The sequence below is a fragment of the Cavia porcellus genome, unplaced genomic scaffold (assembly GCF_034190915.1).
Source record: "Cavia porcellus strain 051 isolate PalLab524CR breed Dunkin Hartley unplaced genomic scaffold, mCavPor4.1 scaffold_27, whole genome shotgun sequence".
Lineage (NCBI taxonomy): Eukaryota > Metazoa > Chordata > Mammalia > Rodentia > Caviidae > Cavia > Cavia porcellus.
In genome coordinates this window covers 29,963,647-30,035,735 of record NW_026947510.1, presented here as the reverse complement: position 1 = coordinate 30,035,735, position 72,089 = coordinate 29,963,647, and the positions used below count along the sequence as shown (strand labels likewise).

Here is a 72,089-nt window from a genome sequence, read left to right as displayed (position 1 = left end):
AAAAGAAGATGTTAGAATAGTCAGAGCTGATTTAGAATCATCTTACTTTGAAGTGCTAGTATACTTTTGTTTTCCTGATGACTTTGGTTCTATCCCATTATTTCTTGTGGATATTATTATGTTTAATAAAATATACAAATTTTCTATGGAAAAAGATATAATATAGTAGCCATTGTTCATTCTCTGCTATTTGGTTCTGAAAGCCCTGTAATGCTTTCATTTTCTTGAATGGTTTTACTCTGTTTTGTTCGGCTTCTTGACTGGTTTTATTCTGTTTTGTTCAGCTTGATACTATTGTATATGAAGCTATGCTCAACTATTTCAAAGAAACAGACCCTATGGTAGTTACTATTAATTATGGGTTGTCTTGTGGTGAAATGCTGTGTTGATTGCATTGTTTTGATCTGATCTCCTTTTTATGTCGTCTTTTGTCTTAATCTCTTTAAACTAAAAAAAATTTTAAAAATAAATGAATGTTTTGTGATTTGGCTTTATTTTGTACAAATTGTCTTTTAACAATTTGTTCAATTATGCTTTAGATATTGTACTTGCATAGAAAAATTTATATAAATTGTTCCTTTTCATGATACATTCAGGTATAAGAATCCCATATATATCTGTGTGTGTATATATGATGAACGCTTTACCAGATAGATACAGGTATAGACATTTTATTTTAGGTTTCTTGGTAATCATATTGGTTTTCCTTTTTGTTTTACTGCTACATATCAAAGCCGGGCCTTGAGCATGCTATGCCAGAGCTCTACCACTAGGGACACCTCAAACCAAAACTTCATACATTTTCCTTACCTGTTCCAATTTTACCCTTTGTCTCAATCTATATTTACTTCTCTTATGAAACAAGTATTTTACCAAAAAAGAAAACCCATTTTTTCTAAATGTCACTTATAATATATACTTCTTCCCTAAGTAATACTTTCTTGAGAAAAAGATGTACAGGGCTAGAGATTTAGCTCGACGGCATAAGTGCTTGTCTTGCAAGCAAGCAGTCGTGAATTCGATCCCCCGGTACCGGTGAAACGGAAAAAGACAAAAAAGAAAGAAAAGAAAAAGAAAATGTATTGACTAGCTCACCTACTTTTATTTTTGCTGTGTAGCTTAAATTTTCCCACCATTTCCACTTTTTAACTTTTTTGAGGCTTTCCTCCTGAAAGCAAATTATACAGTACAACTCAGCTGATATCTTGCCTCAACTTAATCTTCAACATATTTATTGCTTTGCCTTTACTAAGAAACACAGTGGTTCGACGATGTAATCTCCACAGGGTTTTATAAACGAGTACAAGGATACACAATAGTATTTTCCTGCTGGGAGCCAGCTGATACTCAGCCCTGTCAGGCCCCACTGCAGGCTCAGGAGGAGGGACAGGAGATCCTCTACCTGCCTGCTCTGTGCTAAGATCTAAGAAGCCATCCCAGTCTTCCGCGGCTGAGTGGAAGACTTCTCAGTTCTCAAACCATCAAGATAACTTGGTGCCTAGTTATCTGGAGATCCCGCCCCACACCCACCACTTCCACCTTTCCACAGCTCCCTGACCTGCTCCCTGACCTGGTCACACTGTGAGGAGACAGCCTTGAGCCTGGGGCCCACCAGCCTAACACAGGAGATGACAGGCCTGGAGCTGCCTCTGTGCTGAGATCAGCAGCATCTGAACCCAACCCCAGCAGCACCTCCTGGATCTGGAAGCCAGAGCCCTTCACAGAGCCCCAGACAGCACGGAGTCCTGCGAGGACAATGACCCCACACCTGCAGCTGAGGGGGGTACCAGTGCCCGCTCCCGCGAGGTTCCCACAGTTCTAAGAGCTCCTGGCCAGTGGCACAGGCCTAAAGGGGCGGAATTTAGGGTCACACAGTCCCCTGAGCAGCGACTGGAGATGTCTTCTCTGCAGAGCTGAAAAGGCAAGGAGTGTGGGTTGCAAACTGTTAACTTTCCAGTAGACTGTGGGCTGGACCCGGCGTGAAAGTGAGTGAGGGACTGCTTCTGTGCACCTTCCCCACAGAGGCTCTCTGGGGCTCTTAAACTGGATGCATCTCGGCGTGGCTCGCTCCAGCCTATGCTTGCGAGGAAGCCTTGACCTGGTAAGGCACTCCTGGTTCAGCAGACCTTGGCCTGCACAGGTCGCCTTCACTCACCCTGGCAGGCTCAGACCTTGAGGGAACTGACCCAGCTGGAAACTCCCCTGAAGCTGATCTCTCGCGCCCCCTTCTGGGTGTGCCCACAAGTGAGAGGCACTGTCCTGGCACAGGCCACTTGGAGAGGTGGCAGGGGTCAGTGGAGGGGAATCTCCTGAAGCCCAGTTTCAGCACTCTGCACAAGGGCGGACCTGCCCCGCCTTTCCAGGAAAATAATTTAGGCTTCTCTGACTGCCTTTCCCCGGGGATTCGCATTGCAGCTGTGTGAGTTTGGGGAAGAGGGTTCAGTAAGTGTCTCACATTAAGAGAACTGGGTGTGACCTGGTCCACCTTTATAGACCATATCACCCTCTCCAACGCACTTGACAAAAACAGCCTCATCTCACACCTAACATACAGCAGACTAAAACAGGTCTTTTACCAGGAACACAGGAAGGAACTCTCATGTAACTAGGCTGGGCAATCAAGCAAAACAGTGAAGCCCTGACAAAAAAATGTAAAATAAAGCAGGTTAGATTTATAATCAGTGCAAGAGCCCTAGGCTCAATACCAGCAGTGTCAGGGAGAAGGAGAAAGAAAAAGCAATACAAACATCTTGCAAACCATGTTAAAAATTATTTTATCTTAATTGTAGTGTTAATCTAGAGAGAAATTTCCTTTTTTCATATTATTATATTCTCCCTGGGCGATGTATAAAGCAGACAGACTGAGAGAGTGTAATGGTGATATGAATTCCCAGTATTTTAGGAGAAACACTGTAAAGCTCCAGTTCTCTACCAGTTTCCCATCCAAGTCTGGCTTTGAGCTGTCCCCAAGGCTACATATGCACTGCAAAGGCACCTTCCTCTGCTGCTATTGGATAGCATTTATATAAGTGGCCACTCTGTCCAGGAATTAAAAGTGTTGTGAAACTATTCACCTGTGATGCCTCCGGTTTAGCTTTCTTCATAGCAGCACAGTAATCTGTTGTATATAAATAGCACATTTTTCTTATCCATTCATCCCTCAATAAACATTGTGGCTGTTTCTAAGATCTAGCTATTATAAATTGTGCTCTTATAAATATGGGTGCAGGTATATTAGTTTTTGGTATAGAAAGATTTGTATTATCTGGATATTGTAAGAATCTTTTGGCTTGGATTTTGTATTCTTTGTAACTACTTTGATGATGACAGTGTAAAAACTATTATCATCCTCCTGTTAAACTACAAATATATTTTTTCATAAAACAAACACATAAACAAAAAATTATTGTGAAGATTCTGTACCCTTGCTGGAGCACTGTTTTTTGAATTTTTCTTTTCTTTTTTTTTTTATTTAAGGAGAAAAGGAAAAAAAACAGTGAAAGGGTACATGTTATACAGATTTACAGAAGAAAAAAATGAACAGTAGGAAATCATTAGTTAATGGATTACATATTGCCATCTTAGAAATAATTGTTCAAGTCACAAAATTAAAGCTTGTAGAGTGGACATTCCAACAATGATACTGCAAACAGTTCTGTTCAATGATCCAATAAAACTCTGTGATATCATTTTCTATCTTAAACACTTAAATATACATGCAGTTCTATACTTTAGAGCACTTTCTTTTCCTCTCTTTTGTACAATGACTATTACACATTTTGGGTTTCATTGCTCCCACGGTTCTTATTGATTTTTTGGAAGAGAGTAAAACCAAATGAGACATAATAGAACAGAATCGGTCAAGTCAAAAGGGTGGACATAATAGATAATATAAAAACATAATACAAGGTGATCAACAATGGTTACCATAATGCCTCCCGCTATCTCTAATAGAATTGCCTATATCATCAGTTATAATAAAATTGAACAAAACAGTAAAGATCAAAACCGACAAAATCAAAACATTGGAGACATTGTAGGTCTTCAAAAGTAGATAAAAGTCAACGAGAATGGGCGTTATAAAGAATCTCATTATCTTCACAGCTGATGCCTAAACTTTCGAACCTGATACTATCCAGCAAAACAGAATAGGGGAACATCAGTCAAAAACAAGATGGTGAGAGTAATACAGGGCTTCAAATCGAGATAATAGAAAGTCAAAGTGGGTTACTATATTATATCCTGCTATTTTTCCCCTTTAATTAAACGGATAAAAATAAAAAAGTAAATAATGGAGTGGAGATTGAGAAAAAAGAGGGCATAACAGCGAAACAGCGCAGATCAAAATATAACCATTTAAGCAGAATAGTATTTCACCACCAGATAATTCCGACCCAAAAGTAGTTACCATATTGACTCTTTCCTTGAAGTCCTTGAGTACAACTTCGTATACTGTAGCATTAAGTATATCAAAACAATGTAAAACCATTTAAGAGAATGACAGCATTACAGAGTATTTAGAATCGACTAACAGAAAATGAACAATGGTTTCTGTATAATCTCCTTGTCTATAAAAGGTTTTTGCTTATACTATCATACATAATAAAATCCAATAAGATACAACCTGTTTAGACCATTGGAGACAGAAGAACAAAAGCTAGATGAGACTTCAAAACAAGATGATACTAAATCAGTATTACCTATTAAGATGTCATTTCAAAATAGCTGTTCCTATCATCCAATCTTCTCTGTCTCATTTCTATTGAGCTCTTTTTCTGTCAGTAGCTGTCAGTTTGTCTTCTTCATTTTGTTCTCTTCTCCATTCGTTGTGGCCTCCCCGCCACTATTTCTGGGTTCTTTGTATTTTTCTTTTTTTAGAATATCCTGCAATACTTTCTGTAGGGTTGAATTGGTGGTTGCAAATTCCCCCAGTTCCTCTTTTTCCTGGAAGCACCTTGTTTTTCCATCAATTTCCAGGGACAGTTGTGCAGGATATCTCAATCTTGGCTGGAGATTATTATCTTTCAAAGCTTGAATTATTTCCCCCCATGCTCTTTGTGATTTGATGGTTTGTGCAGAGAAATCTGCTGTAATTCTGATGGGTGTTCCCTTGTAAGTGGTCTGTTTCTTGTCTCTTACAGCTTTTAATATTCTGTTCTTGTATTGAGTTTCTGGAATTTTTATTATTATATGCCTGGGTGTTTCTCTGTTAGGGTTGTAGGTAGCTGGGGTCCTGTATGCCTCATACATCTGAGTATCTTTACCTTTTGCTAAATTATGAAAATTCTCCTGGATTATTTCTGTGAGTAGATTTTGTAGTTCACTGGTTTGTGTCCCTACTTCTTCTTTTATGTTCTTAATCCTTAAGTTATGGCTCCTCTTATCATCTTCTTGTCTTTGTATTATTGCTGTTTGTTTCTTTGTTATTTTTAAGAAGTTTTTCATTTCATTCTCCCATATTACAAGTCTGCCCTCCAGTTCAGATAGTCTGTCCTTAGTTTCTTTCAAGCTTTTATGCCAGTCTTGGATAGACTTCTTAATTTCTTGATAGTCCCTTTGAACCTGCTTCACGTACTCTATGCTTTCTCTGTTTTCTCCATCAAACAATTCTCCCCTCTTTTTCTGTTCTTCCATTCCACCATCTGTTTTTTCCTGGGTGGTACTTAGCATTTCTCTAATTATTCTGCATACTTCTAGCTTCAGGTCGTTGATAACTTCATTCCCGAATTGGTCTATGAGGCTCTCTATATGGCGCTTAATGTCTATTGGTGCGGTGTCCACTATTGCCTGTTTCTCAGAATTGGGGGCCGAGGAGCCTTTCTTGTTGCTTCCCTTCCCCATATTCTCTGTTCCTTATATATTTGCAAGTTTACATAGGAGGCCCAGCTTCCCTGCCTGTCAGCCACAGACTGATAAAATTGCGCTGGCTAGGTGTTCCCGCCCACTGCTGCGCACCAGGGAGTTATGGACTAGGCAGCCCACACGGGAGTCAGTCGCCCCTCCGGGCCACCGTCAGGCTCTGGGATCTGGGTTAGGCCAGCCTACCAAGTCCGCCCGCAGCGTCACGCAGGCCAGGCACTTTTCACCAATCCCGTCTGAGAGGGGAATCTGTGGCTGGAGTCACCACCGTGCCCTGCTCTTACAGGACTGCCTGAGCCCAGAAAGTCCTCCGCTGGAGTCAAACTGTGGTAGAGTGTCAGTTTCTCTCACTCACGTCGCCACAAGGCAGTGTACGTCTCTTTGTCGGTCCTGTTTTCGACTCCATTCACAGACTCCCGTTCCCAGAGCTTCTGCGCGTCTCTCCTTGCCGAGCCGCTGTGGAGGCAGCCAGCCGCCGAGAGCGGTGGGAAACCCAAATCGTGGTTTCCAATGGCTCAGGGTCCAGCCTCCACACCGAGTCTTTTCTGTTTCTATTTTAGCGCCAGGACTGCATTCCAAGTTGGTTTCTCTCAGCCCAGTTCGTTCCTGAGTCAGCAGAGCATATCTCTACTGGCTCATGTCTCCTTAGTCCGCATCATTCCTGACTTCTGAGCCGAGCCTTTCAGAGAGCCTCCGGTAGTTGCTGTTATCTGTCCGCCATGTTCTCCCGGAAGTCCCCAAATATTTTAATTACTAAATTAGAGATGTTAAAACCATCCAAATCTGGTTATATTCTTACTTTAACTCTTAGCTTCAAGAATTTTGATATTCTACCATTTTTCACATGAGAATGGTTGTTTTGAGCTCCTGAAAAATTTTCTTTTCTTATTATGCAATGTCTTTCATTGTATACTGTGATATTCTTTGCTTTGGAGGCTGCCTTTTCTGCTATTAATGTACTTTGACCAGTGTCCTTATGATTAATGTTTGCATATTATTTCTTATACTCTCAATTTCTACAGATATTTCAAATGTGTACCTTCTGGAAATCCGATGATGTTATTGCTTTTTGGAAATCATTTTGTTGAGTTGTGTGTCAGGAGGAAACCCAAAAAACCAACGTCCTCCCATGAGCCAATCAGTACATGGCTGGGAGAGAAGAAGAAGCACACCTGCCCCCATAAGCAACCAACTGATTCAGAGGAACACAGGCTAAAATGATAGCTACTTAAGTGCACAACTTCATGCTTGTATTGTTTGATTGACTTTTTACCACAAAAGCCAGGGATCTGAGCATCTATTTAGAGTCAATAACAATATGCAATATAGCAAATATGAGGGATTTCCTTCTGTCTTGTATTTGAAAACCAAAACCTTTTCACTACGTAATTTAATTCTATTTTATATTTTGTTTTATTCCCTTTAAATAAAAAAAATCATTTTGTTTTGAAATGAGTATAAACACACAGGTAGATGAAGAATAAGATGTTCTAAGACCTCTTTACCCATTTTCACACAATGGTTAAAAGTTTGTAGAGATAATAGGGTGCTATCAAAACTAGGCAATGTATTTCTTCCCCAAAAATGTATGACACATCTGATTTATCACCCACTCTTACATTAGATAGCTGATGGTTTCATGTTAGCAATTCAAGTAGGTTTCGGTGATATAGCATCATGGTTTTTAATTGTATTTCTTTAATAGGTTTTCAGTTGTATTTCTCTAATGGCTAATTATGCTAAATTTCCTCTAGTTTAAGCATTTTGCTAGATCACTTAATTTGCCACACTGGGAGACAACGCACCGCCAACCCCTGCCTGTATGCAGGCCGCCAGAGTCCCATGGTTAACCAGCACAAGCAGGAAAAAGACTGGCAGGTTTCTATGGATGGGGCCCACCATACAAGCCCACCAGTCTCCATTTCCTTTCAGAACCTGCAGCCAAGCACTGATCAACAGAGCCACTCAACCACACCTTGGAGTAGCTGTGAGTGCCTGAAGAAGCCTGCCCTGCACCCCACCACCTCCCCAGGAACATGGGTTAAGAGAAACCCAGGTGCCTAACTCATTTCCCTATACTGTGGATGGGTAGCCAATGTGGGAAGTGCCTAGGACTCCACAACCCATCGGCCCTAAAGAAGCTAGTAAAATATCAAGATGGAGGAGCAACAGGCAATCACTGGCCTCCAGCCAAACAGAAGAAGTCCTGGAGATGTAGACATGGAATAAAGTGGAAGTCATACACCTAAAACTGCTGGGATGATAGAAACTGAAGTGAAGAAACTACTTCATGAGCCTGTGAAAGGAATCAGATAAAAAAAAAAATCACAGATAGAAGAAGAAATGACAAACATAATAAAGGAGTTGCTGAGTATACCTAAAGAAGACATAGGTTTAAAAGAAAACGTGGAGCATAGGAAAATGAGGGAAACCTTGAGTGATATAAAGCAGAATTGTGACATAGAACAGACTCAAAGAAATATCCAAGAGATTAAAAACTCCATTGAAAGCTGGCAAAATTGCTTGAAAGAAAATGAAGACAGACTTTCAAACCTTGAAATCAGGATGACATCCAATGATCATGAGAGGAAAGATCTCATAAAAATATGAAAACAGTGAATAACAATTCAGGGGTGACAAGACAACACAAAGAAAAATAATTTAAGAGTGATAAGTGTCAGCAAAAAAGTAGTCAACACAGATGACATAAAGAGACTGTTTATAGAATAGCAGAGAACATCCCAAGCTTGGGAAAAGGAGCTGACATAGCAATAAATGAGGTATATACAACTCCAACCAGCCATAACAAAAATAAATCTACTCCCACAGAAATAATAAACAAGATCCCTGAAACTCAGCATAAGAACAGAATGTTAAAGGCTATTAGAGAAAAGAAACAGATCACCTATAAAGGAAAACTCATGACACTCATCATAGGTTTCTCAATCAAAACAACCAACTCAAGTAGACCTTTGAGAGAAATATTTCAAATCGTGAAACTAAACAGCTTCCAACTCAGACTAATGTACCCTGCAGAATTATATTTCAAAATTAATGGGGAAATAGGATACTGCCATGATAAAAAACAAATGAAAGAATACCTGACCACCGAGCCAAGCCTACAAGGAGTATTGAGGGACATTCTAGACAAACATAAAAATGACCAAAGATTCAGGAACAGTAGCAGACTGGGGTCACCAAGAAGAGCAGACAATTGAATGGAGGGGGAAATAGGGAGCTTAAGGCTAGCAAAGAGCATGGCAGAGGTGAACATGCAGACTGGTGTCACCAAGAAGAGCAGACAATTGAATGGAGGGGGAAATAGGGAGCTTAAGGCTAGCAAAGAGCATGGCAGAGTGCATGTTGGCCACAACCACTAATGTAGATGGCCTCAACCTACCAATAAAAAGGAACATGGACAGAATGGATAAAAAACAAAATCTACCAATATGTGCTACACAAGAAACACGTTAACTTGAAGAGAAATTCATGGACTGAAAGTCAGAGGAGAGAAAACAGTGCTCCATGTGACAGGGAACCAGAAAAAATCAGAAGTAGCTTGCCTACCTATAGCAGAATAGGTAAGAATGATTTGGCATTTTGTACAATGGAAAGTTACTCAGGTATAAAGAAAGATAATCATGAGGCTCTTGGTAAATGGGTGCAACTAGTGATCATCCACTTGGGTGAAATGGTTCAGACTCACTTACCTGAACATTATGTTGTCTCCATAGTAAAAAAAAACTAAAGGAATTAGTGGGATCTAAATGTATAATAGTGAAAGGGAAAGAGAAGGTGTAGCCATTGTTAATTCCCTATTATCATGTTTTAAAGTCTTGTATCATTTTCATTTGGTTTTGTTTTGATTGGTGTCATTCTATCCTGTTTTGTGTCATTAGGCCTCATGGTATGACAGCTACTTTGAAGATAACAAGAGGCACTGTGGTAGTCATTGTTGATTTGCTAATATCTTCTTCTTAAAGTCCTGTATCACTGTTACTGTTTTATATTAATTGGGTTTATTCTGTTTCATTTTGTTTAGTTTTATTCTCTTAAAAATAAAAACAATTGTCAAACTGGTCTGGACCTTAAGATTTCACAGGGTTGTCAGTGTAATCTGCTAGCAGGTCTGGCCCCAACACCCAGCCTCAGCATTTTTGCCTATTTGGTAAATTGTCCTTAATTTCTTTTGCCTTTTCTAATACAGCTTTTATTTTGAGTTTGGGGTACTTTATAAAATACATCTTAGATATTTCTACCTTCCCAGACAATTTTTGCAAATATTTTCTTCAGTTTATGACACTGGTGCACCCGGAGCTCCAGTGGAGAGGAGCCTCTGCCTACAGAAGTTTTCCCAGGTCTCCATCAGGCACTGGATGGCCGTGATTTGAAGCCCAGAAGAGGAAGCACGGTTCCTCAGGATTTGGCATTCCTGGGAAAGAAGGACTCTGTGAGAAATATTGAAGCTCTAAACTCTACAAGAGGTCCCTGTCCTGATCACACAGAACTTCCTGGAGCCCCCAGTGGGGACACTCGGGAAGCAAGTTATAAGGAGAGCCCAGGACCACATCTACTGCCTAGGAAACAGTGGCAGGGTAGAGGACTGGGACATAGGAGGGCAATCCAGAGCAAATTTTTGAATGAGAGACCTGAAGTCTGTGCAGGGGCTCAGAGCTTAGAGCCCAAAAAATGCAGCCCCAAGCCCCTCCTAAAGCTGATCCGGGATCCCTGGATTTCAGTGTTCCACAACCTGAGTACACTCCGAGGCTTCCATGATGCAATGCCTAAGGACAGTGCTGATGACACACTGGGCCACACTTGAGAGCTGAAGGAAAGTGGTGCAGATGGCAGCAGCATGGTGCTCCTTGGCTTCTTTGTCCTGCTGCATCTGGGTAGAATCCTGGAAAGGGAAGAGTACAATGTTTTCAAACAGCTCCTGAAGAGAGATGGTATTCCTGGGTCCTGCCACAGGCCACAAGATCCCAAGCAAACATGGAGACTACTCATCAGGTATGCAGCTCAGGGAGTCAGGACTGTGGCTGCCACTTCATGGCGAATTCCGGGTTCTGTTTGCCTGCCACCAACAACCTCTCACATAAGAGTGACCCTGTTGTGTGCAAGAATGGAGCCGGGATTTGGGCTCTGGACTAGGGGACAACAGGCCTTTATAACAGATGCCTGAAAGGAGTCCATGCTTGCCTTTCCTTCTGATCCCAGCCACGCCCCATGTCTCTCAGCATGACCCATGAACAGGTCAAGAGGGAACACCAGCACGTGAGGCTTTCCATACTCACTCTGCTCTTCATGGTCATAGGTGAGGGCCAGCATGGCACCATGTGTAGAACTGGCCCTGCCCTGCTTGGCTGCAGCTCCAGAGTCACACATACAGTCTGCTTCTTCTTTGCACCAAAAGCTCGAGGTGGCTTTACAGGCACACATCGCAATGGAGCTGGTACTGCAGTTGACTCTGGCTCCAGAATGGATGATGGATCTGCTCCTGGTTTACAGGCTGCTGCTGTAGCTGATTCTCCCTCTCCAGTAGGACCTGGCACTGGGGCAGGTGCCATAGCTGCAGGAAGAATGTGCTCAACATCACTACCTTGTTCTGAACCATTCCGTTCCGCCCAGAAAAATCTTGCATCCCTGAATCCAAAACAGGATCTGCTCAGACTTTGGTCCACCAACTCAGGGGCCTGAGGCTCAGGTATGGGCCTGGCCTGACCCAGCCAGAAGCCTCATCCTCATGTGCTTGGATGGACCCATCCCAGCCCTCCTCACCCTCAGTCTTGGCTCTCATGGTCTCCATGTCTTCCAGCTCTGCCAGTAGAAGGAACGCACGGTGCTCCATGTCTGAGCCAGGCATGTGCAGCTGTATATACTCCACCAGCTTCTTAAGGCACACAAACTCCGGAGGCTCATTGAACTGGTCTGAGCACTTTTCAAGCCATGTAACCAAGATGGTAGAGATGGCACTGAGGGCAGATGGGTGTGCAGTGTCACAAAACAGAGCAAAGATTACAAGGAACCTCCTCTGGTGGGACTCTAGATTAACTACTCCCCTTCTTCAGAGAAGCCCATAAACTGCTGTGTGGAACTTGAGGGGACCCTGCTCACTGTAATGTAAACTGTTCAACAGTTTTTGCTCGAGCCCATGACTCTGGTGACATCTTGACCTGCAGTCCAAGTTACCAGGTTGTGTCTCTCTCTGAGACACTTATGAAGTGGTCTTCTCTTCCCATCCACGCTTCTATTGAGAGGTGCGGATACCACTTACAGTCACCAAGTCCCCTAAAAACTACTAGCAAAGTAGCAAGGCTGTGACAAGCATGCTGCTTCCCAAACAGCCAGTGTGTCCCAGTGAGGGATGGGGCAGTTGGAATGGGCTCTGGTGGGCAAGGAGCTTCACAGGGCGTGGCTCAAATCTCTGGGCTCCCTTTTGTTCCCTGGTCTAGGACCCCACCCACAGCTCTCATTTCCTGCTCCTGCAAGGGAAGTCCCTGTGCTCCATCCTCCAGCAGGAAACACAAATAAGGGAGCTGGTGTTTATCCCCCTTCCTATCACAGCTCCCAAATTCCCTACTCTGGACACACGCCCCTTCCCTCTTGAGTCAAAGCCCACTCACTTTTTCACTTGATCCAGAGACCTGCCATTCTTACTGGAGCAATGGAGGCTTTGGCTGTATGTAGAGGCCATGAGACTATCACATCTGTAACCAGTATGATAAAACAGTACTTTAAATGTGAGAGTTACTCCTAGAGACAAATGGCTTCTCCAGATTTCTACAAGTTGAAGACTTGACTGGAACTCCCTCTTTTCCTTAGTCCAGGCCAAACAGAGAATATGCAGAGGCATGAAGTCAAGAAGGTCAATTCCCATTCACTTCCAGAATGGAGTGAGGTATTCGAAGGACTCTGGAAGCCATGAGCAAGCCTAAAGGGGTGTCTTCTTTCTTTGTCATGCCATCTCCCTTCTCTACCTTGCTATGTCCCTGCACAGGTCGACACTGTGAGTTGGTCATCTGAGGCCAAGATGGCACCTCTGTCTCAATGAAGGAAAGTTTAAATTAAATCTTTCTACTTTTACCCAAAATAAATGGCTTCCTTTGATTTTTCCAGGAACGAGTAAATGAACCTGAGCAGATCGGCCTGGGAGGCTGGTAATGCACCTATCCCAACTTTTTATGGCTTCTTGGGTTACTGGCTGCTCTGACATAGAAATAAAGCCTAGGAGAGAATCAATTTTCCTTAGGCTTGAATTGGGCTAAATACCCAGAAACATGCCTTTGTACCATTACTGCTTCATATCTATGTGTGCTATGAATGAACCCAACCATCTATTTCCCAAATATCTCCATCGGATCCAAGACCCAGTCTCCCCACAGCACATGGCACCCAGATTTTTCTCCATCTGAATCTAAGAGAAGAATTTCACACATGGAGTCCAGGGTCTCCAATACAGATGGGAAACTTTCTCTACTCTTTCAAGTAAGTGAGGGTCAGGATTGAGAGCTTCTCCATGTTGATGAAACGAGAATGTCACACACAGGTAGACTGTGGCACTGGATAACCTGTGTGTACAACCAAGCCTTGGACAGACATTTGCAGGCTCCTTTGGTCCTGATCACACCTATTAGCATCCCAATTTCCACATAGCAAATTGGGTCCCTGAGTAAGGCAAGGTATTCCCAAGATGCACCCAAATAATGCTGAGCTCCCCTGGCCTGTAAGATGATGCACAACCCTTTTCAATAGCTGATCTAGCACCTGATCCATGGTACCAAATGTTTGGTAGTTTTGCAAAAACCTTTGTAGGAACAAGGGGTTCCCTTGAAGCAGGGGAGACACAAGGTGTTTGACCATTGTCTCCTTTATATCTATCTTCAGAAGCTCAAGGCAAGCTGAGATATCAAATGTCTGACGTGACTTCTTTTCACCCTGGATGGAAGTTAACATGGAAACAATAGCTGTATTAATCACTTGTTTATGTCTAGGACCAACACACCACACAACTTAAGAAGCAGAGAGGCGTATTTAGGCTCATGGTTTCAGATAATTTAGTTCACAGTTGACTCCAATGCAGAAACACTATGATCCAAACAAATGGCAGAGAAAAGCTTCTCAATTCTTGCAGCCAAAAAAGGGGCAGAGAGAAAGGGAGAGACTGGGACAAAATACATCCTCCCCAGTCACAGCCACAGTGACCCACCTCCGCAAATCAGGCCCCAACTCCAAGCAACATATTCAGCTATGGACTCATCAGTTCATTAGTCCACTCAGGAGTATATATCACCCACACAGTCAAATCACATCTGAAAGCCCCACTTCTAAATACATGAGACATCTGAGAATATTTTACACCTAAACCACAACCTAAGAAAACTGCCAAATAACAAGAGACATTATGGCTGCCATTGTAATCTCCTTATTGTCTGGTCTTGAAGTCCTAAAATGCTTTCATTATCTCCTTCTGATTAGTTTAGTTCAGTATGTATTCACTATGTGAGAAGATGTGGACAACTATTTGGAAGAAAACAAGAGACAATATGACAGACAGTGAAGATCTCCAGGGGTCTTGCTTTGAATTCTGTGTTTCTTAAAATTGTTTTCTTAAGACCTGTTTTGTTCCATTTAATTTTACTCTCTTTAAAATAAAAAATGAAAAAGGAAAAATGTCAAATGACTCTGCCATGTAATAATGTGAGAACTCACAGACTATGCCAATACACAAACATACACATACATGTACTCATACACTTACACATACAGGGAGGGTCTGGATACACAAAAAAGAGATTAGAGCAATGTGCTGGGCTTTGCTGACCTGTCTTTGGCTACTGTGAGCCCCACTTTGTCCCTTCTGAGAAAATGGCCACAGGCGTCAAATGAGACAGGGAACCCAGTTTCTCCAGGTATGGCTGAGTCGTCCCCTGTGAGATCTCCTGGGCCCAAAGCCTTGGGAAGTTGGGAAGCAGCAAGAAAATATCCTCACGTGTCCTATGTCTCCAGACAAGTGAGCAAGCTTCAGTTAGTTAAGTTATGTGGCGCTTGGCAACAAGGTTCTGAGTTTGGTCAAGAAGGAAGTGAGGTCATCTACTGGGGTCTCCTTAACTGAACTTTTCTTTTTACTGGACTTCAAACAGTCCCTGGGCTTCTGACTGCCCCAAACCTACCCCAGATACATAACCAGACTGATGAAGTGACACAAAATATCTGACCCACCCTCCCCAGGCAGACCAAAGGTTCGCTGTCAACCCAGGAAACTGGTGGACCCTGCCTCCCTTAACTCATGGTAAGACATTATGGTTTAGGGCTAGAAGTTAGGGTTCAGTGTTGTTGTGAGGCTCAAGGTTTGTTGCAGGGTTAGGATTTAGACTTAGGATTTAGAATTACGGTTCAGAGTTCAAGAAAGGGCTATGATTTAAGGGGTAGGGGTTGGTTCCTGATTTTCAGCTAATTTTTATGGTTAAGGTTTGGTTTGGAGTTAGAGTTAGATTTCTGTTTTATTGTTGGAGTAATTGAAAAGGCTACATAATGATTTAGTGCTAAGGCTTTGGTTAGAATATGGTTGCATTTAGAAGCTAAAACTTATGCTGACAGTTTTGTTTGGATTTTTGTAGATGTTAGAGTTAGGGGTTAGGATTAGAAATTCCTTTATAGCTAGCTATATTGATAATAAAGTTAGAAGTCTAACTAACTTTGAAAACATTTAAGATATTTGGCTTTCAACAGTTATTTGAAATTTCTAAAATTTAAGTATCCCACACACACCTTGCGCCATTAAAATATCTAAAAGCATTCATATGCACACTACCATTTTTGTTTTCACAGTTTCTGCCAAACATCCTCTTAGAAATTGATTTTGAAGATTCATTTAATGTTTTCCATTTTCGATAACATCTTTATTAAATATTGAGTCATGATAGCTACAAATTCTGTTAACAGCTTACTATTGGTTGAATGCATTTTTGTGCCAAAACATTGACAGTCCTTATTACAATTGGAGAGTATTTATAGGAAGTAAGTATGCAAGATACAGAAACTTAAAGTGGTCAGTTTGCAGGACAAAATAGTTAACTTTGAATGGAAAATTACTAGTAGTTAAAATTGGCCCTGATCTATGGGCCTCGGAAAGGTCAGCACCTCCTGAGAATTGGCCATGCTGGGACTGGGAGTAGCTGACCAACATGCCAACTAGCCATCCTTTCTGGTAAGCTGCACAAGCCTTGTAAGGCCCAGGAAGAGAAAAGTCAGATAGCACCTCCCACGAGCCTACCTGCACATAAATGAGACTCACCAACTTCTTCTTCTCTGCTCAAGCAATTGGCTGGTTCAGAGGACAGGCTGAGTTGATAGCAGCTGAGATACAAAGAGCAACTGAATGCTTGTATTGTTTGAGTTTTCAAGCAGGGGCCAGTGACTGAGCAACTAGAGGGAGGATAACAGTCTGCAGTACAGCAAATATGGGGGATTTTGTACTATCTTATTTTTGAAGTCAAATATTGTTCTGTTTTGTTTTGTTTCCATTCATTGTTTTGCTTTGTTCAATATTCTGTTTTGATTGGTTTTATTCTGTTTTGTTTTGGATTGATTTTTCTGTACCTGGTGGAATGGATAACTATTGTAAAGATGAGCTATACTGTAGTAGCCATTGTTGTTTTCCTATTATGTTGCTTTGAAGTACTGTACCAATTTCACTAATTGGTTTTGATCGGAGTTACCCTGGTTTTTTTTTTTTGTTGTTGTTGTTGGGTTTTATTATTTTTAAAATAAAAATTTTAAAAATTGCCTCATCAAAAAGTCTCTATGAAAATGGGACCTTAAGGGAGAGATAAACTAGTAAGAAAGCCTTTATTAAGAAATATAGATGTCAGTAGAAAAGGAAAAACAAAGACATAGAACGATCTATTATCTCAATAAGATATGTAGGACTAAGTGGAAACATAATAACCACAAGATCACATTAAAAGCTCTAAACAGGATCACCTACTCCTGGGAAACACCCATAGTAAAGAACAGATGGTATTATGAAGAAATCCAATTTGGAGGGGGACTAGGAAACTGCCTTATCAGGAGATAATGAAACATAAGTGATGTCCAGAAAAGGCTGTACCCTCATGGTACTCCGTCACGAACTGGAATGACGGGAAGGGACCTGATGCTGGGGACAGACTGCTTGCTGTAACATGCATAGCAGATACCCAGCCTTGCGAGGATGAATTAAAGCCAGGCTTTTATAGCTCTTCATGCTTCTGAGTCCATTCCTTAAGGCTGCGGAAATAAATGCATTGCTCACAAGTAGAGAACAGGTTTTCTGTGTCAGCATCAAGGAGTTAAATCAGGCAAGGAAACCTAATTACACAAAGTAATTCTTTTGAAGTTGTTCAGTTATAAGCTAAAATCGGGTCTATGCAATGTGAATTTTTATTTTCTGTATAGTGAGCAGTTTAAGAGAAAATAAACCCAGGACATGGCTACCACATAAGAACTAAATATATAATGACATTTACATATACATGTTATTAATTTAATAGAAAATATGTTAAAGTAGCTCTTATCTTGACTTATATACTAGTTTGAATAAATTAATTTTGCCCAAATTCTGTTACTTAAAATCAGGTTAAAGGGCTGGGGATTTCAGTAAGTGCCTGCAGCACTTACTTGGTAAACACAAGATTGTGAGTTCAATCCCAGGTACCAAAAGAAACAAAACAAAACAGGATTAATTTAGAGGATCAAATACTATCAACTGTGTGAGTAAATAAATAAGCACGTGTTTGAAATTCTATAACCATGTCCTAAAATAAAGCTTTATTTTAGAGTAGTTTTGTAAGTCCTTAAAACCTGAACAAAGTACAGAGATTTCTCCTGTAGCCACAACCTAGTTTCCTGTTTTGTTAATATCCAGCCCTAAACCTAATGCTAAGCCAAGGTGCTTTAGTAGCAAGAAAAGAAAACTAGCTTAACTGGATGTGATACTTACTAACTTATTTTAAACAATAGCACTGAACAGCGTGAGCTGCAGTGCAAAATGCCCAAACACTCGTGTGCAAGTCAAGCAATGAAGCACAGTAAATTGCAAGCTCCAGAAACAAATGCAATTGCATTCCCACAGCTGTGCTGAGACAGCTGCTTATCAGGATGTAGGGATGGTGCAGGCCTCTTTGCACACCCCAATACAGAAGAGAAGCCACAGCACACTGAGAAGCAGAGCCCCTCAAGCCTCCTGCTCCAATCTAACCAGGCACTACTCAGTGGGCAGGATGTTTGCACGTTTATCACATTTGGCACATATTCTGTTAAACCTATTTTCTGAAATCTATTTGCTCTTAAAACCACACATGACTTACAAGGGAAAGAAATTTTTGCCATAAAAAATTTTAGTTCAGCAACTTCTGTATTAAGCAGTGCAGAAAAAATTGTGATCTTCTGTATAAATAAGTGCTTCTTTTGCCTTTTGTTATAACAAAATGCTACAGCGATATTGTAACATGGTATTGTTATTCCCAGTTAAACAGAGAAACTGAGGTTTACAGAGGCAAGATATTCTCATTTCTGAAGTAAATAATAAACATCTTACTTGAGAGCCAGTGCACTGGACCTAAAGAATGTCAGTGACTATGATACAGAATATTTCTTATGAATTCAAAAGATAGATAAATCATGAAGGAAGATACACTGGGTTGTCTCATTGAAGCACTGGGACACCCACCTTATCCATATGTATTCTTTCTATGTTGCTTCAAGGTTAGTAAAGCCTCCTTTTGCAAGGCCAACTCCCCTCAGTGCAAGAAAAAAAGGGCATAAGATGCCTCAGGACACCAAAGGACTCCTGTTCCACCATGTGCAGGCCCCAACCAGCAACATCTCCCGGAGATCTACCAACTTTCTAGGTTCTTTCATTTATCTACAAGCCCAATGCTTAGGTCCAGACACAGGACCAGATCAAGTCTACATACACAAGACAAGCAAATACTACAGACAATGCCAACTTTAAAACGAACTGTAGCAGGAAGCATGTCAAAAACTCTAAAGTCATTTGGTTTATTAAGGTACATGCCATATAAGAAAATATGGCACCTTATAAATGGTGAAAGAAAGTCAACAATAAATCATGGCAAGATGAAAATGCAACAGTATAAAAATTAAAATCATGAGACAGTCATATTTTCAAGGAAATGAAGTGGAAAAGTGAGTCACATGTGGTGGTGCACACCAGTAATCCTGGCACTCTAGGATGAGGCAGGAGGATCACTGGTTCATGCTAAACTTGGGCAAGTTAGCAAGATCTTATCTCAAAAGGAAAAATTAAATCAAATTTAAAATAAAATAAAAGGTTGTAACTTGGTAAAAAGGATCTGGTTCTAATATCCAGCAGAGAAGAAAGAAAAAGATAAAAGAAAGAGAGAAAGAGGGAGAGAGAGAGAGAGAGAGAGAGAGAGAGAGAGAGAGAGAGAGAGAGAGAGAGAGAGAGAGAGAAGGAAAGAGGAAAGCAAGGAAAGAGAAAAGGGAAAATTTCAGTTCCATGTGTACTCTGGTTCCTAAATTTTCTCTTCTCTGGTGATGAGCATGTCCTTTATTACAAAAAAGAGCCTAATTCACCTCTGAGATGCATCAGTGGCACCCAGTCACGTGTCTGTCTTGAAGGTAATTCACTCTGAAAACATACAGGGAATGAGCGTGAATGATTTTCACATGACCTTTCCCTCTAGCAGGAAGAATAGATCTTGTTAATCCAAACACTAAGGAAAGTAACAGTATGAAACCTCAGCTATGAGAAAGCAAAAAACCAGAAGAATATATAGAAGACCCAGAAAGGAACGCCAGGCTCCCATGTAAGTATGTTCCTGTAGATGCAAAGGCAACCTTGTAGCAATCATCACTGGCATTCTCCATCTTCTGGATTTCACAGGTGCCATGATCAAGCATAAGAAGCCTGTATTCTTTCTGGCAATGAACCACTTGTATGGCTTTCCAAATCCCATGAGGCACAAAGACTGATGAGGCTTTGCCATACAGCTTTTCCAAAATTGGTAAACTATAATACAGTAACAAGGTATCAGGTGCAGTTATCAGGTGTGGTATTTACCAAAAGGGTATCCAGAGCAGCCTTGACCAGGAAAAGTCCAATGTTGAGCCCATTTGAAATCTGTATCCTGACATTATGGCCCTCTGTGCTTCTATTCTTTGACTCTGCAGGCCACCTAAAGCCAGTAGTCTGAGCATCTATTTAAAGGGTAACAATATGCAATATAGAAACTATGGGGTATTTCCTTCTATCTTCTTCTTGAAATACAGTACTATTCAAATTATTTGTTCCATTTTACTGTTTATATTCCCCTTCAAAGTAAAAATAAAGTCTTCAAGTAACAATGTTTTAAATTTAAATTTCTTTGTATTCGTATCAGCAAGAAATAGTGGTTTACTTCCTTTTTTGTTAGTCTGATCATTAGGTAGTAATACCTCACTGTTAGCTCCCATTTGCATTTTCCTGACATAGTGATGAATTTGAGCATTTTAAATGAAAGTTTTGATAGAAAACATTGAAATATCAGACCCCCGAAATTCAAAGACCCTATTTAAAAATGGGCATCTGAGATGAATACACAGTTCTCAGAGGAAGAAATACAAATGGCAAATAAATACATTAAAACTTTTCATCGTCATTACACATTAGAGAGATGCAAATTAAAACCACACTGAGATTTCATTTCACTCCTGAAAGAATGGCCAGGATCAAGAAACTACCAGCAACAAATGATGGAGAGGCTGTAGGGAAGCGAACTGTCTAGCACTGTTGGTGATAGTGTAGACTGGTGCAGCCAGAATGGAGGGCAGCCTGGAGATTTCTCAGAAAGCTGGGATTGGAAGTCCCATTTGTCACAGCTATTCTACTTCTAGGCATATTACCAGAAGAACTGTAAACATCATACCACAGTGATATATGTGCTCCCATGTTTATACCAGAACAATTTATAATAGCACTTGGAAACAACCTTAAGGGTCAGTGAGCTGAGGAATGGATAAAAAAGCTGTGGTATCCTTATACAATGGAGTACTACACAGATATAAAGAATGATCACATTGAGATATTTATGAATCAATAAATGCAGCTTGAGACCATACTCATTAGCGAAATAAATCAAACTCACATGTATAAATACCAAATAGTCTCTCTAGTGTAAGAAATGGTAAGAGTACATAAGAGTTTATTATCACCATGAATCCCCATTACATTTTTCGGAAGCCTTATAATGTGTGCATTCATTAGTTGGAATGGTTTTATCATAGGTTGTTTCATTTCATTATCTGTGATAGTATAAACAGCTATTTTAAAGAAAAGAAGATATTAGAATATTGAGAGCTGATTTAGTATCATCTTACTCTGCAGTACTAGTATGCTTTTGTTTTTCTGATGTCTTTGGTTCTATCCTGCTAAATCTTGTTGGATATTATTATGTGTGATAGTATAAACAGGTTTTCTATATAAAATGAGATAATATAGTAACCATTGTTCATTCTCTCCTATTTGGTACTGAAAACCCTGTAATACTTTCATTTTCTTGAATGGTTTTATTCTATTTTATTTGGCTTCTTTGAATGGTTTTATTCTGTTTTGTTTGGCTTCTTAAATGGTTTTATTCTGTTTTGTTTGGCTTAATACTATTATAAATGAAGCTATGCTCAATTATTTCAAAGAAAGAGACCGTATGGTAGTTCCTATTAATTATGGGTTGTCTTGTGGTGAAATGCTGTGTTGATTGCATTGTTCGATCTGATATCCTTTTTTATGTCATCTTTCATCTTAATCTCTTTAAAATGAAACAATTTTTAAAAACAAATGAACATTGGCTTTATTTTGTACAAATTGTCATTTAATAATTTGTTCAATTATGCTTTAGATATTGCACTTGCATAGGAAAATTTATATAAATTGATCCTTTTCATGATACATTCATGTATAAGAATCCCATATATATCTGTGTGTGTATATATGATGAATGCTTTACCAGATACATACCGGTATAGACATTTTATTTTAGGTTTCTTGGTAATCATATTGGTTTTCCTTTTTGTTTTACTGCTACATATCAAACCCTGGACTTGAGCATACTATGCCAGAGCTCTACCACTAGGGACACCTCAAACCAAAACTTCATACATTTTCCTTAAATGTTCCAATTTTACCCTTTGCTTCAATCTATATTTACTTCTCTTAGGAAAGAAATATTTTACCGAAAAAGAAAACCCACTTTTTCTAAATGTCACTTCTAAACATATACTTATCCCTACATTCTTGAAAATAAGATGTACAGGGCTGGTGATTTAGGTCAGTGGCATAACCACTTGCCTTGCAAGCAGGCAGTCGTGAGTTCGATCCCCGGTACCGGTAAAATGGAAAAAGACCCAAAAAAAAGTGTTGATTAACTCAACTTACCTTTGTTTTTGGTATGTAGTTTAAATTTTCCCACCATTCCCACTGTCTAAAATTTTTAATGCTTTCCTCCTGAAAGAAAATTATGAAGTGCAAGTCAGCTTATGTGTTGCCTCAACTTAGTCTTCAACATATTTATTGCTTTGTCTTAAATAAGAAACACATGTGTTTCCACGACGTAATCTCCACAAAGGTTTTATAAAGGAGAACAAGGATACCTAATGATACTTTCCTGCTGGTAGCCAGCTGAGCCTCAGCCCTGTCAGGCCCCACTGCAGGATCAGGAGGAGGGACAGGAGATCCTCTACCTGCCTGCTCTGTCCTAAGATCTAAGAAGCCATCCCAGTCTTCCGCGGCTGAAAGGAAGACTTCTAAGTTCTCAAACCATCAAGATAATTGGTGCCTAGTTATCTGGAGATCCCGCCCCACACCCATCACTTCCTACCTTTCCACAGCTCCCTGACCTGCTCCCTGACCTGGTCACACTGTGAGGAGCCAGCCTTGAGCCTGGGGCCCACCAGCCTAACACAGGAGATGACAGGCCTGGAGCTGGCCCTGTGCTGAGATCAGCAGCATCTGAACCCAGCCCCAGCAGCACCTCCTGGATCTGGACGCGAGAGCCCTGCACAGAGCCCCAGACAGCATGGAGTCCTGCGAGGACAATGACCCTACACCTGCAGCTGAGGAGGGTACCAGTGCCCGCTCCTGCAAGGTGCCACAGTTCTAACAGCTCCCTGGCCAGTGGCACAGGCGGAAAGGGGCGCGGTTTAGGGTCACACAGTCTCCTGGGCAGCGACTGGAGACGTTTTCTCTGCAGAGCTGAAAAGGCAAGGAGTGTGGGCTGCAAACTGTTAACTTTCCAGTAGACTGTGGGCTGCTCCCTGGTGTGAAAGTGAGTGAGGGACTGCTTCTGTGCACCTTCCCCACAGAGGCTCTCCGGGGGCTCTTAAACTGAATGCTTCTTGGCGTGGCTCGCTCCAGCCTATGCTTGCGCGGAAACCTTGACCTGGTAAGGCACGCCTGGTTCAGCAGACCTTGGCCTGCACAGGTCGCCTTCACTCACCCTGGCTGGCTCAGACCTTGAGGGAATTGACCCAGCTGGAAACTCCCCTGCAGCTGATCTCTGGCGCCCTCTTCTGGGTGTGCCCACAAGTGAGACGTGCTGTCCTGGCACAGGCCACTTGGAGAGGTGGCAGGGGTTAGTGGGGAGGAATCTCCTGAAGCCAAGTCCCAGCACTCTGCACAGCGGCAGACCTGCGTCGCCTTTCTAGGAAAAGAACTTAGGCTTCTCTGACTGCCTTTCCCGGGCATTCGCATTTGCAGCTGTGTGAGTTTGGTGGAGGAGGGTTCAGCCAGGTTCTCACATTAAGAGAACTGGGTGTGGCCTGGTCCACCTTTATAGACCATATCACCTTCTCCATAGCACTTGCCAAAAACAGCCTCCTTTCACACCTAACATACAGCAGACTTAAACAAGTCGCTTACTAGGAACACAGGAAGGAACTCTCTCCAACCCATGCAACTAGGGTGGCAATCTAGGAACTCAGTGAGGCCCTGATTCAATAATATCAAATAAAACAGGCTAGGGTTCTAAACAGTGCAAGGGCCCTAGGCTCACTACCAGCAGGGAAAGGGAGAAGGAGAAACGAAAAGTAATACAAAGATCTTGCAAATCATGTTAAAAACTTATTTTATCTTAATTGTAGTGCTAATCTGGAGAGAAATTTGCATTTGATAGTGTTGTTATATTCTCCCTGGTCAATGTATAAAGAGGCAGACTGAGAGAGTGTAATGGTGATATGAATTCCCAGTATTTCAGGAGAAATAGTTTAAAGCTCCAGTTCTCTACCAGTTTCCCATCCAAGTCTGGCTCTGAGCAGTCCCCAAGGCTACATATCCACTGAAAAGGCACCCTCCTCTGCTGCTATTGGATGGCATTTATATAAGTGGCCACTCTGTCCAGGAATTAAAAGTATTGTGGAAATATTCACCTATGAATGTCTTCAGTTTACCTTTCTTTATAGCAGCACGGTAATCTGTTGTATATAAATAGCACATTTTTCTTATCCATTCATCCCTCAATAAACATTGTAGCTGTTTTTAAGATCTAGCTATTATAAATTGTGCTCTTATAAATATGGGTGCATATATGTTAGTTTTTGGTAAAAAAAGACTTGTATTATCCAAGTTTTGTAAGAATCTTTTGGTTTGCATTTTTTATTCTGTGTAACTACTTTGATGGTGATAGTGTAATAACTATTATCATTTTCCTTATAAATTACAAATATATTTTTTCACAAAAAACATATAAACAAAAATTATTGTGAAGATTCTGTACCCTTGCTGGAGCACTGTTTGTTGAATTTTTCAATTACTAAATCAGAGATGTTAAAACATCCCATCTGAATCTGATTTTCTCTATATTCCTTTCTTTAACTCTTAGCTTCATGAATTTTGGTGTTCTGCCATTTTTTACATGAGAATGGTTGCTTTGCTTTCCTGAAAACTTTCTTCTTTTCTTATTATGCAATGGCTTTTATAGTATACTGTGATATCCTTTTTTTTTTTTTTGCAGGCTGCCTTTTCTGATATTAATACACTTTAACCGGTGTTCTTATGATTAATGTTGTATATTGTTAGTTTTATTTTTAACACTCTCAATTTATACCTGTGTTTCAAATGTGTACTTTCTAGAAATCAGATGATGTTATTGCTTTTTGAAAATCATTTTGTTGAGTTGTGGGTCAGGAGGAAAACCAAAATCCAACGTCCTTCCATTAGCCAACCAGTACATGGGCTGGGAAAGAAGATCCACACCTGCCCCCATAAGCAACCAACTGATTCAGAGGAACACAGGCTAAGATGATAGCTACTTAACTGCAAAAAAAACAACTTCATGCTTGTATGGTTTGATTGACTTTTCAGGCCAAAAGCCACTGATCTGAGCATCTATTTAGAGTCCATAACAATATGCAATATAGCAAATATGAGGGATTTCTTCTGTCTTGTATTTGAAAATCAAAACTTACTCACTGTGTCAATTGATTCTATTTTATTTTTTGTTTTATTCCCTTTAAAGAAACAAAAGAAAATCATTTTGTTTTGAAATAAGTATAAACTCACAGGTAGTTGAAGAATAAGATGTTGTAAGACCTCTTTACCCAATTTCACCCAATGGTTAAGTTTGTAGAGATCATACGGTGGTATCAAATCTAGGCAATGTTCTTCTTCACCAGAAATGTATCACAGATCTGATTTATCATCCACCCTTACATTAGGTAACTGGTGGTTTCATGTTAGCAATTCAAGTAGGTATGAGTGATATAGCATCATGGTTTTCAATTCTATTGCTTTAAAGGGTTATTAGTTGTATTTCTCTAATGGCTAATTATGCTAAATTTCATGTTTTTTAAGCATTTTGCTAGGTCACTAAATTTGCTAGGTCACAAACCTGGGAGGCAACCCACCCCCCAGCCCTGCATGTATGCAGGCCACCATTGAGACTCCCATGATTAACCAGCACAAGCAGGAAAAAGACTGGCAGGTTTCTATGGATGGGGCCCACCATACAAGCTCACCAGTCTCCATTGCCTTCCAGGACCTGCAGCCAAGCACTGACCAGGAGAACCAGTCAACCACACCTTGGAGAAGCTGTGAGTGTCTGAAGAAGCCTGCTCTGTACCCCACCACCTCCACAAGAACATGGGTTAAGAGAAACCCAGGTGCCTAACTCATGCCCCTATAGTGTGGAAGGGTAGCCAGCCTTGGAAGTGCCTAGGACTCCAAAACCCCTTGCCCTAAAGATCCTAGTGAAATATCAAGATGGAGGAACAAAAGGCAATCTCTGGCCTCCAGCTCAAACAGAAAAAGTCCAGGAGAAGTAGACATGGAATAAGTGGAAGTCATACACCTGAAACTGCTGGGATGATGGCAACTGAAGTGAAGAAACTACCTCATGATTCTGTAAAAGGAATCAGATTACAAAATATCACAGATAAAAGAAGAAATAACAACCATAATAAAAGAGTTGCTGAGTATAACTAAAGAAGACGCAGATTTAAAAAAAAAAAAAAGAAGAGCATGGGAAATTAGGGAGAACTTGAACATTATAAAGAAGAACTGGAGACATAAAATAGACTCAAAGAAATATCCAGGAGATTAAAAAATTCCACTGGCAGCTGGAAAAATTGCTCGAAAGAAACTGACGATAGACTTTCAAATTTTGAAGTCAGAATGACATCCAGTGATCTTGAAAGGAAAGATCTCTTAAAAATAAGGAACCTGGAAATAACAATTCAGTGGTGGCAAGACAATGTAAAGAAAAGTAATTAAAGAGTAAAATGTGTCAGCAAAAAAGTAGTCAACACAGATGACATAAAGAGACTATTTATATAAGTATAGCAGAGAACATCCCAAGCATGGAAAAAGGACCCGACATACCAATAAATGAGGCATATACAACCAAAATTAATGGAGAAATCGGATACTTCCATGATAAAGAACAACTGAAAGAATTCATGAACAACAAGCCAAGCCTACAAGGAGTATTGAAGGACATTCTAGAGAAACATAAAAATGACCACAGATCCAGGAACAGTAGCAGAGTGGGGTCACGGAGAGGTGCATACAATTGAATGGAGGGGAAAAGCAGGAGGCCAAAGGCTGGTAAAGAGCATGGCAGAGATGAACCAGTGCATGTTGGCCACAACCATTAATGTAGATGGCCTCAATTCACCAATAAAAAGAAACACAAGCCGAGTGGATCAAGAAACAAATTCCACCAATATGTGGTATAAAAGAAACACACTAACTTGGAAGGAAATTTCTGGACTGAAAGTCAGAGGAGATAAAACAGTGCTCCATGTGACAGGGAACCAGAAAAAAAACAAAAGTAGCTTGCCCATCTATCACAGAGTAGATAAGAAGGATTTGGCATTTTATACTAGGGAAAGTTACTCAGCTATAAAGAAAGACTATCATGAGGCTCTTGGTAAATGGGTGCAACTTGTGATTGTGCACTTGGGTGAAATGGTTCAGACACACTTAGCTGAACATCACGTTGTCTCCTTAGGATAAAAAAAACTAATGGAATTAGTGGGATCTAAAATGCATAATAGTGAAAGGGAAAGAGAAGGTGGTAGCCATTGTTAATTCCCTATTATCTTATTTTGAAGTCTTGTATCATTTTCATTTGGTTTATTTTGATTGGTGTCATTCTATGCAGCTTTGTGTCATTAGGCCTGATGGCATGACAGCTATTTTGAAGATAACAAGAGGCACTGTGGTAGTCATTCTTGATTTGCTATTATCTTCTTTTTGAAGTCCTGTATCACTGTTACTGTTTTGCTTTAATTGGCTTTATTCTGTTTTATTTTGTTTAGTTTTATTCTCTTAAAAAGAAAACAATTGTCAAACTGTTCTGGATTTAAGATTTCACTGTGTTTTCAGTGTAATCTGGTCGCTGGTCTTCCCCCCACACCCAGCCTCAGCATTTTTGCCTATTTGGAAAATTGTCCTTAATATCTTTTGCCTTTTGCTAATAAAGTATTTTTTTATTTTGAGTATTGGGGAACTTTATAAAATACATCCTAGACATTTCTACCTTCACAGACAATTATAACACATATTTTGTTCAGTATATGGCACTGGTGCACCCTGAGTTCCAAAGGAGAGGAGCCTCTGCCTAGTGTAGTTTTCCCAGGTTTCCATCAGGAATTGGATGGCACTGATTCGCAGCCCAGAGGAGGAAGCAAGGTTCCTCAGGATTTGGCACTCCTGGGAAAGAAAGACTCTGTGAGAAACACTGAAGCTCTAATCTCCACATGAGATCCCTGTCCTGATCACACAGAACTTCCCGGAGCCCCCAGTGGGGACACTCGCAAAGCAAGGAATAAGAGAGCCCAGGACCACAACTGCTGCCTAGGAAAGAGTGGCAGGATGAAGGACTGGGACATAGGAGTGCGGACCAGAGCAATCCTAGGAATGAGAGACCTGAGGTCTATGCAGGGTCTCAGAGCTTAGAGCCCATAAAAATGGAGTCTCAAGCCCTCCTGAAGCTGATCCGGGACCCCTGGAGATTCAGTGTTCCACAACCTGAGTACACTCAAAGGCTTCCATGAGGCGATGCCTGAGGACAGTGCTGATGACACACTGGGTCACACTTGAGAGCTGAAGGAAAGTGGTACAGATAGCAGCAGCATGGTGCTCCTTGGCTTTTTTGTCCTGCTGCATCTGGGTAGAATCCTGGAAAGGGAAGAGTACAATGTTTTTAAACAGCTCCTGAAGAGAGATGGTATTATAAGGCCCTTCCACAGGCCACAAGGTCCCAAGCAAAGATGGAGACTACTGATCAGGTCTGCAGCTCAGGAAGTCAGGATTGTGCCTCCCACTTCATGGCGAATTCCGGGTTCTGTTTGCCTGCAACCAACAACCTCTCACATAAGAGTGACCCTGTTGTGTGCAAGAATTGAGCTGGCATTTGGGCTTTGGACTAGAGGACAACAGGTCTTTATAACAGATGCCTGAAAGGAGTCCATGCTTGCCTTTCCTTCTGAGCCCAGCCACTCTCCATGTCTCTCTGCATGACCCATGAACAGGTCAAGAGGGAACACCATCACGTGAGGCTTTTCCATACTCACTCTGCTCTTCATGATCATAGGTGAGGGCCAGCATGGCACCATGGGTAGAACTGGCCCAGCCCTGGTTGGCTCCAGCTCCAGTGTCACAGATACAGTCTGCTTCTTCTTTGAACCAAAAGCCCAAAGGGCTTTGTAGGTACATGTCGCAATGGAGCTGGTACTGCAGTTGACTCTGGTTCCAAAATGGGTGATGGATCTGTTTCTGGTATAGAGGCTGCTGCTGCAGCTGATTCTCCCTCTCCAGTAGGACCTGGCACTGGGGTTGGTGCCATACCTGCAAGAAAAATGTGCTCAACACCACTGACTTGTTCTGAACCATTCCCTGCCTGCCAGAAATATCTTCCATCCCTGATTCCAAAACATGATCTTCTCAGACTGTGGTCCACCAACTCAGGGTCCTGAGGCTCATGTATGGGCCTGGCCTGACCCAGCCAGAAGCCTCATCCTCATGTGCTTTGATGGACCCATCCCAGCCCTCCTCACCCTCAGTCTTGGCTCTCATGGTCTCCATGTTATCCAGCTCTGCAGTAGAAGGAACGCACGGTGCTCCAGGCCTGAGCTAGGCATGTGCAGCTGTACTTACTCCACCATCTTCTTGTGGCACAGGAAGCCTGGTGGCTGCTGAAACTGGTCTGAATACTTTTCAAGCCATGTGCCCAAGATGGTAGAGATGGCACTGAGGTCAGATGGGTGTGCAGTGTCAGAAAACCAAACAAACATTACAGAGAACCTCCCCTGGAGGGACTCCAGATCGGCTACTCTACTGCTTCAGAGAAAACCATAAACTGCTGTATGGAACTTGAGGGGACCCTGCTCAATGTAAAGTAAACTGGTCAACAGTGTTTGCTCCAACCCATGACTCTGCTGACATCTCAACCTGCAGTCCATGTTATTAGGTTGTGTCTATCTCTAAGACACATATGAAGTGGTCTTGTCTTCCTATCCACACTTCTATTGAGAGGTGCGGCTACCTCTTACAGTCACCAAGTCCCCTAAAAACTACTAGCAAAGTAGCAAGGCTGTGACAAGCATGCTGCTTCCCAAACAGCCAGTGTGTCCCAGTGAGGGATGGGGTGGACACACACAGCTGGAATGGGCTCTAGTGGGCAAGGAGCTTCACAGGGCGTGGCTCAAATCTCTGGGCCCCCTTATGTTCCCTGGTCTAGGACCCCACCCACAGCTCTCATATCCTGCTCCTACAAGGGAAGCCTCTGAGTTCTACCCACCAGCAGGAAAAACAAATAAGGGAGCTGGTGTTTATCCCCTTTCCTATCACAGCTTCCAAATTCCCTACTCTGGACACAGGCCCCTTCCCTCTTGAATCAAAGCCCACTGACTTTTTCGCTTGATTCAGACACCTGCCATTCTTACTGGAGCAATGGAGGCTTTGGCTATATGTAGATGCCATGAGACTATCACATCTGTAACCGGTATGATAAAACGGCACTTTAAATATGAGAGTTACTCCTAGAGACAAATGGCTTCTCCAGATTTCTACAAGCTTAAGACTTGACTGGAACTCCCTCTTTTCCTTAGTCCAGGCTAAAGCAGAGAATATGTAGACACACGAAGTCAAGAAGGCCAAGTCCCATTCATGTCCAAAAGGGAGTGAGGTATTTGAAGGTGTCTGGAAGCCATAAGCAAGCCTAAAGGGGTGTCTTCTTTCTTTGTCATGCCTTCTCCCTTCTCTACCTAGCTGTGACCCTGCACACGTGGACACTGTGAGTTGGTCATCTGAGGCCAAGATAGCACCTCTGTCTCAATGAAGGAAGGTTTAAATTAAATCTTTCTACTTTTACCCAAAATAAATGGCTTCCTTTGATTTTTCCAGGAATGAGTAAATGAACCTCAGCAGATTGGCCGGGGAGGTGGGTAATGCACCTACCCCAAGTTTTTATGGCTTCTTGGGTTACTGGCTGCTCTGACATAGAAATAAAGCCTAGGAGAGAATCAATTTTCCTTAGGCTTGAATTGGGCTAAGTACCCAGAAACATGCCTATGTTGCTTCATATCTATGTGTGCTATGAATGAACCCAACCATCTAATTCCCTAATATCTCCTTTGAACCCAAGACCCAGTCTCCCCACAGCACCCGGCACCCAGATTTTTCTCTGTCTGAATCTAAGAGAAGAATTTCCCACATGGAGTCCAGGGTCTCTGATACAGATGGGAAACTTGCTCTGCTCTTTCAAGTAAGTGAGGGTCAGTATTGAGTGCTTCTCCATGTTGATGAAAGGAGAATGTCACACACAGCTAGACTGTGCCACTGGATATCCTGTGTGTACAACCAAGCCTCGGACAGACATTTGCAGGCTCCTTTGGTCCGGATCCCACCTATTAGCGTCCCAATTTGCACATAGCAAATTGGGTCCCTGAGTAAGGCAAGGTATTCCCAAGACCCACCCAAATGGTGCTGAGCTGTCCTGGCCTGTAAGATGATGCACAAACCTTTTCAATAGATGATCTAGCACCTGATCCGTGGTGCCAAATCCTTGGTAGTTTTGCAAAAACTTTTGTAGGAACAAGGGGTTCCCTTGTAGCATGGATGACAAAGATGTTTGTACATTGTCTCCCTTATATCTGTCTTCTGAAGCTCAAGGCAAGCTGGGATATCCACTGTCTGACCTGACTTCTGTTCACCCTGTAGGGAGGTTAATGTTGAAACAATAGCTGTATTAATCACTTGTCTATCTTTAGAACCAATACTCAACAGGACTTAAAAGGCAGAGAGGCTTATTTGGGATCATGGTTTTGGATAATTTAGTTCATGGTTGACTCCAAGGCAGAAACACTATGATTCAAACAAATGGCAGAGAAAAGCTGCTCAGCTCTTGCAGCCAAAAGAAAAGGGGCAGAGAGAAAGGGAGAGACTGGGACAAAATACATCCTCCCCAGTCACACCAACAGTGACCCACCTGCTCCAATCAGGCCCCAAATCCTAACAAGATATTCAGCTATGGAGTCATCAGTTCATTAGTCCATTGATGAGTATATGATCCACACTGTCAAATCACATCCGAAAGCCCCACTGCTAAATACATGAGACATCTGAGAATATTTTACACCTAAAAAACAACCTTAGAAAACTTCCAAATGAAAAGAGACATTATGGCAGCCATTGTTATCTCCCTATTGTCTGGTCTTGAAGTCCTAAAATGCTTTCATCATCCTGTTCTGATTAATTTAGTTCAGTATGTATTCACTGTGTGAGAAGATGTAGATAACTATTTGGAAGAATACAAGAGACAATATGACAGACCATGAAGATCTCCAGGGGTCTTGCTTTGAATTCTGTGTTTCTTAAATTGTTTCCTTAAGATCTGTCTTGTTCTGTTTAATTTTACCCTCTTTAAAATAAAAAATAAAAAAAGAAAACCTTCAAATGACTCTGCTATATAATAATGTGAGAACACTACAGACTATGCCTATACACAAACATACACATACCAGTACTCATACACTTACACACACACAGGGAGGGGCTGGATACACAAAAAAGAGATTAGAGCAGTGTGCTGGCCTTTGCTGTCCTGTCTTTGGCTACTGTGAGCCCTACTTTGTCCCTTCTGAGAAAATGGCCACAGGCTTCGAAAGAGCCGGGGAACCCTGGTTCTCCAGGCATGGCTGAGTCATCCCCAGTGAGATCTCCTGGAGCCAAAGCCTTGGGAAGTTGGGAAGCAGCAAGAAAACATCCTCACATGTCCTTTGTCTCCAGACAAGTGAGCAAGCTTCAGTTAGTTAAGTTACGTGGCACTTGGCAACAAGGTTCAGAATTTGATCATCAAGGAAGTGAGGTCATCTCCTGGGGTCTCCTTAACTGAACTTTTCTTTTTACTGGACTTCAAACAGTCCCTGGGCTGCTGACTGCTCCAAACCTACACCAGATACACAACCAGACACATGCAGTGACACAAAAACACCTGACCCACACTCTCCACGAAGACCAAAGTTTAGCTGTCAACCCAGGAAATAGGTGGAACCTGCCTCCCTTAACTCATGGTAAGACATTATGGTTTAGGGCTAGAAGTAAGGGTTCAGTGTTGTTGTGATGGTCAAAGTTTGTTTTAGGGTTAGGATTTAGATTTAGGATTTATAATTAATGTTCAGAGTTCAAGAAAGGGCTATGATTTAAGGGGTAGGGGTTGGTTCCTGCTTTTCAGCTATTTTTTTATGGTTAAGGTTAGGTTTGGAGTTAGAGTTCAATTTCTGTTTTATTATTGGATTAATTGAAAAGGCTACAAATGATTTAGTGCTAAGGCTTTGGTTAGAATATAGTTGCATTTAGAAGTTAAAACTTACGCTGACAGTTTTGTTTGGATATTTGGAGATGTTAGAGTTAGGGGTTAAGGATTAGAATTACTTTTATAGCTAGCTATATTGATAATAAAGTTAGAAGTCTAACTAAATTTGAAAACATTTAAGATATTTGGCTTTCAACAGTTCTTTGTGATTTCTAATATTTAACTATCCCACTTACACCTTGAACCATAAAAATGTCTAAAAGCACTCATATGCACACCACCATTTTTCTGTTTTCTCACAAGTAGAGACCAGGTTTGCTGGGTCAGCATCAAGGAGTTAAATCAGGCAACGCAACCTAATCACACAAAGTCATTCTTAGATGTTGTTCAGTTACAAGCTTAACTAGGGTCTGTGTAACATGAATTTTTATTTTCTGTATAGTGAGCAGTTTTTCAGAGAGTAACCCAAGACATCACTACTGCATAAGAACAAAATATATAGTGACGTTTACATGTACATGTTATTACTTCAATAGAAATATGTTAAAGTAGCTCTTATCTTGACTTATGTATTAGTTTGAATCATTTAGTTTTGCCCAAATGCTGTTACTTAAAATCAGGGTTAAGGGCTGGGGATTTAGCTCAGTAGCTTCAGCACTTACTTGGTAAACACAAGATTGTGAATTCAATCCCGGGTACCAAAAAAGAAAAAGCAGGATGAATAAGGAGGATCAAATAAAACCGCCTAACTGTTTGAGTAAATAAATAAGCACATGTTTGAAATTGTGTCACCCTGTCCTAAAATAAAGCTGTATCTTAGAGTAGTTTTGTAAGTCCTTAAAACCTGAACAAAGTACAGAGATTTCTCCTGTAGCCACTACCTAGTTTCCTATTTTGTTAATATCTAGCCCTAACCCTAATGCTAAGTCAAGGTGCTTTAGTAGCAAGAAAGAGAAAACTAGCTTAACTGGATGTGATACTTATTTATGTATTTTGAACAATAACATAGAACAGTGTGAGCTGTAGTGCAAAATGCCCAAACACTCGTGTGCAAGTCAAGCAATGAAGCACAGTAAATTGCAAGCTCCAGAAACAAATGCAATTGCATTCCCGCAGCCGTGCTGAGACAGCTGCTTATCAGGATGTAGGGATGGTGCAGGCTTCTTTGCACACCCCAATACAGCAGACAAGCCACAGCGCACTGAGAAGCAGAGCCCCTCAAGCCTCCTGCTCCAATCTAGCTAGGACCAACTCAGTGGGCTGGATGTTTGCATGTTTATCACATTTGGCACATATTCTGTTAAACCTATATTCTAGGAAAATCTACTTGCTCTTAAAACCACACATGACTTACAAGGGAAAGAAATTTTTGCCATAAAAAATTTTAGTTCAGCAACTTCTGTATTAAGAAGTGCAGAAAAAATTGTGATCTTCTGTATAAATAAGTGCTTCATTGACCTTTCGTTATAACAAAATGCTACAGCGATATTGTAACATGGTATTGTTATTCCCAGCTTAACAGAGAAACTGAGGTCTACAGAGGCAAGATAATGTCATTTCTGAAGTACATAATAAACATCTTACTTGAGAGCCAGTGCACTGGACCTAAAGAATGTCAGTGACTATTGTACAGAATATTTCTTATGAATTCAAAAGATAGATAAATCATGAAGGAAGATACACTGGGTTGTCTCATTGAAGCACTGGAACACCCACCTTATTCATCTGTATTCTTTCTGTGTTAGATCAAGGTTAGTAAAGCCTCCTTTTGCAAGGCCAACTCCCCTTAGGGCAAGAAACAACAAGGGCATGAGTTGCCTCAGGACAGCAAAGGACTCCTTTTCCACCATGTGCAGGCTCCAACCAGCAACATCTCCCAGAGATCTGGCAACTTTCTAGGTCTCATTCATTTATCTACAAACCGAATGCTTAGGTCCAGACACAGGACTAGATCAAGTCTACATACACAAGACAAGCAGATACTAGAGAGAATGCATGTCAACTTTTAAAGTGAACTGTAGCAGGAAGCATGTCAAAAACTCTAAAGTCATTTGGTTTATTAAGGTACATGCCATATAAGAAAATATGGCACGTTATAAATGGTGAACAAAAGTCAAGAATAAATCATGGCAAGATGAAAATGCCACAGTATAAAAATTAAAATCATGAGACAGTCATATTTTCAAGGAAATGAAGTGGAAAAGTGAGTCACATGTGGTGGTGCACACCAGTAATCCCGGCACTCTAGGATGAGGCAGGAGGATCACTGGTGCATGCTAAGCTTGGGCAACTTAGCAAGATCTTATCTCAAAATGAAAAATTAAATTAAATTTAAAATAAAATAAAAGTATGTAACTTGGTAAAAAGGCTCTGGGCCCAATATCCAGCAGAGAAGAAAGAAAAAGAAAAGAAAGAGAGAGAGAGAGAGAGAGAGAGAGAGAGAGAGAGAGAGAGAGAGAGAAGGAAAGAGGGAACCAAGGAAAGAGAAAAGGGAAATTTTCAGTTCCATTTGTACTCTGGTTCCTACATTTTCTCATCTCTGGTGATGAGCATGTCCTTTATTACAAAAAAGAACCAAATGCAGCCTACGAGATGCACTCAGTGGCACCCAGACAGCCATGTGTCTGTCTTGAAGGTAATTCACTCTGAAAACATACGGGGAATGAGTGTGAATGATTTTCCCATGATCTTTCCCTCTAGCGGGAAGAATAGATCTTGTTAATCCAAACACAAAGGCAAGTAACAGTATGAAACCTCAGCTATGAGAAAGCAAAAAACCAGGAGAATATATAGAAGACCCAGAAAGGAACGCTAGGCTCCCATCTAAGTAGGTTCCTGTAGATGCAAAGACAACCTTGTAGCGATCATTACTGGCATCCTCCATCTTCTGGATTTCACAGGTGCCATGATCAAGCATAAGAAGCCTGAATTATTTCTGGCAATGAAGCGCTTGTATGGCTTTCCAAATAAGATGAGGCACAATGGCTGATGAGGCTTTGCAATACAGCTTTTCCAAAATTGGTAAACTATAATAGAGTAACAAGATAGCAGGTGCAGTTATCAGGTGTGGTATTTACCAAAAGGGTATCCAGAGCAGCCTTGAGCAGGAAAAGTCCAATGTTGAGCCCATTCGGAATCCATATCCTGACATTATGGCACTATGTGGCTATGTCCTATGAGAGCACTGAGGTATCTTGGGGACGCAGGAAACTGGCACTTATAGAAACAGCTCCCTTGTCCTGGTGGTTTTGAGCATCACGCTATTATGATGACACATGGACAGTATGCACATGGGATAAGTATGTCTCCATGCATTGTCCTTATGACAGATTTACCTAAATTCCTATTTTGCAAATGATTATTGCTAATCTTTCCTTTTTTTCTAAGTCTCTGAACATCCAGACGTAACCACTATCCATGAAACATCTGTAATTTCTGAACTATTCCTATCCCAGGAAAATAAACAACTATATATACTACTTAAAGTTGTGCCTATTGGGAAGACATACCACCTTATTGCCCTTCAGGATCACCCTAGTGGGACTGATTCTACAACAATGTGGTCATTCTCTCTCAGGTGATACCAATATTCCATCCGAACTATCTGTAAATCAGACCTGGTATTTTCTCCTTAGTTCATCATAGGAATCTTCCCATGGAACCTACACAGCAAGGAAAGCAGTTGTGTCCATAACAGGATTACACACTATTGAAGATACTAAAATTGGAGTTAGGCAGGGGTGGAGTCAGGAAGTAATGGCCAACACTTAGGAAACATGTCAGGAATGAGGTAGGGTTTTACTTAATGTTCCTGTTCTATAAGACAGAACCCAAGTAAGTCAATTCACCCAGGTCACCCAACTAGCTAATGTGAGATTGTGAAGTTCAGCAATCTTACTCCTGAGTAGTCTAAACCTCTATTCATAACCCTTCAAGCCCTTAGCAATTAGAAATTGAAAAGAAAACAAAGTGGTGTTGTGTGCTTGAAACCCTAGATCTCAGGAATCAGAGGTGGGAGGATCACTGGATCCTAGGAATTCAAGACCAGCTAGCGCAATAAAGAAAGCAATCTCGAAAAAAGAAGAAAATGAAAAAGCAGATCATTGATAGAATGGCAACAATCTATTGGAGGCTACTAAAGTCCTTTTATCGCCATCTGCTGTTGGTCCAAGGCTGGCTGTAGTAAATACCTAACCCTCATAGCTCATGGGATTTTCACCAGTTTACTGAAATATGCAAAATTTGTTTTTAATTTTAAAGAGAAAAAACACAGAAAAGAAAAACAAAAAAACAAGATGCATGCAGACAACTATGCTATGTTCTTCTCTGCCTCTGAATCATTTTTTCAAACAAAAATTTAGGTTATTATGCTCATTTAAACAAAAATGGTTGTGCTAAGTAGATGAATAAATAGAAAAGGAGTGAAAATTAGATAATGAAGCCAACATGGGCCGCTCTGGCTTTGGGATCAGAAGACACTGTGCTAGCATTCATCCTCTGCACTTGAATATTGGTAACAGATTCTGTGCTTCCTTCTAACACAGTTTGCTGCCTGGTAGGAGCTGCTATAACTGAAAAGGTAAAAAAGATCCTTAAAAGATAAGGCTGGACTACAATGTAAGCCTCACTAGGACTGAGGCCTGACTAAGCCCCAGGAAGACTTTGTGACACTGGAACCAAGCCATTCAAAAGCAGGCAGGAGATCAGTTCCCAGGCTGCAAGAAAAATGTCCAGAGCAGAAGACACTGACTCAACTATTCTTTTCTTTGAAATACAACCGGCACTTTAATGCCTAGCATGCTCAAATTTTAGCCATTCATACCTATTGTTTAAATAAACACATGCTCTCCCATGTGAGCACACAAGATAGTGATAGAGAAGTCACACATCAAGTTCCGAAGGGAATTCTATCCAGCCTCTTGATGCAGAAGCAGTGTCTTCAGAAGCTGAATATTTCTGGGGGAAAAAGAATCCAGGCATGGTATTGTAAGCTTGTAATCTCAGCAATCTGGCAAGCTGGGGCAGGAGGATCACATGTATCAGACCCACCCAGACAACCAAAGGACTTCATCAGAGAAAATCAGTTAAAAATACAGGTAATACAAGTAAAGGTAGAGACATATGATTTTGATGCCAAAATCAGTCTGAACTAAGACACTTGTAGATCAAGCAAAACATAGACACGGGCATCACAGAACAGCAACCCAGCTTACAGGGCTGCCTTTGGCACTGCTGCCTGCATTCTGAACAAGATTCACTGTACTGTGACATCTCCAAGAAACAGAAGGATTGCAAAAGTGTGGCTAACAAGCCAAATAGGCAGATTTGAGACATAGGCCCCTTGCCTCTTATGGCTTCCTCCAAAGAGAGGACACAGCAGTCTAGGAGCAAATCTTGCACACCCTGCTCCCTCCCCAAAAGGTCACCAGCTTTTTTTTTTTAGTTCATGCACCCTAGCTAATGAAATCCCTAGTGACATGTCTAAAGACCATAGCAGAGATGACCCTTCCTGCCCTGTATTAATGATAGGGATGCAGACATAAAGGATTTAAACAGCTATGACACTCCCCATGTGGTAGAGAGGACTGAAGCAGACTTAGAAGTCTTGGGCTGCCTCTGAAGCACTGGCAGAAGCAGTGAGTCACTAAGGGACCAAGCATCAGCTTGGTGACAGCATGGTACCAGCATGGGGAGCAAAGATACTGAGCACAACAGCAAATCCCTCCCAAACTGCAACCAGTAGCTTGAGAGAATTAGAGCACCTTGTACTCTGCCACAGAAACAAGTGCCAGGTTGACACTCCCCCAGCAGCAGAGGAGATCAAAATGGGGCCAGCTGTCTCTCCAGTGATGGCAGTGGCATATGGCACAGTGCACCCAACCCACCCCACCCTTCCCTGCAACACGCAGCACTGGAAAACAGAAATGCATCAGAAGAAGTGGAACTGCAAAGGCTGGTCCAGCCCGGAGGAATCAACTATGCACACTGGTAGCAGCTTCAAGCTGCCTCTGTCTGAGGGCATCACAGCACCTTAGAGAGAGATACAGAGGCAAACAGGTATTTTAGACTTTTATGTCTTTACCTTTTTTCTCATCTATTTCTCTTCTTTCTCTCTTTCCTCAACTATATTTCTGGATTTTGTGATATTTTCATGTGAGTGAACATGAAACTAGTCTGTTTGTGTGTGTGTGTGTGTGTGTGTGTGTGTGTGTGTGTGTGTGTGTGTGTGTTGTTTGAGACGGGGTCTTGCTATGCAGTTCAGGCTGGTTTTGAGCTCACTTTGTATCCCAGGCTGGTCTCGAACTCGCCATGATACTCCCACCTCAGCCTCCCGAGTGCTGCATTTACAGGCGTGAGCCCCCACTCCAGGCTTGAAACTAGTCTTTCTAATCTGCTTTGATAATACTGTGCTTTCTCCTTCATTCCCTGTCTCCTGCCCCTTTCTCCTGTTTCCCAAACACTGAATGATCATCATTTTTCCTCAGCATTCTGCCATGTTTCTCTTCATTTCTCTCTGTTTTATCCCCTATCCTCTTAAGTTGGTCTACCATAGTCTAAGGGAAATTCATTGCATAAAAGTTCTTTGTTTATGTTGAATTTTGTTATATAAGTGTAGATCTTGTCCCTTAGGCGTCCTTGATGCTATTGTTATTCTTAGTTGTACTATATTAGCCAGAATGTCATACCTGTTGTGCTCAATTCTTCCCCCTTGCATGACAACACTGTGCCTGTCTGGAGTCATAAGCATCACCAGAGTCCAATACCAATGGACTGGATGCTAAACCAAATACAAAGCAACAACTCAACCTTAATAAACTGGGAAGGTAGGTCTTGGCACAGACACAAAGAACAAGAACCACCTACACATAGAACACATCTCTGAGGAATAGATATTCTGCTTAGGAAAGCCTCAACATGCATGACAAAGCTATCTCTCTAAGAAACTTACAAACAACAACACAGAAAACAAAATAAAATCATATAAAATGACAAGACACAGAAACAAAATGCAACTTGAGACCTCCACCCCACAAAGTTAAAATTCAGGGCAAAGAGGAAGTCAGAAGCCACCACCTGAATTCTCTGGAATGACAGCAGCAGAGGTTAAAAAAAAATGCATGATACTATAGAGGAAATCAGAGAAGAAATAACCTCGCAGGTTAAAAAAAACAAATAACAACAATAAAGATGTACCTGCTCAAAAAACATAAAACATAGAATTTTTAAACAGGATAGAAACAAAATAAAACGATGGAAACTATGAACACCTTTTATGGGAAAGAAATAGAATCCATGAAACAGATTAAAACTGATATTTGTGAGGTTAAATTTTTCATCAAAAGTTTACAAAACTGACTGAATGAAAATGAAGACAGACTATCAGATTTAGAAGACAAAATCCGAGTTACTTATCACAAAACAAAAGATCTCTTAAAAATATCAAGAAACTATGAAAAAACAAGTCAACAGTTGCAAGATGGTGCAAAGAAGAACAACATAAGAATGATCAAAGTCAATCAAAAAGCAGGAGTCAGCACAAATAACAAAAAAATAAACTGGTCATAGAAGTTATGGCCAAAAAAGTTTCCAATATTAAAAAAATAGACATACAGATAATTGAGAAATATAGAACTTCATTAATCATGATGAAAATTAATATAATATAATATAATAATTAAGATTCTAATATATATTATATAACTAATATATAATTATAACTAATATAATAATCAAGATTCAGAAATTCTGAACAAGAACAGAATATTAAATTTGTTAGAGAAAAAGAAACCAATCAACTATAAAGGAAAACCTATAGGAATCACAGCAGATGGGGCTGGGGATGTAGCTCAGTGGCATAAGCACCTGCCTGGAGAACGAGGTCATGATTTTGATCCCTGGTACAAAAAAAAAGGATCACAGCAGACTTCTCCACACAAAGCCTTAAGTGAAGGAGAACTTGAAGTATTTCAAGTCCCATAGGAAAGCAACTTGCAACTCAGATGCATGTACCCTGCAAAAGTATCTTTCAAAATCAATGGAGAAATAAGATAATTTGTGTCAAAGAACAACTGAAGACATTTATTACACAAAACCAGCCCTCCAAAATATTCTGAAGGATATTTTAGAAAGAGATAAAGAAAAAAAACCACAACTCTGAAAACACCAACAGAAAAGTGCAAGCAAGCATTAAATAGAGGTGAAAGCCAGAGAAACAAAAGGAAAATAAAATGAAAAGGATGTCAATATAAATGAGTTAAAACATCAATGTAAATGGTCCCAATTCACTAATCAAAAGAAACAGACTACCAGAATGGGTCAAGAAGCAATATCCAACAATATTTGGCATGCAAGAAACACACTTAACTCAAAAAGTAATTCATAGACTGAAACTAAAAAGCTTGAAAACAATATTTCATGTAATGGGAACCTGGGGAAAAAAGCAGTGGTAGCTATTCTATTTGAAGAGAATGTGAAATTTAAGCCAAGACTAATCAACAGACACAGAATAGGCCACTAAATACTTTTTAAGGGAAAACTCCAAGATGAGGAGTCAGCACCACTCGCCGACCTGTGGTAGAGAAAACAAAGAACACATCAGCAAACAAACCCAGTTTGGGAAGCAGGAGCTTCCCAGTTTACATGCATGGAGCTCTGCCTGACTGGGACAGCCAGACCCCAGCCCCTTCCAGTGCACAGGCTGGAAAACAAAAATTACCGTCCCATAAGCCTCCCCTCCCCTGCTGTAAGCAACCAGCTTGTTTAGAAAAACACAGGCTGTGATGATAGCTATGGAGGTAAAATGCAATTACATGCCTGTGGTGCTTTGGTGTTTCACTAACATTGCAGGTCTATGGCCAGTGGTCTGATCAATGGTTCAGAGGACAGCAGTACAGTGTGGCATCTAAGGGAAATCTTCTGAGGGTTGTAACCATTCTTGACTCCCTATGGTCTTGTTTGGAACTTCTGTATCATTTCCATTGTTTTATTGGATTGCGTTTTGTACTTTTTTGTTTTGTTTGATTATGTCAAATCTAATAGCAGGCATAGCTATTTCACAGATAGCAAGATACATTGTGGTAGCAATTTTGGATTTACTATTGTCTTGTTTTGAAATCCTTTATTGCATTCATTTTCTTGTTTTTATTGTTTCTATTCTATTCTGTTCTGTTTGATTTTTACTATGTCTGAAGTTATTTGCAGCTATTTTGAAGACATCAAAAAGCATTAGGGTAGTTATTGATTTCATAATGTTTTAGGCCTGTATCTCTTACACTGGTAGGTTTTGATTGAATTTATTCTCCTTTATCCTCTTTAAAATGAAAATAAACTCAAAAATGAAGAGACGACACTGATAAATATAAATACACATGCACCCAACTGTGTAAAACAAATATTAACAGACATGAAGAATCAAATAAACACTACCACTATCACAAACACACAAGTCAACCAAACAAAAAAATTAACAAAGAAATACCATAAGTGACCAAGCTTGTGAACAAATGATCATAGTAGATACCTCAGTGTTCTACCTCTCGATATAGGAATATGCATTCTTCTCAGCTGCACGTAGGATGTAATCCAAAGTAGACCACATACTACCCTACAGAAAATGCTTGAGTAAATGAAAAGAAACTGAAAGCACCCTGTGCATATTATCAGACTATAGTGTGATGATATTGGAAATAAATAGCAAAAGAAAACACAAAAGCTCCATAAACATGTGGAAATTAAATAACACACTTGTGAACAACCAATGAGCCACAGATGAAAATGAAGAAGTTAATCATTATCTATAATTAAATGCTAGTGCCAGTGCAACATACTGAAACATACAGGACGTAATGAAAGCACTCCTAAGGGGAAAATACAATAGTTAATTCTCATATCAGGAAAACAAAATCAGTTCAAATAAAAAACCTAATATTGAACTTCAAACTTCTGAAAAAAGAAGTGAGAACCAAAGCTCTTACAGGGGAGGAAATTATAAACGTCAGATCAGAAATTAATGCAAATGTGACTAAGAAAATGCTACAAGAAATGAATTTAAGTGTTGGTTCTTTGAAAGTTTAAATAAAAACTGAGAAATCTTTGGCCAACCTTATCACAAAAAAGAAAGAGAAGACTCAAATTCATGCATCACTAAGAATGAAAAGGGTGACAACACAGCAGATCCTGCAGAAATCCAGAAGATCATCGATATGCATTTTGAGGACCTTTATTCTAATAATGGAAAAAAAAGAAGAAATGGACAGATTCGTAGGTGCATATGAATTCGTAGGTGAATATGAAGCTGAGTCTAGAAGATGTAAAAATTCTAAATAATGCAATGAAAATTGAAGAATTATAAAACTAACAACAAACTAAGCCTAGGTCCTGTGGACTTACTGCTGAATTCTACAAGAAATTTAGAGATTTAATGCCACTGATTCTCAAACTCTTTCATCCAATTGAACCACAAGTAGTACCCCCAAATTAATTCATGGAGGCAAATATCACCCAAGACCAAAAGCAGATAAGGACCCACCCAGAAAGTACAACTACAGGAAAAATGCCCTACTGAATAAAGGGCAAAAATCCTCAACAAAATACTGGCAAACAGAATTCATCGAATAATCAAGAAGATTATACAGCATCGCCAAGTAGGATTCATCCAGGAGATGCAGAGATGGTTGAACATATGCAAACCAATAAATGTAATATACCATATGAACAACGTCAAAGATAAAAATCAAATGATCATCTCAATAGATGCATAAAAAGCACTTGGTGAAGTCCAACACCCAGTTGTGATTTAAAAAAAAACTACAGAAAATTGGAATAGATGGTCTTTGTCTCAATCTATAAAATCCATCTATGACAAACCAATAGTCAACATCATACTAATTGGGAAAAATAAGAAAGCTTTCACTCTAAAATCAGGAACAAAAAAGGACTTCCATTATCATGACTCCTATTCAGTATTGGCCAGAACAATTAGACAAGACAAAATATAAAAGGAATAAAGATAGGAAAAATAGTTAAATAATTGTCATTTGCAGATGACATGACATTCTACATAGATGACCCACAAAACTCGAACAAAAGCCTTCTAGATTTGAAAATCAAATTCAGTAGTATATCTGGATACAAAGTCAACACTGAAAAATCAAAATCATTCCATTACACAAATGACAAACTCACTGAGGGAGAAATTAGGAAAATAGCATCTTTCACGATAACTTATCAAAAAAAAAAGAAGTACTTAGGAGTCAATCTAACAAAGTAAGTAAGAGATCTTTATGTTGGAAACAATACTCTGAAGAATGAGCGCAAAGATGATATCAGAAAATATAAAGACATTCCTTGTTTCTATCAGCATGCATTAAAATAAAATCAACATTGATTACAGCTCAAAATATTGAACCAGAAACACAAAATCTGTTGGAAGATACAATAGGTACAACTCTTTAAGATACAGGTGTAGGCAAAAGTGATATATGCACACTCCTGTTTATAGCAGCACAGTTTATAATAGCTAAATTTTGGAAACAACCTAAATGCAATCAGCTGATGAAAAGGACAAGGAAGATGTGGGCTTTTATATAATGGAATACTACTCAGCCACAAACATTTATAATTAAATGAAAGATCTTGAGACCATTCTCTTAAGTGAAATAAATCAGCCAAATGTGCAAATATTGCAGTCCCTCAGGTATGAGAAAATGAAAGTATAAATAAGTTTCTAGATGTATAATATATATTTAAAATAGGAAGACATTTTAATGAGAAGCAATTTTAATGAGAACATGCAGGAACTGAAAGCAAAACCTTACCAATTGCAATCAGGTAAAATTTCAATTCTGAAGTAATAACCCTGTAAGTCTAAAAGTCTCACAGATAATTTTAAAATCATCTTTCAGTGGGAGTGAAGGAAGCTAAGTTCCCCTTCTCCTCACTCCCCCAGCACTGTGATCAACCAGCTGATTTAGAAGAACTGTATTGTTGGATTGACTTTGAAAGTCTAAAGTCAGACAACTATTTAGAGGACAACAATATGCTATACAGTAACTATTGTAGATTTCTTACCGTCTTATGACTTTTTCCTTTTGTTTCACTGCTGTTTTATCCCCTTTAAAATCAAATTTTAAAAAATCATCTTCATCAATTTGGATTATATAAAAAATAACAAATTTGACCTCCTTAGATGTTATGCTGACATTTATACATATTACTACCTATTTGCAGTGAGGACATTTTTTAAGCTACTTCAAGTATTTTTCAAACAAAGCAAAACCAAAAAAATGCTTATATATATGATTAGTATTTATTTTTCCAACACATCTATGTATCTTCTTCGATCTCCAGAGTTTAACATAATAATGAATAAGCACCACTTACTGTAGTTTTTTGGTTGTTGATTTTGTTGTTGTTGTCATTTCATTTTTTATACTGGAAATCAAACTCACCATCTTGTGCTTACCAAGTAGGTGTTATGCCACTGAGCTATATCTCTAGTCCTACTGCAGTTTTTCATGTGAATTAATTGTAAGAAGGTAAAATCATATATTTTATATTTAAGTAGAAGTTGGTAAGATACTAAATTATTGCCATAATCAATTTTACAAACAGTTTGTGGAAACAACCAGAAAAGTTCATTCACTTATACAAGTTCCTGCAAGCTTGCTGTACTTTTTATTTTATTTCTTGTGAAAATACAAGCTTTATAAACCCTTCTAGTCCTTGAGCCAAAAATTATTTTTAATTAATTTTGTGAAAATTAAAAGATGATAATTTTCCTATTCTATTCGAATTAATGCCTAATGCTTTTATATTTTTTTTAATTTTGAAAGTAGTAAAGTGCACCAGCACAAGACAGATTCAAGTCAGCTGAGACCGTGTAGTGAAATTGGTACATAACTTCACAGCAGATTACCAGAGTGACAGTAATAGGTATCACGTATATTTCATTATCTTAACAATAGTTGTTGTTTCAAACATGTATATCAAAATAAAATGAAATACAGAACATTATAGAACTTATCAAAATGCAATATTGAATAAAGCTGTACCATTAATCAGAATAAAACAAAACAGCAATAAAGTTATTTGCCTTCAAAGAGATGGTAGAAGGAAAATCCCCCTTATTTGCTATGGTCAACTTCCCAAGAGATGCTCAGATTTCTGGTTCCCATTGGCTAACGGGGAGACAGGGGATGGGGTTAGGGGAAGAGGCATGTCTGATTCTAGGCCGTGCACCAGTAGGTGCACTATTGCTTAGCAGGGAGACAAGCTGCTTGCTTGGTTTCCCAGCGTCCTAAGTTCCAGCATGGTGCAGATCTCAGGAGACACTAGGGGTTCTCCCCCTGGAAGGGCCACAGTCTCAGAAGAAATTTTCAAAAGGAAAAGGACCTAAGGAGGTAAAGGGGAAAGGAAATAAGGGGAAAATGAGAAAAGAAAAATAAAATGGAAACAGCTTTTTAATAAGAAGGATAAGAGGGGATGCAGGGAGGGCAGTAGAATGGGAAAAAAGAGAAATGAATGTATATCATGTACAAGACCAAATTGCTAATGATGAATAGTATCATTATGTATACCTAAATTATACCAATAAACTTAATTTTTAAAAATCAATAGGCATCAATACAATTGTAATGGAGTACCTCAATACTCCACTATCACAAATAGAACACTAGACAAAAAAATCAGTAAAGTAATATCAATATTGAACCAAACCCTTGAACAAATGGCCTTAAGAGAGAGTCACTGTGCATTTCACCTAACAACAAAATACACATTCTTCTCAGCAGCACATGGGACTTTCTCCAAAATATACCATGTGCTCGCCAATAAACAGTATTTAAATATATGCAAACAATTCAAAATTAAACCAAGCATAACATAAGGTGATAGTGTGATGAAACTAGAAATCAATGGCAAACAAGCCACCATAATTGTACACACAGATGGAAATTAAACAACTCCTGAATAAAGAATGAGTCATAGATAAAATTAAGGAAAAAATCACAACATTTCTTTTTCTTTTTTCCCTTTTTTCTTTTTCTAATTTTAAAGATAAAAGAGAAATAATCAAAAAATCAAAAAACAAACAAATCAGAAAAAAGCAACAAAAGCAAAATGACGAAAACAAAGAATAGCTATACAGGTTTGAAAAACAAGATGATACAAATTTGACAACGTTATATTGTTATTTTGCATATTGTTATATTCAAAGTAGTTGCTCAGTTGCCAGATACAGGAATAAAACAAAACAGTAAAACTGAAGAAAACATTGGATTTCAAAAACAAGAGAGAAGTAAATCCCCCACAATTGCTATAATACATATTATTGTCCTCAAATAGATGCTCACACTACCAGCAAAGTCAGTCAAACAATATAAATATTAAACTACTTTTTCTTACCTCAGTTACAATGATTGCAGCCTGACTTCCTCCAAATCAGCCCACCTCTTGTGGGTGTTGTGGGGGAGGGGGTTGGTTTTCTTGTCTCCCTGCTGGAACACTGGATGACTCACAGTAAGGCATGGTTTGGCTTCTTGATTCTCTTTGCATTCCCCATGATGGCTGCTCTTGGCTCATGGGAAGATGCAGTTGGGCTTCTTGGTTCTCTTCTCATTCCTCTATGGCATTTGCTCCTGGCTCATGGGAAGAGATGGTTTTTGACAACTTGTGCAATCAAACTATAAAGCCAGTATGACATACTGGAGCCCATAGGACACAGTAAAAGCAGTCCTGAGAGGAAAGTTTATAGCAGTGGATGCTCACATCATAAAAATAGGAGCTCAAGTAAATGACCTAATAATGCATCTCACTGCCCTAAAGAAAAGGACAATCCAAATCGAAAGTTAGTACAAGGAAGTAATTTATAAAGACCAGAACAGAAATTGATGAAATACAAATTTTAAAAAGTACAAAGAGACTGATGGAGAAGATTGGGGATTGATAGATATCAGGGGAGAGAGCCTCGCTGAGAAAAACAACTCAGATGTTAGAATTTAACACCTTGGAATAGACCAGATGAAAGGAGGGGATTCTCATGACCCAAGAACAAACTGAGGAAAAGAAAGAAAGAAAGAAAGAAAGAAAGAAAGAAAGAAAGAAAGAAAGAAAGAAAGAAAGAGGAAAAACGTGGACAAAAGCTGGAACCAGACACACTCTCACTGGAGTCAGTCCCGCACTGTGCTGGGTGCACCTTGGAGTCAGACAACTCACAGTCACAATGAAGTCATGGTAGTGGTGATATTGGTGGTTGTTGAGCCCACAGGCCTTGGTGGGAGGATGCAGTACAAGAAAGATTAGAACCAACATGGAGAGCTGTGCTAACTCATGATGAGTGCTAGGAATTTGGTCCCATGATGGGAGTGATCAGCTAGATGACCTATTGGAGTTGGGCAGGTTGGGCCTGAACATGGAACCACAGTGGCATCAGTCAGCGACTCCTGACCCAAAGAGGAATAGTGGGCTCTCCTTGGGCTGGGTCATGTCCCTGGTCAGGACACAATAGCCAGGGATGAAATTGTCCCAAACTTGGGACATCCCCACAGCACAGGCTACTGTGCTGAAGGCACTCACTGGTTGACTGGCTCAGAGGAGAAGGGCCAGCCCACATCATCCCTGCATGCACCTCAGAGATCAACAGTAAACTGGAGAGGGCAGCAATCCCCTAGCCAGCACGCTTCAGAAAAACCATAAGCAATATAGAAAGGGCCTGAGAACTCCACCATACACATGTCTGAAAGAAACCAGAAACATGACAAGAGAAAGAAACAAGAAAAAGCCTTGAGCCCCTGACTCAAGTAAAATAGTCCAGAAGAGGTAAATACAGAAGAGCTTGAGGGCAGCAAACATGCAATATCAGACACATCAGTGGACATAAAGAAATGCCTTCGTAACCCATAGACGAACTTAAAACTGAAAATATGATTCAAGTGAAGTAATATATGAACAGATTAATAAAAGAAATGCTAAGCACCTCTCTAGAATACACAGATGGAAGAATGGAGGAATCCAGAAAAAGGAGAGAAACCTTTGATGAAGAATATAAACAAAATCTAGAATACATGAAACAGATTTAAAGAGATTGTTATGAAATTAAAAACTCCATTGAAAGCTGGCAAAATTGCTTGACAGAAACTAAAGTTAGACTTTCAGAACTTGAAGACAGATTTTCAATGGGAAAGGAAAGATCTTTTAAAAATAACAAGGAACCAGGAAGTAACTTAAGAATAAATAATGTGAGGAAAGAAGCAGGAGTAACCACAAATGAAATACAAAGGCTATTCACAGAAATAATTAAGGAAAACCTCCCAAGCATAGGAAAAGGAAATGATATTCAGATATATGAGGCATACAGAACTCCAGCTAGCTACAACCAAAACAGATTTTCATGACAGACAAAAACTATCAAATCAAGAAGAGATTGGAATGAAGTATTCCAAGCCCTGAAAGAAAATAACCTCCAACCCAGACTGATGTACCCTGAAAAATTGTCTCTCAAAATTGGTGGAGAAACAAGATGTTTCCATGACAAAGAAGAACGTTTGGAGTTCTTAACCACCAATCCAACCCTACAAAAATATTGAAGGACATTCTAGAGAGAGAGAAAAATCGCCAGGATTCCAACAACAGTGGCAGAGAGGCCTCAAAGAATGGGATAGTCAGTGGAATGAAGGAGAAAACTGGACACCCAACAGCAGAAAGATAGCATAGCAGAGAGGAGGCAGAGAAAAGTGCCTATAATCTCTAACACAGATGGTCTTGATACACTAACAAGAAGAAACACAGGCAGAGTAGATCAGAACATAGGGTCCATCAAGATGCTCTGAATAGGAAATACAATCGAGCTGAAAGAGGGTAATTTAACCAAAAGTCAAAGATGAGAAAACAATGCTCTATGTGATAGGGAACCAGAGAGAAATAGGGACAGCTCATCCAGCAGCTGCAGATAGGTTGGAAAGTCATGACACTTTTGTGCAGTGGAGAAATACTCAGCTATAAGGAAGGAAAACCTTGAGACTTTAGTAGGCAAAGGAATACAGCTCAAGATCAAGCTCAGGGGTAAAAAGGTTTAGAACCACTTAGGTAGAGAGCAAGATGCCCCCTAATCTAAAAACTAAAGGAGTTAGTGGGACCCAAAATGTACAAAGCACCCTGAGAAAGGGAAATGGGAAGAGTTGTCTAAAAATTAAGGCAGAGGACATTGTTAATAGTGTATCAGGATTTAAAAGCCACATTAGTCTTATCACTCTGTTTAGTTTGGTTTCATTCTGTTATAGTCTGTCTACTCATACTAGATTTGAGGGCACATTCAGCTATCCAATAAATAGCAGGATATACTACGGTAACTATCCTTAATTCCTTATTAACTTAACCTGAAGCCCTGTATTGCTTACACTCTTACTATGACTGATCTTATTTGAATCTGGATTGTTAGATTGCTGTTTTGTCTTCGCTGATTTTATTCAAATTTTATATGCATGATAGTATCAATCTAAGACCAGAGGCAACTATATGAAGAAAATAACAAGAGACATCATAGTACCTACTGTACATCACCTAGTATTGTGGTTTTATATGTCTTTTTCATTTCTTGTTTTTCTACGAATTTGTTTTGTTGTCTTGTTTTGATTTGTTTTTCCCTCTAATATAGAAAAGATAAATATACTTGTAGAGATTCATGCATATGTAGAACTTCTAAACAGTTTACGAGAATAGATTATATAATGCATGATGTAATGAATGGATACTCTGAAGAAAAAGGGACACTAAGATTCCCAGTGCTAATTCTGTAGCATTATGATATAAAATCTAGCAATACTATTATTCTCTGTCCAGAGTGATATTAATCTGTTTTCTTTTGTTTAATTTCAAGATACATAAAAGTATGGACAGCTATTTTGAAGAGAATAAGAGACGGTATGGCAATCAATGGTGAATTCCCTATTCTCTGATCTTCAAGACCAAAAATGCCTTCATCATCCTGTTCTGATCAGTTTAGCACTATTTTGTTTGGGATGAACTCACTGTTGTGAAGATATGGACAACTATTTGGAAAAAAACAAGAGACAATACAATAGACAGTGAAAATCAACAGTGGTCTTGCTTTGAATCTGTGTTTCTTAAGTTGTTTTCTTGTGATCTGTTTTGTTCTGTTTTCTCATGTGTCATTTTACCCTCCTTAAATTTACAAAATAAAAATAAAACAGTACAAAGAATCAATAAGTCAAAGTTTTGGCTCCTTAAAAGAATTTTGAAATATGCAAATCCTTGAACAGTCTTTTCAAAATAAGAAAAGACCCAAATCTATGCCTTTAGAAGTGAAAAAGACAGTATCACAACACGTTCTACCAAAATCCAGAAGACCACAGGTAATTACTTTGATGACCGGTACTCTAATAAAATAGAAAATCCATAACAAATGGGTAGATTCTTAGATAAACATATATCTAGATATATATGAATCAAGATGTTATAAAAATTCTAATTAACCCAATATCAGTCAATGATATTGAAAATTAATAAGAAAGTCTAAGATCCTGGTGAATTCACTGCCAAGTTCTACAGGAACTTCGGAGAGGATTTAAGGCCAGTACTCTTCAAACTCTTCCATGAAATTGAAAAAGAAGTAGTACTCTAAAAGTCATTCCTGGAAGCAAGTATTACTCTAATTCCAAAGCCAGAAAAGGAACCAACAAAAATGTGAATTACTGGCCCATCTCTTTAATGAACATGGAAACAAAAATCCTCAATAAGATACTAGCAAACAGAATGCAACAAATCATCAAAAAGATCATCATGAAAAGGTAGCGTTCATTCCAGAGATGTAGAGAGATTCTCCAAATGCAAATTAAAAATGTAATATACCACATAAACAGAAACAAGGCCAAAATCACATCATCATCCCACTAGATACAGAGAAACCATTTAACAAAACCCAACAGCCATTAATGTTTTTTTTTTTTCATTGTAAGGGAAATATATACAGAAAAACTTTATTTCAGTCTGATAAAAGCCATTTTTATTTAAGCAATGGCCAACTTCATATTAAATGGATAAAAGCTTAAAGTTTTTCCTCTAATATAAGGAATAATGCAAAGATATCTGCTATCACCATTCCTGTTCAATATAGTTCTCAAAAAATTGGCCAGAGAAATTAGAGAAAAGACAGAAATGAGATACGGATAGGAAAAGAATTTAAAGTATCACTTTTTGCAGATGACATGGTCCTCTACATAGATGATCCCAAAATTTCCACTCCACTATCATTAATAATCAAATTCAGTAGCATATAAGATATAAAGTTAACACTCAAAAACTAATAACATTTCTGTACACCAATAATTAACATCCTGAGAGAGAAATTAGGGAAACAATACTTTCACAAAAGTTCCAAGAATGATTAAATACGTCCAAATTAACCTAAAACCTTTACAATGAAAACTAATATAAAGGAGATCAGAGAGATCATCAAAAAATAGAAATATGATCTGTTTCTTGTAGGCAGAAACAATATAGTCAAAATGACCATATTGCCAAGTCTATTACACAGACTTACTACAATCCCAGTCAAAGCACTAACAGCATTCTTTACAAAACTACAGAGAACAATCCTAAAATACATCTAAAACCAAAAAAGACATAGAAATGCAAAAGCAATTCTATGCAACAAGAGTAAGCCAGGTGGTGTCACAATTATGGACTTCAAATCATACTAAGAAGCTACAATGATAAAAACAACATGATACAGAAAAATAAGACAAGTGGATGGGTAGAACAGAATAGAGGATGCAGAAACAGCACCAAACACACTCAATTACCTGGTCTTTAACAACAGAGTCAAAAACTTATGGAGAAAAGAACAGTCTCTTTAATTAATAGTGCTGGAAAAACTGTATATCCATATGCAGAAGGTTGTACCTAGACCTATATCTCTTACCATGCACTAAACTAAAGTCAAAATGGATTAAAAATGTAAAAATGAAAACAGAAACACTTAACCTGTTTGAAGATAAAATAGATTAAACTGTTAAAGACAAAGGCAACAAATCTCTGAACAGAACCCCAGTTGCAGAAGAAATAATAGCAAGACATCACAGGCAGCCTGGAAGCTGGCAGAGTTGAGGCAGACACTTCTAGCTGTCCTTCAGATTCGCATGTCAGAACCTGCTTTGAGGGCATGAGAAGAGGGCATCACTCTGAGGCTACGAGTTTTTTGTAGAGACGGGTGGAAGCAGAACCCAAAACTCTTCCCCTGGAGAATGCATCCACCATTTCAGAAGGTTCTCTATCGTAAGGACACCAACTATGGATTGGCAATGTGGACCCCCAAATCACAGAATACTAACTCCTCCAGCTCCTCCAGAAGTTTAGGAAGATGCAGCAATATGACTTCCTCTTCCGCCAAGTCAGGTGTCTTGGAAGAACAGCCTCAAGGTTACTGCTTCATTAACTGAAACTAAGCAGGAAGCACAGCAAGCCATTCAGTGTTTCAATGGCAAACTGGCACTAAGAAGCTTGTGATACGAGGGCTCCATGCTCAGATAAAGAGGTAGGATCCTAATAAGAATGGTAGCATTATTCCAATCAGTCTCGAGCCATCTTCAAGCACTGAGCCTACGCAGTCTAACCTAAGTGGCACTGCAAAGATGAAAGCCATTGAAGCAAAGCTGAAAATGATGGCACAAAATTGTGATGTGAAATACCCAGCAGCGCCTGTTTATTCCTACTTTAAACCACCAGATAAGAAAGACTCCCCCTTATTCTAGAACAGCGTGGAAATCTTGAGGATGATGGTTGTTAATTACTGCAAGAGCAAAACCAAATTGATCTCTACGCCTGATCTCTTCTGCCTTCATAATTTGAAGGTGTGAATGATACTATCCATCAGAACACAATCACATGTTAGTTTGGTAACATAATGTTTTTGGATGTTCTTATGAATGTAACTTCTCTGAACTATGTGTGGAATTGAGCAGCATCCAGAATAAATAGAATTGTGTCCAAAATTGTGTTTAGAACACTAAGTTGCTCTAGTTGGCTGATCTGTTTGAATCTGAAACTCCAGAAATGTTACATAATGTGCCAGATAGAAAGGCAAATGTAAAAAATGTTATTATTTAAATCACAAAGCTGACTGATTGACATCTATTTTTTTAAAAAAATATATGTAACATATTTTTGCACATGTCTTTTACAACATCAAGAGAAAGAGACAGAGAGGGGAGTGAAATATTTCTAATTTTGTTTAGAACTGCTGATGGAGAATATACTATGGAACTCCCTTCAACTGAACTAAAAACTAGATTTCTTGGAAAAAAAAGAGAGCTGAGGAAATGTAGTAATCTGCTTCTAAATTATGCTTATTGTTTCGAAATCCCAAATAGGAAAACATAGTGCATGTCTTAAACATGTTTGTGTCAAATAACTGTAGAATCATTTTGTATTTTATATGACAACAGTTCTATTTGTCAATTTGAACTTTTATTCTATAGTGATTGACTTTTAAAAATCTAAATAATCTTGCATTCTATAATAACCAAATGTTATATACTAACACAAGGCTTTTTAAAAGTTTTTTTTTTATTTTAAAGAGATTAAGACAAAAAAGGACATAACAAAGCAGATCAGATCAGAACAATGCAAGTAACACAGCATTTTACCACGAGACAACCCATAATTAACAGTAACTACCATAAAGTCTTTCTTTGAAATAGTTGAGCATAGCTTCTTATACGATAGTATCAAACATAACAAAACAATATAAAACCATTCGAGAGAATGAAAGCATTACAGGGCTTTCAGAACCAAATAGCAGAGAAGGAACAATGGCTGCTATATTATCTCATTTTCCATAGAAATTTGTTAATACTATCACACATAATAATATCCAATAAGATATAACAGGATAGAAGCAAAGGCATCAGAAAAACAAAAGCATACTAGGACTTCAGAGTAAGATGATACTAAATCAGCACTGGCTGTTCTACTGTCTTGTTTTCTTTAAAATAGTTGTTCATACTATCACAGATAATAAAATCAAACAAACTAGAGTAAAACCATTCCAACTAATGGATGCAGACATTATAACGCTTCAGAGCAATGTAATGGGAAAACATGATCACTATAAATTCTTAAGTACTCTTACCATTTCTTATAGTAGGGAAACTATACAGTATTTATACATATGAGTTTCATTTGTTTTGCTTATGAGTATGGTCTCAAGTTGTGTCCATTTATTTATAAATATATCAGTGTGATCATTCTTTTTAGCTGAGGAGTACTCCATTGTATAAAATTACCACAGCATTTTTATCCATTCCTCAGTTGATTGGACACATAGGTTGTTTCCAAGATCTGTTGTTACAAATTGTGCTGCTACAAACATGGGTACACATACATCACTGTTGGATGATGTTTTCAGTTTTTCCTGGGAATATGCCTAGAGGTTTAGTAGCTGGAACAAATGGGGCTTCAAATTCCAGCTTTTTGGGAAATCTCCAGTCTGCCCTCCACAATGGCTGTACCAGTGTACACCCCCACCAACAGTGGAGGAGAATTCCCTTTTCCCCACAGCCTCTCCAGCATTTGTTGTTGGTAGTTTTCCTGATCCTGGCCATTCTTTCAGGAGTGACATGGAATCTCAGTGTGGTTTTAATTTGCATTTCTCTAATGAGTAATGATGATGAACATTTTTTCATGTATTTGCCAGTTGTATTTCTTCCTCTGGGAAATGTGTATTCATCTAAGATGCCCATTTTTGGATTGGATCTTTGAATTTTGGGGGCCTGAATTTTTTAATTCTTTATATATTTTAGATAGAAGTCCTTTGTCTGAAGGACACCTCACTAAGATTTTTTTTCCCAGTTTGTGGGTTTTCTTTTCACTATGCTGGAGATTTCTTTCGACATGCAGAAACTCTTTAATAAGACGTGATCCCAGCTATTGATTCTGGTAAGTATTTCCCATACAGGTTGATTCCTATTCATGAATTCTCTACCTACCCTATGACTTCAAGATTTTTACCTAATTTGTCTTCCAACAGATTTGGTGTTTCTGTTTTAATATTCAGATCTTCAAACCATTTAGATTTTAGTTTAGTATATGGTCATAGGCATGGATCTAGTTTTAGTGTTAAGCATATGGAGAGCCAGTTTTTCTAACACGATTTATTAAACAGACTGCCATTCTTTCCTACCAATATACATAAAATTCTGTATTTAAAATACCTTTTCTTTGTTTCAAGTTCAGCATCACAATGATGTGATAGTGAAGAATCATATTTGAGGCTTCAAATAACAGGTTTATTATCTTACTTATTTGATCCATCTATAATCCTTACATTTACATGTTATATGTATATTTACATACAGTAAATTTATTTCACATTGAAAATGAATATTATGTAAAGTACTACATACAAAACATGATTCTGGAAGTGTATAAATTGCTTTATAAAATAAAATTTACATATTTTGAAATGTAAAAAAAAAGAGACTGTCATTCTTCCAGTGAACATGTTTGGCCCCTTTATTAAAGATAAGGTGGTTGAGTGTGTTGGTAGTTGTGGTTATAACTTCTAATCTATTCCATTGATCTTCAGATCTGTTTTTATTCCAGTACCATGTTGATTTTGTTACAGTTGCTTTGTAGTATAACTTCAACTCAGGGATTATGATGCTTCCTGCCTTGCCTTTGCTGCTTAAAATTGCCCTTGTTATTCTTGGTCTCTTCTGGTTCCAGATGAATTTTAGGAGTGATTTCTCTAAATCTATGAGGTATGTTGATGGTATTTACATTGGGATTGCATTGAATCGATATAACAGCTTTGGGACAATGGCCATTTTTACAATATTTATTCTTCCTATACATGAACAAGGGATGTCTTTCCATTTTCTGAGATCGTCCTCAAAATCTACTTCAGGGTATTATAATTTTCCCTGTATAGATCCTTTACTTCTTTTGTGAGATTTATTCCTAAGTATTACAGTTTTTTGGATGTAAGTGTGAAGTGTGTGGCTTCTTTTATTTCTCTTTAAGTGACTTTGTGGTTAGTGTATAGAAATCCTATTGATTTTTCAGTATTGATTTTGTATCCAGCTACATTGCTGAAATTATTTATTATATCTAGGAGTCTTTCAATGGAGTTTTTGGGTCTTCTATTACTTCTGTGAATAGCCTGTTGATATCATCTGTGTTGTTCCTTTCTTTTTCATTTATCCCTATCAATCTTATGTTGTTTTTCTTTGCATCATCTTGCAGCTGTTGAATTGTTATTTCCTGATTTCTTGTTTTTTTAAAAGATGTTTCCTTTCCTGTTCACTAGCTGCAATCTTGTCTTTGAGGTCTGAAATTCTATCTTCACTTTTGTTGAGTCAATTCTGACAACTTTTTAATTTTTTTTTATTTAAAGGGGAAAAACAAAACAGTATAAGGGTACAAGTAATGCAAAATTACAAGATAAAATGGTAAGAAATCACTAGTTAATAGATTACATATTGGAATCAATTAGAAATAGTTGTTCAAGTTACAGGATTAAAGCCTTCAAAGTGGACATTCAAACAGTGAGACTGCAAACAGTTGTGTTCAATGATCCAACATAAACTCAGTAATATGGTCATCTATCTTAACACACCTAAACACACTTGCAGTTGTATCCTTTAGAGCACTTTTTTTTCCTCTCCTTTTTATAACAAAATTTACACATTTTGGGTTTTATTATTCCCATAGTTCTTATTACTTTTTTTGAATGAGAATAAAACCAAATATGACAAAACAAAGCAGGATTTTGACAACTTTTGATGGATTTTTTTATTTCCTGTATATCTCTTTGTATCTGCTTCATGTATTCTGTTTGTTTCTTAAATTATTTATCCAGGGAGTCTATCTTTCTGGTTTTTTCCTCTAATTTTTAAACTGTGTCTTCTTTAGATGTGTTCAGCATCTCTTTCATTGCTTTTATTATTTCTTCTTTTACCTGGGAGATTATTTCTAGTTTGAATTCCTTTAAAGCTTCCTGGAGTTGCTTCTTTATTTCAGTTGCTATTGTTACAGGTATTTCAGGTGTATGGCATAGATTTTCTTCTATGATCATGGCTTCTAGGCTTTCTTGGAATGGGCTGGAGGTTTGAGATTGTTTTTTGGTCTTTCATTTTGTCATCTTCCTATATTTCTGTGTTTCAAGTGTTGTGCCAGGGTTTCCCCTGGATGTGTTGTAAATCATCTCCTATGCCCTAGGCTCCTGGAACTGAATGAAGGTTGTTGAGTGAGGTCCAGTCAGGCCCTTAGGCGCTCCTGTGCCACCTTCAGTTTTCCTGGTAGCTGGGCAGGCACCTAACCACTGTGGATGATGGGCTAAAGCTCTTTCCCGGCAAAGACCAATGCCCTGGAACTCACTTCACTTGCTCTCAATTGTCATAATTGAAGAAGGTCCCTGGGCATAATACAATCAGTCCACAAAACCTCCCAAGGCTAATCTAGTGTGGCTGGGAGTTGGGCAAGTCCTTGAGCACTGGGAGCAATGTTCTTAAAGTCTCCCGGGGCTCGGGATGGCGCATGGACTCACTCTAGCCACCAGCTGAGTTGCCTGGTTTGATAGTAAGTCACTGGGCTTGGCCTGGGCAGGTCTGAATTCTGCAGAGTGCAGCCTAGTGTGGCTGGGATCTGGGCAGTCCTTGAGCTCTGTAAGTGAGTCAAAGTCTCTAACACAAGATGTTTTAAATTGCATTTACTGCACGATTGTTTTTATTGCATGAGATGGTTCTATTTGGAACTGTATAAATGATCAGTCTAAAGAATAGCAAAATTTCTTTGAAAACTTAAATATTGCTACACTGGTCACTATCAAAGAGGTTTACTTCATTGTCATCATGTAGATATTTTGTAGAAGTTAAGTGATCTTGTGCAGAATGAGAAGAGTACATTTACAGGCAAAGAAAGTCAGTGGAGCAGGTACTACTCTGGCAGTAAGACTGTAATGACCTCGTGCTTTCTGTAGTTCAGTGGTGGTGAACCTTTTAGAGTGCTCAGCGATAAACAGCCGGGTACAGCATTTGTGTCATAGGCTCACCACCACTGATGTAGTTTTAAAACACTGCATAACTTGCAAATGAACCCTCATACATAGCACATTCTTCTCCATGTATATTTTTGGCACTACGAACATTCTGATACAGCAGTAGAGACCAATACATAAACTGACAGATTTGGGGATGTGTTTCTTCAACACGGTTTGAGTCATTTCAGTGCCAGCTTTGACAGACTGTTTCACTGGGCAGCATCAGTGCTGTTTAGCAGGCAGATCCCTTTGTAACTTACTCCAGGCACCATTCACGGTGATTGGACAGTATTTATTACTATCATTTTTAGCAAGAGGAAGCTTTCATTATAGGAATTTAAGTGTTCCGGAAAGTATAAATGAAGTTAAAGCACTTGAACCAAAACTTTAGCATACATCACTGCCTGGAAACCATCACCATGCACAGGCAGCTGCTGGTTTGGAGAGCGCCAGACCCAAGCCTCTCTTCGGGAGTCAGCACCATTTGTAGACTGTGGAGGGGGAGACCCAGGCCCATGGGAGGAGATCCCTCCCCGGAAACCCTATCACTTTCATTGTTTTGTTGGGTTGGGTTTTTATTTTCCTTTGCTTTGTGTTATATGTTAACTCTGAAGGCATGAGCAGCTACTTAAAAGCTAGCAAGACATGTTTTGGAAACCATTATGTATTTACTACTGGCTTGTTCTGATGTCCTTTATTACATTCATTCCTTATTTTTATTGTTTCTATTCTGTTCTTTTTAATATGTCCGAAGGTGGTATCTTGCAGCTATTTTGAAGATAACAAATATAATGTGTTAACTAGTGTTGATTTCATAAGATTTGGCAGTCCTATGACACTTATTCTGGTTTATTTTGATTGATTTTATTATTTTATTTTCCTTTGTTTTATCATCTTTAAAATTAAAAAAAAAAAAACTTAAGCATATGGGCTGGGGGTTTAGCTCAGTGGCACATCACCTGGCTGACAAACATGAGGTCCTGAGTTTGGTTCCTGGTACCCAAAAGTAAATAAATAAAAAACTTCAGCATAGTGAGGTTTTAGAATCCACAGAACTGGTTCAGAGACCTTCTTATCACTTTTCCCAAAGTCAGTCTTTTTAGCTAAATACTCTCTGCTGTTATTAGCTATGTCTGTCTACAATGCAAGTAACTCTCCTTCTGTTTGTGGGGTAGTTCAGGGAGGAAGGAGTGCTGTCTCCCATTTTTCTGGTGACTTTCTGGAGTACAGAATTCACCACGTTATCCTCAAGTCCTCAAAGGATTGTGGTGGAATAGAACTTAGTGCAAATAGCCTTCTATTTTTAATAGGAACTTAGAAAACATTTAGGACTAGATAGTCTTGTTTTCTTTAGAAACTAGAACTAATTATTTGTATTTAAAGCAATTTTTATTTCTACTGATTCTTATCACTCTGTATGAATAAAGGCCAGACAGTGAAAAAATAATAGCAAGAATCAACAAATGGGGTCATGTCAAACTAAAAAGTTTCTACACAGCAAAGGAAACAACCAAAGGAGTGGAGACAACCTACAAAATAAGGGGAAAAAAGCTTTTCCAGCTATGCATCTGAGGACTAATATCAAGAAGAACTCACAAAAAATAGGCCCTCCCAAAAACAAAAGACCCAATCAAAAATGGACAACTATAATAAATATACACATCTAAGATGAAGTACAAATGGCCAATAAGTATTGGGAAAAAAATCAGCGTTACTGGCTATTAGAGAAATGCAAATTAAAACAGTGCTGAGACTCTATCTTTCCCCAGAAAATAATTACTATTATCAAGAAATTGTATAATAAATGCCAGAGAACCTGAAGAGAAAAAAGAACGGCTACATTGTTTGTGAGAATATAAACTAGTACAACCACTATGAAAATCAATATGGGGGCTGGGGATTTAGCTCAGCGGCATAAGCACCTGCATTGCAAGCAGGCAGTCGTGAGTTCGATCCCTGGTACCGATAAAAATAAAAAAGACAAAAAAAAATCAATATGGAAATTGCTCAAAAAACTAAAAATAGGAATTACATTTGACATGTTATTTCTCTTCTGGTTATCTCACCAAAAGAGTAAAGACGTCGTCATACTACACTGGGATATGCATATCCATGTTCATAGCAACACAACTCAAAATAGCAAAATCTTGGAAGTGACCTGTATGTCCATCAACACATGATGGATAAATAAAACATGGCATATATACATAATACAGTTCCGCTCTGCCATACAGAAAGATAAACCCAACTTAGGAAAATCTACACACTTTGAGGCCATAAAGTTAAATGAAGTAAATCAGACACACAAGCTTAAAAATTGCCTGGTTTATATAACATGAGAAACTCAAATATAAGAGCAAAATAAAAGATAAATGCGGGTTGCAGAGGAGTTCTTAGTTTATTAATCAAAATATACTTGGTTATTAATCAAAATATTGTGATTTTATTGTGATGTTTGTACTTTATGACAGCTTTTTGAAAGTGTATAGGCTGAGGATTTATCTCAATGGCATAAGCGCCTGCCTTGCAAGCAGGCAGTACTGAGTTCAATCCCTGGTACCAATAAAAAAAAAAAATAGTGTATAAGCATTAGACTTCATAAACCAGGGTCCTCTCACCATTCATGATAGCATCACTTTGTATTTTTGACAAGTAAATAAACCTTTGGATAAAAAAAAAGAAAAAGATAACAATAGGTATAAGAATTAGTAAGGGCAAAATACAAGAGCCATTGTGGTATGATTTTATGTGGTATGATTATCTGTGACTGTAGAAAATCCAAAAACCTGCAACATTGTCTAATTAGTTAAATCCGAATTTATAGTGAACTTGGAAATTGGCTATAATAGCATACAAAAATTCAATTGCACTTTCATGTACCAAAAATAAACAATTTAACATTAATAAAGACAGAATTTGTAATAGCACATAGAGAAATGAGTTTAACATCTATAAAACTTTAATGATGAAATCTAAGTACACTGGAAGATATTTATGAGTTTCATGGAGAAGAATCATTCTAGAAATAGACAGCAGTTCTCCCTAAACTGCCCTGATTAAAGTCCTAGAAGGCTTTTTCATGGAAATTTACAGAATGTCTATATTAAAACATACATGTAACTAAGGACTTCAGAAGTAAAGCGGGCCACTGCCCTCTAGGTCTTGCACTGGCCCATCCTGCATGTGGACATATCTTCAGAGTACTTCTTTTTCTTCTTCTACTTTTCTTCCCTTTAAATAGATGTGAAACTTCCACACCTGGGCCAGGTGGCACACACTTGTGACTCCACCTCTCAGGGGGGACGAGGCAAAGGATCTTGTGAATTTGAGGTCAGCCTAGGCTACAAAGTTAGTGAATTGATTGGCTGAAATTAGAACCAGACAAAGGAGAAGAGATAAAAAGAGGACCAGAAATTGTCTCCCGGCGTGGTCAAGTCCGGAGGAAGGCTCTTCTCAGACAAAAAGGAAACCTGTACACTAGAGTGGCCTGAAACAGAGAGACCCCTGGAGGCAGAAGTCAAAGTAACTGCTTCACACCCTGCAGAAAACCAGGAAGTGAGCTCTGCATCCCCAGGAATGCTGCCAACTGCCACAGCAGCACAACCTCAGAGCCCAGCACTTCACCACACGGCATCAGATTTTGACAGCTAAACACACTAACATATTCCTGACACTGTTATGATTAAAATACCTTTACAAATTTATCCAACCAACACTTCCACTAACAAGAAGTTCTGTCCAGAAAATTTGGGGCATATGTCCATACACAAAAGTGTGTAGCACAGCATGGCTAATGACAGGGGAAAGCTGGAAACTGTAATTCCAACAATAAGACATCGGTTAAATTACTGTGCATTTATTGTAAAATGTTGTTCAATAAAAGTAGTACATGATGTAACTCCAAAGTGGACAGAAAAAATAAGTGTTCCAGGCACCTCATAAACAATGTATTTGTTGATTGAATAAAAAAAACTGGGGAAGATATTTTCCTGTAAAGGAAACAAAGGCTTATGACAAAGTTCACTAAAACAGCATGACAAAAGAGACAGACAATTCAAGGAAAGGAACACTTAGTGCTCATACTGTTTGATCAGTTTTGCATGCCTATATCTGGTAATCTGAGTCACTCTTAAAGGTAACAATATATGCAATGTTACAATGCTATCTGTTAAATTCCTATCATGCTGTCTTGAAATCTTATATCACTATTGTTTTGGGATCTGTGTGTTGTTGTTGTTTTGTATGTTTCTTTGGTTTTTTCCTGGGGGTGTTTTCTTGTTAAAATAAAAAAAAATTAAAAGAGAGATGTGCAAAAAGATAAATGATGCCAAAGAGAAAGCCAGAAACAGACCCACAAGAACACAGACACTGGCAGGGTAGAGTCCTAGAAAAAGGAAAAGTTATGCAATGAATGCTCTACAGTAATTATCCAGGGGGAAACTCACTGAAATGGATCCTTCCTTGCTTCACATGTAAAACTCAGTTTCATGTGGATTTAAGTTCTAAATGTAAAAGGCAAAACCTTTAACTTAGAATGATTAAAGGATAGTTCCATGAGCTTGTGGTAGGCAAGAACTTCTTTTTGTACATACAAAAAACAATAATCTTTTTTTTTTTTGGTACCCGGAATTGAACTCAGAACCTTGTGCTTACCAAGCAGGCATTTATGCCACTGAGCTAAATCCCGAGCCCCAATAATAATCATATTTAAAGTCAGAAATTCATTTACATTACGTTTTCATTAGCGAAAAAACTTCCAAGTGAAAAATTAAGCAATAAGATTGGAGAATGAATTTATAACACTTGATATCCAAAATGTATAAAGATCTACGAAAAACCAATAATAACAAGACAACCAAGTAGAAAAATTTATATGAAGAATAGGCACTTCACAGAGGCAAAATAAAAAGGGCCAATAAACACTGAAAATTGTTCAATAATATTAATCAGAGACTTATAAAGTAAAATCAGAGTGAAATACATTTTAAAGTGATTACAATGAAAAAAAAAAAAACAGTAAGTCTAACAATATCCACTCAGACAACAGTTTGGAGTCCAACAGCGCTGAGTGTAGTAGTAATAGAGAACCACAGAAGTCCTCAAGCACTGGTGGTGGCATGGAAATTGAGACCCTCAGGAAACAATTTAGTACACAAAAATATTTATTTTCCATACTGGACACCGAAGCCAGGGCCCTCACACTGAGCTACATCCCCAGCCCTTTTACATCTTTTATTTCAAGAAAGGATCTCTAAATCACTCATTTACTCACGCTGGGATCAAACTCATGATCCTCCTGCTTCAGCCTCACAAAATGCTGGAATGCCAGGCTTGTGCCACCATAGCTGGCTCCTTACCTTAAACATTCACAACTCAACCCTACTCTACAATTCTATTCCTCAGTATATACTCTAAAATCTCCCACACATGTGCACTAGGAGACAGCTACCAAGAATGATTCATAGCAACAATTTGCTCATTACAGCCAAAAATAGAAACAAGGTAAATGTTAATCAGTGAAGAAGGGCCAGTAATTTGTGGCATGTTTGTGACATGCAGCTGTACACTGAAATATGAATGAGTCTTTGATGAAGCAGAATGTTCGGTGAATAAAAGCAATTGCCAGAAAACAGCAGAATGACACTATTTTTGGTAAACTCAAAAATACATTATTATTTAAGGAAGCATACATTCTTGATAGAAGTATTCTTAAAAAGCTGGATGGAGTCACTTTTGAAGAAACAGCAAAGAGGTAAAACAAAGTTTCAATGTTGTTGATGACATCCTTGCTGTTCATTGGTACTGAGATTCTTGTAGAAAGGAGTTCATTACTGTACTTTATAAAATACATGTTGGATTAAAAGTACTATTACAGACAAATTTTTATGAACAGAACAGATTTATTTGTGATTTTGTAACTGATGGAATGTGGACATGAGAGCTGAGATTTAAGGTTTCCAGTTTATGAAGTTGAGAAAGGGTGACACTTTCAGTAATAACGACTAATTGTACTAAACAGGAAAGGGAAAGGGGTGAAGGAAGCGACCACAATGAAAAGGATTTGGGACCCCATTTATTTCCTGGCTTCTGTTCACTCTCCATTATGCAACACAAGGTCACAAGAGCACCTCAGATTCCTTCCAGATCTGAGTGTTGTCCTTTCCCTAAGTAGGATACTCTGGTACCAGCAACTGGTCCATTTAGAGATTTGGCAAGTGTTTCTGGAAAACCCTGTTGTCTCGCATGGCATTCTTTTCAAAGAGACCTGGCCGCCTCTCTGATCAGCAATGGCCCTCATCCTGAACCTGAGCAAGGGATCATGATTTCCTATTGCAATGGCTGGCATTAACCACTGGCAGTACCTTCCCTGGCTGCCACCCCTTGCAGGTCTTTACAACACCATGGCCTATAAACCCATCACAATAGTTCTGCATCAGCAAAGGTACCCAAGGAACAAACATATGTCGGGGACAGAATATAGCACCATTGCCATGTTGGCACTCGGGTAGAGATCTAGGATGGACTGTCATCAGTACTGAAATGGCACTGATAGCTCCAGGTATGGAGGAGGCCACCAAGGGATTCCCTGAGGCCAGGCAAGCAGGACAAGGACCAAACGGCTAAGGAACATCATTTAAGAAACAGATGAATAAGCATCATGCCGTAGTGAATTTCTTTTCTTCAGGATGATTGGTGTAACATGTTGCTTTCAGATTATCCATCCTTTCTTCCCTTGAAACATGAAGTTAGGTATATTTAGATTTTAACATTGTTTTAATACAAAAAAAGAGGCTTTAAGCTGAATGTGGTGACACATGCCTGTAATCCCAGCACTCAGGAGGCCGAGGCATGAGGATTGTTATGAATTTAAGACTAGCCTGAGCTATATAAGCAAGTTCAAGGCCAGCCTTCACTACATAGCTCACTGCACAGGCTGGCTTTGAACCTCCTTGCTTTAAAAAAAGTTTTTAAGAGGCTTTTGTTTCATTTAGATATCACTGGTGTCTTTTAAATTTTATGACACAGGAGACTAAATTTACTGTCCCTAAAAGTAAACATACCTCCATTAAGAGAAATGCATTTTTGTCAGTGTAATAACCCATTAGCTTAATCATTTTTGTTTTTTTTAACTTCAGTAGAATCTTTTAGGAACTAATAACTCTTGTTTTGAAGATTTATCTCAAGTTCAGCACACCTACAGTTTCACTTCAGCTTTTCTTTTGTAAAATACAAGAAAAGTTAGTATTTGCTTTGTTTGTACAATTTCAAGCTAAATAAAAGTTGGTGCATAATCATGGCTAGTTTTTTAAAAAGTAGTCAAAAATCCACAAAGTAAGGACCTTAGACAAAAAGCAGCAATGGCAGAGGAAGGTGGAGAGCAGTCATCAATGCAGGAGCAGTGAACACAGGCATGCAGATTCTGCACTGCACAACATGCAGAACATCACATATGGACCATTTCAGTAGCACCGCGTGCCCCCAGAATTCTGCAGGGCACAATAACTTACACAACCAGGCACAGCAGAACTGCCTCTGATCAAAGGCCACCATTAGGTGAAGATGAGAAATAAATGTGCCTGTTGACCTTGGCAATGTGCAGTCCCTAGTGGCACCACAAAGCAGGTTCACTGGTATGCTGAGCAGACAACAATACAATAAAAGATTCAGACACACTGCTTCAAAGCTCAGGGGCATGTAAGTACACCAGGGGATGTGACCCCAGTTGTGTAGCACAACCACGTAGCAGAGTAGTTATGTGACCATGAGTTAACAGTGGACAAACACACATGCCGTTACAGCACTACAGAAGAATGTAAGTATGTGATAACAACCTGTGTAAGAATTATGCGATAAAGATGCAGTCTTTCCATCCACCTGCTGGCTTCTTCCACTCACCTTCTCATTCCCCATAGGCCCAGGCCCTAAACCCTCTGGGAGTCACCCTACGCTCTGGTGGTAGCAGGCAGAAAGAAGGCACACTCACTCCCATGTGTTGAGATCCTGCTGCACAGCTGCCTCAAAGAGCAACACAGCATTTGGCAGGTCCCCCTCCACAAGTTGCCGCAACTCTTCTTCAAAAGGCTCAGGGTGATCACACAGGAGACTCTCCGCCTCTAATGGGTAGCCCAGCAAGGAAAGCAAGAAAGTAAAGTACTGGCCCAAGGACTAGCCATGGTGGTACATGCCTGTAATCCCAGCATTCGAGAGGCTGAAGAAGGAGGATCTTGAGGTGGAGGCCCACCTGTGCTATATAGTGAATTCAGACAAATCTGAACTGCACAGGGACACCCTGTCTCCAAAGAACCAAAAAAGAAAAAGAAAGAAAAGAAACTGTCTAGGAGTAATCATCACAGAGCAGCAAGGACAACGACCAGAACAGATAAGAAGAGGATGAAGGAGTCCACACAGGCACCCAAATTAAATGCTGTTTCTCCATAATATAAAGATTCACTATGACTCCAGCAAAATTGTTCATTGTCAGATTCATGCTGCCATGTGTTACTTAAAATAAGAGAAAAGTGGCCAGGGATTTAGCTCAGTTGCATAAGCACCTGCCTGGTAAGAGCAAAGTCCTGAGTTCAATCCCTGGTATTAAAAAAATTAAGAGAAAAGTCAGACAAGCCTACAGACTCTGACCCATGCTGAGGATGAGCCGATTTATGACGTCTTCACAGACTTGTGTCCCCATATCCTTGATGTCTAACCACTAGACAAAACACATTTCCTAACAGGTCTTGCTTTTTACAGTAATGAGATAAACTCTCCTTAACTATTCAAAGTGCATTTCTTATTACCCTTGAATAATGTGTCATGGTTTGTGTATAAATGTCCTCCTGAAGCTTCACAGTCGTATGTATGGCTTTTCAGAGATGGCTGGGTTAGAGTGTATGACCTGGGGATGAAGTGTGTGATGTGGACATTAAGGGTATAAGATTACTGAATTGGTCTACTGACTGGTTTGCATCATGGGGGGGGGGACCCTCTGTGGGTGAGCACTGCCCGTCCTAAGAGCAGGCAGCCTTGATAGAACATAAAGGACAGAAAGGGGCTGCTGTGGTTGCTTGCTGCTTGCTACTTCACTGCTGGCTGTCTTCTGCCTGCCCTGCTTTGCCATGGACTATTTTCCTGCAATGCCTCTGCCATGTCACCCTCCTTGGGAGCCAGCCATCTATGAACTGAAACCTCTACAAACTGCGAGCTAAATAAGCCTTTCCTCCTTTAACTTTGGATGTCTGGTATTTTGTCTCTGCAGGGAGAAAAGCAACTAAGACAATGTGATACTGTGAGAAGAAAGTGCAACTTAAGAGTCAGAAACCCTGTCATTCAAATGCAACTCTTACCTAGTTCAAAAGGTCAGGCATATGCGCAGACTGGACAACATCCGAAAGATGCCAATTTATTAGCCAATTTCACTCTTAGTAACTACGAATAATAATCTGTATCTAAGTAGTAACTGAAAGCTCTGTTACAAAATCTGGACAACAGAATACTTTCCATGGGATTCTACTCTCTTCTAGCTACGATTTTTCATTTGAGAAGTTATGATACTACCTACAAACCTTTGTGGACTGGCATTTGATGTCAAGCAGGAAGATAAGATGAAAGTCTCTGGTAAGCCTGACAACTCGAGACAAGAAAATAAGACTTCTTCAGGGGAAATAAATATCTATCATCACAAACAATACAGCAAAAGTTTAAAATACAGTAAAGAACAAGTCAGAATGAAACTATATCAAAGAAAAACTGACACGTTATTTCATTACTATAGAGAAACAGTATAGAATCAGAAACAAATATTACTAGAAAGTGTTAAACAATGCTAAGTGATCAATGGCAAATTACACTTGTCACAGAGGAAAAATGAAATCTTACAGTGAGCCTCAAGAAGCGAAATATGCTAGAGATGGACTTATGACAGACACCTAAAAAGTACATTTATGGTGAGAATTATGATGACCTTGGGATATCTTTCTTTATAATCCTGGATTTTTACTAATAGATGTCTGTAGTTCATAACTGATTACATTCATGGCAGGATGTTAGTACAGCTGCATGAGGGTCATCTTTTTACAATATTCAGTACTCAGAGATGTGGCTCAGTGGTCAAGCATGTGCCTAGCACGTATGAGACCCTGGCTTTATTCCCCATTATCACATGCACACAAAATAAATTCTCAACAGGGAGAAAAGGACTCTAGACCTTTTCTGCACCCTAGACCCAATCTGAGTCAAATTTTTCTGTAAAACTCCAACCAATAAACATTTTAGGCTGTAACTACCCAACTCCATCTCAGTAGTGCAAAAGCAGCCACACACCATACGTTTTTGAAAACTGTCTTTTTCAATAAATCTATTTATGGCCACTAAAATTTAAATTTAATTTTTCTGTCACACAATACTACTCTTTTATTTTTATTTCTTCAACCATTTAAAAATGTTAAAACTATTCTCAGCTACTGAGCCATCTACAAAAAGCACAGCAGGTGAATTTATTCCACAGGCCTGGTTTGCTGGCCACTGCCCTAGACTCTCAGAATGCAACAAAACAAATCCTTTTATGTTCAACCTCTACTGCTGCCCATCATCAATCCATGCTGGAACCCACGTGGGAAACAGAGGTTACTGTCATCTATAATGCCGTTTTCTAATGAATGCAATTTCTGCCTCTCAAAACTACCAGGAGCATCAAGTGAGAATATTAACCAAACCTTAGCAAAATTTTCAAATACTACTATTAATAGGTATTATCCTCAATGCTCTAGGTATTTATTTCCTTGAGAGACAATGGCCTGCATGTGACAGCCAAGATCAATTGGAATGCCCTGCATGCGTCTTCAGGAGACAATAACAAACAAATAACACCATCTTTCAGCCACAGCCATCTCTAAGTTTCCTTCAGGTCTTGCTATCTGTTCTCCTGGAGGGTTCATCAATTACTAACCAGAGAGGAATTTTTCAACACTATGCCAGGCATAAAGACACATGCCTATGATTCCCGCATTCTGGGATCTGAGGCAAGAGGATGGGGAGTTTGAGCCCAGGGTGGACAATTTGGAAAGACTCTTGTCTCAAAATAAAAACGTTTGAGGATGCACCTCAGTATGAAGGCCCTGGGTTCAATCCCCCATATAAGGGAAATATCTGCAGAAAAAGTGCAGAATAAGCTTAAGATCACTGTTACGTTCTGAAAACTCTAACCAAAGCAAATATATTATTATGTCTGAATTGTTCACTAATAGTGAGCAATAAAGAACAATATTTTTTCAGATCCATTTTATTGCAGAGTGAAAAACAAAACAAAATAACATTTCAAAACACAACAATCAAGAGGAACAATGGAACACACACTGAGCATGCCCTCCCCAAGTCAGTCACTCAGAGCACAAGACATCTGCATTCAACTGTCCCAACAGCACCAGCACAAATCTTTCTCTTCAATGAACTTAGAGAAATCAGTAATAACTATCCTAAACAAGTTTACACACACACACACACACACACACACACACACACATATTGTTTCTTTCAGCTTCTCAATCTAGTGAAACAATGTAATGTTTACACATGCATGTCTGATTGCTTTTTTTTTTTTTTTTTTGTACTCTAGGAATCCAACAAGCAGGCACTTACGGCACTGAGCTATATTCCCAGCCCATAAAGTACAATATTTGTCACAAAACATTATTTCAAGTTTTTCTAATCCTAATTTTACAAGTAGCAACAATGTTAAATGGGCTCATGAATCTAAAAATCTTATTATATTTTTAAACTTTTAATTAAAAAATGTATTCTGTCCAACACATCATAAATATATGAGTAATACATGCCAACAGGAAATGCTCATATGAAGTGAATACTATGTCTACATTTATCAAAAGCATGGAAATTTTTATCTAACATGTGTAACTTGCCACTCATGAGTTTAATGGGGTTTATGTAACTTTGCAAACTGTTAACACAAAATAATGAAAGTGTTGTCTGTATATAAGTCTTTCCATTCTTTCTGATCTGAATTCTATAGGAAGAACTTGAATCATAGCAAAATACACAGCAAGATCCCAAGAAAGTAGTTCTCCTTTACAGTACTCAGGAAAACCCTGGAGAGCAGACTGGAATAATGAACAAAAGGATGTATTTTCCTAGTACTCAGTTTTCACTGGTTCTCAAAACCTAATCTCTCTCTCCCTCCCTTTCTCTCTCCTTATTTTCTGTTGACAAAGACTCTTGCTAAGTTACCACATTACCTGAGCTGGGCTCAAACTTGTGATCTTCCTGCCTCAGCTTCTCAGAGAGCTAGGATTACAGGGATGCACCTCCACTCCCTAACCTTTTTGGAGGCATCCTGAACTGAATTCTGCCCAGGCTTTGCACAGCTCCCTCACTGTGCCAAGATTGCTATACCCTGGTGTACATCTCAGGCTCTGATTCTAACCTCAAAATCCTTCCCCAATCACATCTGGGCTAAGAAAAGACATCATTCACATCCTGTTTTGCCTTTTGTAAAAACAAGCAATTCTTCCTCTTTCTCCTCATGCTTCAGATCAGGAGCTTATTAGCCACATCCTCAAATATTCTCATAATCCCCACATTGGACCCTGATGTAATTTATACTTCTAAGTCAACAGCCCATGCTATATGCAAAACTCAATCATCTTTTATCACTATCAGCTAGGAAATTTTGCTAATACTTAAATTATTTTAATTCTTTAAAACCCTAGATTGGACACGTGGCTGGTACCTCCAAACAGAGATTATCCTGCAATCTCAGAGCTCTGGAGGTTGAGGCTGGAGGATCGCCACGTGTTCAAAGCCAGACATAGTAAATTCAAGGCCAGCCTGGAATAAGTAGCAAGACTCTGTCTCAA

At 39.2% G+C, this 72,089-nt stretch overlaps 1 pseudogene; it reads left to right on the top strand.

The window, feature by feature from the left end:
- The first annotated feature begins 29,077 nt into the window (after positions 1–29,077).
- Positions 29,078–53,954, top strand: LOC134473565 (probable RNA-binding protein 18; annotated as a pseudogene).
- The last annotated feature ends 18,135 nt before the right edge of the window (positions 53,955–72,089 follow it).